Source organism: Triticum aestivum, chromosome 4A, assembly GCF_018294505.1.
Source record: "Triticum aestivum cultivar Chinese Spring chromosome 4A, IWGSC CS RefSeq v2.1, whole genome shotgun sequence".
NCBI classification, from domain to species: Eukaryota; Viridiplantae; Streptophyta; class Magnoliopsida; order Poales; family Poaceae; genus Triticum; species Triticum aestivum.
In genome coordinates this window covers 182,392,908-182,464,996 of record NC_057803.1, presented here as the reverse complement: position 1 = coordinate 182,464,996, position 72,089 = coordinate 182,392,908, and positions in this window count along the sequence as shown.

Sequence of the window (72,089 nt, the reverse complement as noted above, 5' to 3'; positions counted from 1 at the left end):
GAAGTGAACACGGTTCTTGTGTTATGCTTGAACGTAAGTAGTTTCAGGATCACTTCTTGGTCACTTCTAGTTCACGACCGCACTTTGCTTCTCTTCTCGCTCTCATTTGCGTAAGTTAGCCACCATATATGCTAGTGCTTGCTGCAGCTCCACCTCACTACCTTTTCCTACCCTTAAGCTTAAATAGTCTTGATCACGAGGGTTTGAGATTGTTGAGTCCTCGTGACTCATAGATACTTCCAAATAGTTTGTAGGTGATGATGATACCAGTGCAGGTGACACAACCGAGCTCAAGTGGGAGCTCGATGAAGATCTTGTTCATTGTGTTGTTTCGTTTCCTGTTAATCAGTAGTGGAGCCCAGTCGGGGCGATCAGGGATCTAGCATTTGGGGTGGTCTTTCTTTATTTTGGTTCCGTAGTCGGACCTTGATTGTATTCTGGATGATGTAATGCTATATTTATGTATTGTGTGAAGTGGCGATTGTAAGCCAACTCTTTATCCCTTTCTTATTCAGTACATCGTATGTGTAAAGATTACCCCTCTTGCGACATGCCTACTATGCGGTTATGCCTCTAAGTCGTGCTCCGACACCTGGGAGATATAGCTGCATTGTGGGTGTTACAGTGAAGTAACGAGGGGGCCCATGAGGGTGGAGGGCGCGCCCAGGGGGGTAGGCGTGCCCCCTGACTCGTGGCTTCCTCGGTTGTTTCTTGACGCACACTCCAAGTCTCCTGGATCACGTTTTTTGAGAAAATCACGTTTCTCGAAGGTTTCATTCCGTTTGGACTCCGTTTGATATTCCTTTTCGGCGAAACTCTAAAACAGGCAAAAAATAGCAATTTGGGCCGGGCCTCCGGTTAGTAGGTTAGTCCCAAAAATGATATAAAAGTGTAAAATAAAGCCCATTAACATCCAAAATAGATAATACAATAGCATGGAGCAATCAGAAATTATAGATATGTTGGAAACGTATCACCAAGCCCCCGGACACTATTAAACGAGTCTGTATTACTCTGTAGCATGACAGCCCGGCTCGTCAGGAGTTGGACTAGCAATTCAGCCTCCATCTCAATCCCGACCGAACTGCGGCATACGTACCACGCGTAAATAACTACGCACTAAAAATACCATGGGCAAATACGGAGGCATAACTCAATCATGGTCCACAATACGGCTCGACCTTATCCATGTACTCATACTTTCCGTTTTTTCTTCTATCCTTTTTCAGGTTTCTTTTCCATAGGCCCCTCATGATGGCCTCATCTTCGATCCTTTCGAAGGATAAACACACCAAGGAGGCAAGAAGCATAGACATGTGGCTGAAACATCTAGATGATCTTTTTGACGATCACTTTGCCTGTTTGAAGGACCCGCATGCAGCTTCCCCTTGTTCTCGGCATGTTAAATCGCCCTGTTGCTTATCACATTATTTGTACAAATACGCTTTGACGTACCAATCAGATTATAATGGAAACAGTTTGCGGCCCAACATATGTGGCACTGGCTTACTCCTTCATTATATTTAAACTTTTTAATTGCACCCGTACACTTCGGTACGACTTAACCCGCCAGGGGCTCCTTTGTGCTCCATATGTTGGCAACAAGTCCGAACACTTTTTACAGTACAATTCGGCGCCCTGAATATTTCATTATATGCATCGGCTCCGAATCATGTCTTTGGTCAATAGTTGGGTTGCCCGGCTCCTCTACTTGCTACCTTACGTTCCGTTTTATCGGCTAGGGTAGTAAAGGGAGAACTACTCTAATTGTGTTTCTGGTTCCCGGATAAACACCTCAGTAGAGAAAGCCGAAAACTAACTATCATGATGCGGCGAGAGCTGGTCAGCTATTCGGTGGCTAAACTCTCCTGCGATTTTTTTCCGCATTACATGACGGATCGGCTTCCACCCGGTCAGGTGTTTACATCCCCTAGTCCGGATAAACAAAGTAGGGGCTGCACCTGTACTCCTATTTGTCAAACTCCTATGGCTAAGTGAGGGTGATAAAGCCACATAGTCCGATTGCCTGGTTCGATGCACTAAACACCTCCTTCAAGGACCAAACTCTTGGGTCAAGTGTGTTTAGGTTCCAACCAGAACACCCCCGTACTATCTACGTGGGGGCTGAAGCCGATGACTGGAAGACTCTCAGATTTAAATAAACGGCCGCACAAGAGGAAATATTTTTGAAAAACAATAAGCGATATATTACATATAGACTTTGTTCCATAATATAGAATTGGATAAACACAAATACATTCATTCAAAGATAATGTCCTTCGCACACTGGCCCGCTACAATGCGGGATCCTTCTAGGACGTCATCAAAATAGAGCTCGGGCGTGCGGTGCTCTTTGCCCTCAGGTGGCCCCTCAGGCGCAAGCTTGACGGCGTTCATCTTCTCCCACTGCACCTTCACGCGGGTGAAGGCCATCCGCGCCCCTTCGATGCAGACCGATCGCTTTATAGAATCAAGCCAAGGGCTGGCATCGACCAGCCGCTTCATGAGCCTGTAGTGGCTACTGGGTACGGCTTCGGCAGGCCATAGATAGATTATTAAATCCTTCATGGCCAATCCGGCCACCCTATGAAGTTCGGACAGCTGTTTCAGCTGATCGCTGAGGGCCATCGAATGCTTTGGCGCAATGTATTGCGACCAGAGCAGCTTCTCTGATGAGCTCCCTCCTTGGCTCAGAAGAACTCTGCAGCATTAGCAACACTGCGAGGCAGATCCGCAAACGCTCCTGGAGAACTCCAAATCCGGGTCAGTAGGAGGTACCTTTTCTTCACAAATTTGCTCTGCATAATAAAGGTCTTACCCACCGCAATTTGCTTGGCCTCCTGGACTTCCTGGAAGGCGCCCTGGACTTTAACCCGGGCCTCTTGTGCGCTTTGGTGGGCCTTAGCAACTTCGGACTCTTGGTCCGCAATCTTGTGCTCCAAGGACTCGCACTTCTGTACGGCGTCCTCGAGCTCCTGCTGAACCTCCCCGACCCTTGACTCGTGTTTATTGTGGGCGGCTTCTTCCTGCTCCGCCCTCTTCTGGGCCTCGCTCAGAGCTTTCTGGAGGGACTCCACCTCGGTCGCAGCTCCTATGAAGCATCATATTAACGTGATCAACACAAAAAATTCTTATCATTTTTGAGATCTGAATAGGCCATTGCGTACCTTGTTTGTCATCAAGCTGTTTTTTCACATGGCCAAGCTCTTCATCGGCCTCCTCCAGCCTCTGCTTTAGTTTGGATACTTCGGCAGAATGGGAGGTCGCAGCCAGCATCGACGCCTGCTTATTCACATAGACATATATGATTAGTCTCATGTGAAAATTATTCGATCCTCTATCCGGCCTTTCTTTTCGAATACCGGACAGAGTCTCAAGGGCTACTGTCTGTACTGCGGCATTCTTTTTGCATAATTGTGTCACGTACCTCAAAGCCTGCTAGAAGGCTGGCACAGGCTTCGGTTAGTCCGCTCTTAGCGGACTGAACCCTCTCAACCACCGTACCCATAAGGATACGGTGTTCTTCTACAATGGAAGCACCTTGGAGCGCTTCCAGTAGAGTATCTGGTGCCTTCGGATGGACAGAGCTCGCCGACGGAGTGGGTGCACCTCCTTCGGAAGAAGGAGGTTGCTTGCCTGATTCCAGAGCCATACGGGCCTCCGGAATAGTATTCGGCTGCGGGCCAAATCGGATATGGCCCCCATCGCCAGTCTCCAGGGGGGTCTGTTCCCCATGTGTCCGGCGGCCGAGGTATCACCTTCTAGCGCCCCCTCGGAGGCCTCCTGTACCTCTCCCTGGCCCGGGAGGGTCCTTCGGGACAAGACTTCGGCATCGTCCGTAGTCTTGGGGGAGGAGGCCGGCGGAAGCGACCCGCTGTCCATCACCTTTGTATCCAGCGAATTCCCCGAAGATGAGGATCGCTGGGGTGGGCTAGAGTCGGACTGCAGCGCATGGTTCAACATATTAAATCCATGAAGTAAAGGAGCTGGATATATGTGTGTAAGTGCCTTTGAGTACTTATGATCCGGCCACGGGCTTCTTCCTGGGATGCCACCCAGGGCTTCTATCGGTGCCCGATTCGGAATCGTCAGCAAGGGAGACTCTCCCTTTCTTGGACGCCTCCGCCTCTGCCTCCAGATCCGTGGAGGCCGCCCTTTCCTTCCTTCCCCTCTCAGGGGGAGAATTGCTTTCTTCCTCCTCCTCGTTGTTTTTGGCGGGGGAGGAGTGGGTTTTGGAATCTTCGGATGTTGCGTCCGGAGTGCCTTTACGGAGGAAGCCGCTCCTTGTCTCCTGGCCCTTCTTCTTGGCCTTCTTCTCTGGCGCCTGGTAGGGTGCCGGAACCAGCATCTTTGTCAGAAGCAGGATAGCTGGGTTTTCGGGCAGCAAAGCCGGACACTGGATCTGCTCCGCCTTCTTTATCCAGCTCTGAAAAGACAAATGCAGAAACTTAGACATCTTCCTTGGATGCATAGGAAGAGATACAGCTTGAAGTATGAAGAACTTACCGGACTGGCTAGATGGGTCAGGTCATACCCGCGGTCCTCGGACGTCTGTGGCCACGTCTGATTGGCCTTGAAAAGCACCTTCCAGATATCTTCGTGCGTGGAGCCGAAGAACTGTCGCAAGGTCTGGTGCTTGGCCGGATCGAACTCCCACAGATGGCAAGTCCGGCTTTGGCAGGGAAGGATCCGGTGGAAAATCATCACCTGGATCACATTGACGAGCTCGATGTTCTTGTCCACCATGCTCTTGACGCGCGCCTACAGCGCCGATATCTCGTCTGACGATGACCAGTCCAGGCCCTTTTTTAGCCAGGAGGTAGGCCGCACTGGGGGCCCGGACTTGAATTTGGGAGCCGCAGCCCAGGTGGTGTCGCGGGGCTCAATGACATAGAACCACTGCTTCTGCCACTCCTTGATGGTTTCCACAAAGGTGCCAGTGGGCCATGTGACATTGGATAGTTTGCTCACCATGGCACCTCCGCACTCTGCATGTTGACCACCCACCACTTTCGGATTCACATTGAAGATCTTCAGCCATAATCCGAAGTGGGGTGGGATGCGGAGGAAGGCCTCGCACACGACAATGAATGCCGAGATGTTGAGGACAGAAGTCGGGGCTAGATCGTGGAAATCTAGCCCGTAGTAGAACATGAGTCCACGGACGAAGGGGTGGAGGGGAAATCCTAACCCAGGGATGAAGTGGGGGATGAATACCACCCTCTCGTTGGGCTCAGGTGTGGGGACGATCTGCCCCTTGGCTGGAAGCCGGTGGGTGATTCCTTGGGCCAAGTACCCCGCTTCCCGGAGCTCCGTGATGTTCCCCTCAGTGACGGAGGAGGCCATCCACTTGCCCTGCGTTCCAGATCCAGCCATGATTGGAGTGCTTTTTGGAGGCAGAAAGGATGGAAGCTTGGGCGCTGGAGGTCGAGAATGGATGGGCAGAGAGGAAGAAGGCGTGGGTGAAAGAATGGATCTTTATCCTCTTATAAAGGTAGCGAGTATCAAGCAGCTCCCCACTCGCCTTAAAACTCGCCTCTTCCCCAAGGGTCGTGCGGACAGTGCGGTTGGATTACCCACACCCGTATTGATGAGAATCCCGCGATAAGGTGACACGATCTCTGCTTCGATAAGACATGCCAATGAAAACCGCACCTCGAAATATGGAGCGGGAAGCTAAAAACGGTTCGAAATAATGACCGGGCAGGGACATAACGTCTCGCTATAAAAAGTTGTCAGTAGATGGGACTTGTGAAATATTATACTCTTTGCGGCTAGGTGTGGTGCCTGTCTTGCAGAGCTGGACATGTTTTCTGTGTTTGAGGACTACTTTGAAGTATTCGGAGGAGGAACCCGCCTTGCAATGTCGAAGACAATCTGCGCGTCGGACACATCGTCATTGAAGCCTGGTTCAGGGGCTACCGAGGGAGTCCTGGATTAAGGGGTCCTCGGGCGTTCGGGCTATGTGACGTGGGCCAGACTAATGGGCCATGGAGATACAAGACAGAAGACTTCCTCCCGTGTCCGGATGGGACTCTCCTTGGCGTGGAAGGCAAGCTTAGTGTGTGGATGTGAATATTCCTTTCTCTGTAAACAGACTCTGTACAACCCTAGCCCCCTCCGGTATCTATATAAACCGGAGGGTTTAGTCTGTAGAGGTAATCATAATCATCCATGCTAGACAGTTAGGGTTTAGCCATTACGATCTCGTGGTAGATCAACTCTTGTAACCCCTATACTCATCAAAGTCAATCAAGCAGGACGTAGGGTATTACCTCCATCAAGAGGGCCCGAACCTGGGCAAAACATCGTGTCCCTTGTCTCTTGTTACCATCAATCCTCAGACACACAGTTCGGGACCCCCTACCCGAGATCTCCGGTTTTGACATTGACACCTTCAATTTTTAGCGAGCTTCTACCCGATACACCTCCCTCCAAAGCGAAAGAAGTTAAGCCCAAGCCCATAACTCAAAAATGACTTCTTTAAATCTTTTATTGCTTATTTTGACAATAAGCTCTGAAAAGGCAGAATAGAACTGGCCCTTAACCTGCAATTCAATTGTGCATGCAATAATGAATCACTCCTGCCTGCTATAGTGTACATTTAGGCATCATCATACATGGGATAACCTAATACATGTGCATTCCATTATAGAATCTAGAATATGCAATGTTTATGTTGGTTCATACATTGCACATGATGTTTAAATGCCCCTTAAATCTGGTCAGTCAAGTGATGGTCTTTAAGCCTCCTTCTTTGCTTCTTTTCTTGATACATCTGCTCAATTGCTTGTTTGCATCAGCAAACCATACCATAACTGTTTGCTTTGATTACTTGCTATTCTTGACCTAACACTCTAACAGAGCTTGTCAATGATTTAAACACCAAGGGGTGCTGTAGTGGGGGCTTGTCTAACTCATAGGTGACATAAAGGTTTGGTTGTACACTAAAGTAGGCTCTCTAAGATTACCCGGAGATCCAGTTTGAAGGTATGCCTAGTTTTTACATAGTGCACACATAGTAAATGCTCATTTCATTGTGTGCAAGTGCAAGAGATGTGGCATGTTTCATTATGTGGTGTTGTTTTGTTATAATCTCGTCCTTTTGTGTTGTTCATAGACTAGAAAGTATGCATATTTATCTCCCAAGGAGATGAGTAACTGGTTTGTGTCACTGTGCAGAGGGGGTGCAATGAAGATAAGATTGAGGATTTCCAAGTACAATATGTTAGGAAGGAGCCTTGCAAGAGAAGTAGGAGCAGCGTTGAGCCTATTCAACCAGTTAAGGTAAGTCACTGTATCCAACTCAACAGTTCAATTCCTTGTTTGTTTCAGGCATAGTTAATTTGGTCTTTTCAATTGCTTTATTTGTCCTCAGTTAATGAGATGCCCAAACAATGATGCCTGATGTTGGGTACTTGTATAACTATTAGTTGACATAATTAAAGGCCTTACCATTTAATTACTCTGGCGAAGTGTGCCTGAAGCTTTGAAGTCTATTAACCAACTATTACTGCATGAGGCTCACAATCTAGTTTATACTAGGATAATGATTGCTTAGCTTTGCTTGCTGTAGTAGGTTTGTATGAATCCCTCTATTGTTCATTATGCTCCCAAGGACTTTAGTTGAGCTACAGAATGGCCAACTGCTTGCTTACTTATACGCAACGTGCTGTCTAAATTTGTAACATGTCTGTGTTTTGGATTTGGCCCCAACATCATGCTCCTCTGGTGAGCTAAGAGAGATTTCTATATGTAGGCTACACAGACTACCATTTTTATAATTTTTAAAATATCACCTGCTTACGCTTCATGACGTGTAACATTATTGTTAGTCCTGTTTTACCATGTACAAAATAGTCTGTCTTGCTCGCTTCACTATTGTAACTATATTTTTGCCCTAGTCATGTGTACTTACAGAAACATTTCAGGATGAAATGACATCAACACAAAGATCTGCGAGCAGTGCGGCATGGTCGTTACCGAATGATTATGGACTGGAATTGGAATGTGCTGATGTTCTCGAGCATCAACTAGAGGTGGCAAGACAACTTGTACATGATTCTCAATGTAAAATCAACAAGTTGAGACTGGACATGCAGGTATTAGATGCAGGAGTCAAAAAAATGAAACAAGACACTGAGGTAACCACGAAGGAATTGATGATTTTGTAGACTGAATTTTGTGCTATCTTAATACGACCAATCCTATTTTCTGAAGAGATTATAGTTCAAATGGTAAGTTCTGTTGATGCGTGTCCATGATGTATGAGCTTTTTTTATCCAGTGTATGTAATTTACTGTTTGTGTATGCTTTATTATCACTGGTGCCGAACTATAATGCCCAGTGGGTATATTCGGCTGTAATTTCTTTATTGTATAGTGTAGGATTATTGTACGTTTCTATGCCTTAGTCTTTTTATTGCATAGTGTATGTTTTTTAGAGGCGATAGTATAGAGTAGGATAATTCTTGAATTTGCTATATCGTTGAAACGGGGGCCCACATGCCCAAACATTTCCTGGACGCCATACAAACGAACAAATGTGCATAATCAAAGCAACCCTTAATTGGGCTGGTCAAAATAATATTAAGTAGATCCCAAATTATGTGGCCCACTGTAACGACGGCTCTTAGCAGGCCGTTAACAGGCCAAAAGCTCAATAGGGCCATATAAATGGAAATGGCCCGTGGGCCTCTAGCAGGCCGAAATAGATGTCAATTTTGTCTCGGCCCTTTTACTTTACGGGCTAGTAAGAGGCCGAAAGTGTTATGGGGCAGAGGAGGCCCAATTTGCAAACTAGGCTTTTAATAGGCCGAAAGTCGCGCTGGGCTGGAATGATGCCCTGCGGAACATGGGCCTCTAATGGACCTAGAGTCAAAGGCCCAATTGTTGTGCGGGCCATTAACAGGCCGAGAGACAAAATGGGCTAGGAGTTGGCCCATTTACCAAATGGGTCGGTTACAGGCCTAATGTCACGACGGGCTAGAATTGGCCCAACTGCAGAATGGGCCGAGAAAGGGCTGAAAGACGTTCCGGGACGTTAATGGGCTTGAACTGACGATAGGCCTCTAACAGGACGAAAGAAGCTCAGGCCGCAATTGGGCCAATGATGTAGCGGGCCTTTAAGGGGTTAAAGCTGACGATGGGCTGGAAATTGTCAAATGTAGAATGGGCCTTTGATTGGTCGATTCTGTGTAACTTGTATGGGTCGTGCTTGTAAATGGGCCTGACTCAAGTAGGCCGCTAATGGGCCAGCCCACTTATTTTGACAGGCCCGGCCTTTTCACCGGAATGGGCCTCTGTTGGGCCGTGCCACGTGTCAACGTATCATAGGTGTCTCCTGTCCAATGAATGGATGACATCTGTCCCAACGGTGAGCCAACACGTGTTTCCTCCGACCAATGAGAATTTTACACATGGGAAATCCTCATTGGTCTGGGCTGTTAGCGGGTTATCGGATCCAAAACCGGACCCGATAGCTTAACGGTGACCCATTACGGTGGATGCCACGTGTCGGTCACCCTTGATGAAAGCACTTCTGTGATGCGCAATTTATTGTCATGGAAGTGGACACTTCCATGATGATAATTTTCGTAATGTCATGGAAGACTTCTACGACAGCACAGGTATGACTATCTTGATTCTGTCATAAAATTGTCATGGATGTACATGCATGAAAGAAAACGTGACCTACTGTGACAAACACGTATCATCACAGAAGTATCTTTTTTTGTAGTTATAGTTTAGTGTGCCATGCTTTACGGCTTAGAATCGGGACTTCAAAGACGTTTTGAAAGTCATGGACCATATGAGGTGTTCCAGGAGTTGAAGTTAATATTTCAAGCAAATGCCCGAGTTGATATGAAGTCTCCAACAAGTTCTATAGCCGCAAGATGGAGGAGAACAGTTCTGTCAGTGAACACATACTCAGAATGTCTGTGTACCATAACCACTTGACTCATATGGGAGTTAATCTTCCAGATGATAGTGTTATTGATAGGGTTCTTCAATCATTGCCACCAAGCTGCGGGATGAACTATAATATGCAAGGGATGGATAAGACAATTCCCGAGCTCTGCGCTATGCTCAAAGCTGTGGAGGTAGAAATCAAGAAAGAGCATCAATTGTTGATGGTTAACAAGACCACTAGTTTCAAGAAAAAGGGCAAGGGAAAGAAGGGGAACTTCAAGAAGAATGGCAAGCAAGTTGTCACTCCCGGGAAGAAGCCCAAGTCTGGACCCAAGCCTGAAACTGAGTGCTTCTACTGCAAAGGGACTGGTCACTGGAAGTGGAACTACCCCAAGTATTTGGCGGATAAGAAGAATGGTAAAGTGAAAAAAGTATATTTGATATACATGTTATTGATGTGTACCTTACTAATGCTCATAGTAGTGAAGGAAATATGCCCTAGAGGAATAATGAAGTTGTTATTTCTATTTCCTTATATTATGATAAATGTTTATTATTCATGCTAGAATTGTATTAATCGAAAACTTGATACATGTGTGAATACATAGACAAAACAAAGTGTCCCTAGTATGCTTCTACTTGACTAGCTCGTTAATTAAACATGGTTAAGTTTCCTGACCATAGACATGTCTTGTCATTTGATGAATGGGATCACATCATTAGGAGAATGATGTGATGGACAAGACCCATCCGTTAGCTTAGCATAATGATCGTTAAGTTTTATTGCTATTGCTTTCTTCATGTCTTATACATATTCCTTTGACTCTGAGATTATGCAACTCCCGAATACCGGAGGAACACCTTGTGTGCTATCAAATTTCCCAAGTAACTTGGTGATTATAAAGATGCTCTACAGGTATCTCCGAAGGTGTTTTTTGGGTTGGCATAGATCGAGATTAGGATTTGTCACTTCGAGTATAAGAGAGGTATCTCTGGGCCCTCTCAGTAATGCACATCATAAGAAGCCTTGCAAGCAATGTGACTAATGAGTTAGTTGCGAGATGATGTATTATGGAACGAGTAAAGAGACTTGCCAGTAACGAGATTGAACTAGGTATGAAGATACCGAAGGTCGAATCTCGGGCAAGTAACATACCGATAGACAAAGGGAATTACGTATGTTGTCATAATGTTCAACCGATAAAGATCTTCATAGAATATATAGGAACCAATATGGGCATCTAGGTTCCGCTATTGGTTATTGACCAAAGAGGTGTTTCGGTCATGTATACATACTTATCGAACCCGTAGGGTCCGCACGCTTAACGTTTGTTCAAGATATAGTACTATATGAGTTATGTATGTTGGTGACTGAATGCTGTTCGGAGTCCCGGATGAGGTCACGGACATGACGAGGAGCTCCGGAATGGTCCGGAGGTAAATATTGATATATAGGATGATATGGTTCGGACAAGGGGTGGAGCCCACGGGGCTTTAGGTCGGTGCAAAAGGAGTTTTGCGGAGGCCAGGGGGCCAAACGCCGGAGAACCTGGCGTCTGGCCTTGGGCCAGACGCCGAGGCCCATGGCGTCTAGGCCAGATGCCAAGCACCATGGCGTCTGGTCCTGGAAGTCCGAGAAGGACTCTTCCTTGCAGGAAAAACCGACTTTGATGAGGCTTTTACCTCAAGTTTCGAACCCAGGGGTCAACATATAAATAGCCTAAAATCTAAAAATTGCATACGCACTATTTGGGCGAACCGAGCGGCCGGCTCCTAGCCACTTGTTTCCGTGCGTGCGTAGTCCAGGCCACCTGGTCTGAATTATATGGACTGGTTTTGGACTGTTATGGGCCAAGGAATATAATTAGAAGGAAAAGTAGCCCATGATGTCCATTCTCTCTCTCGCATGTGACTAATTTAACTACCTTTCACAAAAATTAAAAAAGGCATACCTTTCAAACCGCGCAGCGGAATTCAAATCTGTTTTCACCGTTGGAATCCTCATGTCGAGATCTTTGAAACTAGATCCCGCATGGATATATGTTTTGATGAAATTTTTTTGATGCCAACTTTTATGCTATATGGTGCAACTTTAGTACTGCGTTGTGCAACTTTAGTACTACATGGTGCAACTTTTTTCAAAACAAATTTTTGGAGCTGCATAATCCAACTTCCTATGTGACTGTTCATTAGGGATAGTACCTGATTTGCGTACGTATTGGCTTTGCCCGCTCCTGCACTTTTGGCCTTGGTTGTGAGGTTCCGATCCCGCCGCTGAGACACCATTGTAGGAAGTAGTCTAGTTGCACACACACTGATGTTTAGTTGGCTTGTAATGTAGTCTAGTTACACACACATTGATGTTTAGTTGGTAGGAATACTAGTTGTACACACATATGCTTAGTTGGCTTGTAATGTAGTCTAGTTGCAAACACATTGATGTTTAGTTGGCTTGTAATGTAGTCTAGTTGCACACACATTGATGTTTAGTTGGCAGGAAGACTATTGCACACACATATGCACAGTTGGCTTGTAATGTAGTCTAGTTGCACACACATTGATGTTTAGTTGGCAGGACACTAGTTGCACACACATATGCGCAATTGACGCGGCAATGTAGTCTAGTTGCACATACATTGATATTTAGTTGGCAGGACTAGTTACACACATATATGCTCAGTTGGCGTGACAATGTAGTCTAGTTGCACACACATTGGTGTTTAGTTGGCAGGACTATTGGCGCACACATATGCTCAGTTGGCGCGGCAATGTAGTCTAGTTGCACACACATTGATGTTTAGTTGGCAGGACTATTGGCACACGTATGCTTAATTGGTGTGGGAATGTAATCTAGTTGCACACACATTGATGTTTAGTTGGCAGGAAGATTAGTTCGTCGAAACATGCCCATGCGAGATCTAGTTTTGGAGAGCATGTCGCGATGGTTTCAACGGTGAAAACGGATCTTAATTTTGACACGCGGTTTAGAAGATATGGTCTTTTATAATTTTAAAAATCAAAAATTAAAGGGACGAACATAAGGAACATTAATGTAGCGGCATGCATACATTCATCACGTGAGAAGAGACCATATAAGGAATGATTAATTAATAGTATCCTTTTTAACCACAGGAATGATTAAATAACAACACCCACACTATTTGACAAAAAGGTAGGCCGCCCAGGAGCTCTAGCGGGCACCCAGCCGCCCACTAGACGCGTCCTATACATAGAGGGGCAGGGATAGCACCTGGAACACATCAAGAAACACCAATCCGTGTGCCGGCAACCTCGTCCCTCTAGTTTATCCTCCGTCATAGTTTCTCATGACTAAGGCTTTTCGTCATGGGTTCTATTGGCTGATGGCTCATGCTGATGTAGAGGATTTGGTTAGCAAGTGTGATGGTTGTCAGCAATTTTCAAGACGAGCTCATGTGTCGGCTAAAGAATTGAGGATGATTCCAATTACTTGGCCATTTGCAGTTTAGGGGCTGGATATGGTTGGGCCTTTTAAGTGGCCCAAGGACAAAAAGACTCATCTCTTGGTGGCAGTTGACAAGTTTAGAAAGTGGGTTGAGGCAGAGCCGGTCAATAAGTGTGACGCGGCAATGACAGTTCAATTCATCAAGAAGGTGATTTTTCATTTTGGTTACCCCACGGCATCATCACTAATAATGGGACTAATCTGTCTAAAGGTGCTATGAAAGAATTTTGTCAATGTGAAAATATTCGTCTTGTTATTTCATCTATGGCCCACCCCCAGTCCAATGGTCAACCAGAAAGTGCCAATCAGGAAATCTTGAGAGGCATAAAACCCATGCTTATGGTCCCTTTGTAGAGGACGCCGGGTTGTTGGGTTGTAGAGTTACCTTCAGTACTTTGGAGTATCAATACCACCCCCAACAGATCTACGGGTTACACACCTTTCTTCATGGTTTACGAAGTAGAGGCGGTTCTCCCTAGTGACATCCATCACGACTCGCCCCGTGTGGCGGCTTATGTTGAAGCTGATAATGAAAAATCACGTCAGGATGCTCTTGACCTGTTGGATGAGGAGCGTGACCTTGAGGCGGCTCGTTCGGTGATTTACCAGCAAGATATGTGTCGTTATCATAGACGCCGGGTTAAAACCAGGACCTTTCAAGAAGGAGATTTGGTGCTCCGGCTCATCCAGGATCAAACTGACATGTACACGCTATCCCCACCTTGGGAAGGGCCCTTTGTGGTCAGCAAAAATCTGAACAACGGGTCATACTACCTTATCAATGTTCGAGACCACAAGGACTCACGCACGTCGGAGGAGGAGACCCGCCGGCCGTGAAATATTGCTCATCTTTGGCCTTATTACATCCAAGCCACCGACTCTTGTGATGTACATATTTCTACCAATGTAAATATTTATGACTAGTGTAATACAGCCGGTCATGTCTACTACACAACCTTCTTCTTGTAGACGTTGTTGGGCCTCCAAGTGCAGAGGTTTGTAGGACAGTAGCAAATTTACATCACGTGGATGACCTAAGGTTTATCAATCCGTAGGAGGCGTAGGATGAAGATGGTCTCTCTCAAACAACCCTGCAACCAAATAACAAAGAGTCTCTTGTGTCCCCAACACATCCAATACAATGGTAAATTGTATAGGTGCACTAGTTCGGCGAAGAGATGGTGATACAAGTGCAATATGGATGGTAGATATAGGTTTTTGCAATCTGAAAAATATAAAACAGCAAGGTAACTAATGATAAAAGTGAGCACAAACGGTATTGCAATGCATTGAAACAAGGCCTAGGGTTCATACTTTCACTAGTGCAAGTTCTCTCAACAATAATAACATAATTGGATCACATAACTATCCCTCAACATGCAACAAAGAGTCACTCCAAAGTCACTAATAGCGGAGAACAAACCAAGAGATTATGGTAGGGTACGAAACCACCTCAAAGTTATACTTTCTGATCTATCTATTCAAGAGTTCGTAGTAAAATAAGATGAAGCTATTCTTTCTGTTCAATCTATCATAGAGTTCGTACTAGAATAACACCTTAAGACACAAAACAACCAAAACCCTAATGTCACCTAGATACTCCAATGTCACCTCAAGTATCCGTGGGTATGATTATACGATATGCATCACACAATCTCAGATTCATCTATTCAAACCAACACAAAGTACTTCAAAGAGTGCCCCAAAGTTTCTACTGGAGAGTCAAGATGAAAACGTGTGCCAACCCCTATGCATAGGTTCATGGGCGGAACCCGCAAATTGATCACCAAAACATACATCAAGTGGATCAATAGAATACCCCACTGTCACCACGGGTATCCCACGCAAGACATACATTAAGTGTTCTCAAATCCTTAAAGACTCAATCCGATAAGATAACTTCAAAGGGAAAACTCAATCCATTAAAAGAGAGTAGAGGGGGAGAAGCATCATAAGATCCAACCTCAGCCCCGAGGGAGAACTACTCCCTCCTCGTCATGGAGAGCACTGGGATGATGAAGATGGCCACCGGAGAGGGATTGCCCCCTCCGTCAGAGTGCCAGAACGGGTCTAGATTGGTTTTCGGTGGCTACGGAGGCTTCTGGCGGCGGAACTCCCGATCTATTCTGCTCTTCGATGGTTTTAGGGTATATGGGTATATATGGGAGGAAGAAGTACGTCGGTGGACCTCTAGGCTGTCCACGAGGCAGGGGGCGCCCAGGGGGGTGGGCGCGCCCCCACCCTCGTGGGCAGCCTGGGACTCTCCTGGTCCAACTCCGATACTCCGTGGGCTTCTTCTGGTCCAAAAGTAAGTTCCGTGAAGTTTCAGGTCAATTGGACTCCGTTTGATTTTCCTTTTCTGTGATACTCTAAAACAAGGAAAAAATAGAAACTTACACTGGGCTCTAGGTTAGTCCCAAAAATCATATAAAATAGCATATAAATGCACATAAAACATCCAGGGTTGATAATATAATAGCATGGAACAATCAAAAATTATAGATACGTTGGAGATCTATCAACATCCCCAAGCTTAATTCCTGCTCGTCCTCGAGTAGGTAAATGATAAAAACAGAATTTTTGATGTGGAATGCTACCTAACATATTTATCCATGTAGTTCTCTTTATTGCGACAAGAATATTTAGATCCATAAGATTCAAGACAAAAGTTTAATATTGACATAAAAATAATAATACTTCAAGCATGCTAACCAAGTAATCATGTCTTCTCAAAATAACATGGCCAAAGAAAGTTATCCCTACAAAATCATATAGTATGGCTATGCTCCATCTTCACCACACAAAATATTTAAATCATGCATAACCCCGATGACAAGCCAAGCAATTGTTTCATACTTTTATGTTCTCAAACTTTTTCAATCTTCACACAATACATGAGTGTGAGCCATGGACATAGCACTATAGATGGAATAGAATGGTGGTTGTGAAGAAGACAAAAAGGAGAAGATAGTCTCACATCAACTAGGCATATCAACGGGCTATGGAGATGCCCATCAATAGATATCAATGTGAGTGAGTAGGGATTGCCATGCAACGGATGCACTAGAGCTATAAATGTATGAAATCTCAACAAAAGAAACTAAGTGGGTGTGCATCCAACTTGCTTGCTCATGAAGACCTAGGGCACTTGAGGAGGCCCATTATTGGAATATACAAGCCAAGTTCTATAATGAAAATTTCCCACTAGTATATGAAAGTGGCAAAACAAGAGACTCTCTATCATGAAGATCATGGTGCTACTTTGAAGCACAAGTGTGGTAAAAGGATAGTAGCATTGCCCCTTCTCTGTTTTTCTCTCATTTTTTATTTTACTTGTTAATTTGGGCCTTCTCTTTTTTATGGCCTTTTTTCTCTTCTTATTTTTTATTTGGGCTTCTTGGCCTCTTTTATTTATTTATTGTCGTCCGGAGTCTCATCCCGACTTGTGGGGAATCATAGTCTCCATCATCCTTTCCTTACTGGGATAATGCTCTAATAATGATGATCATCACACTTTTATTTACTTACAACTCGATTCTTAGAACAAAATATGACTCTATATGAATGCCTCCGGCGGTGTACCGAGATGTGCAATGATGTGACGCACGGGTAATTAAACTACAGTTATCTCATGCAAATGATGCAAGGTCATCACTCTTACTGTTGCTAATCCTCATCTGATCCAAGGCATAAGTCGAATTCAAATTCAAACTGAAGTCCAAATTCAAATTGTCAAACATGCAGACAAAAATGTTCGTTGGGTTACAAATATTCACTTACTAATTATCATGTAGAAACCAACATCATTTGACTCACCACTTAATTCCTAGGAAAATATAAAGTGGTCCAACAACATATTAATTGACCTATTCAATTTCTAAAAATGTTTGAACAATTCCACTGGCTCTAAAACTTTTTATGCAACACCACGATGTTGTCCTTGAATTATGTGCCAGATTTCAAGATTACCTAAGTTCATTAACTGTAGCATTTAAATAGAAAACAGTGGTGAAATAAGTATAAAAATTTAGAAAAGAAAAAAAATGCCACTGTACACTTGGGCCACTAGTGCACACCGCCTGAGGCCCAACTTCCCCTCCCTCCTCATCCTTCTGTTCACAGAAGGCGAGCTGGCCGCCTGAGCATCGTCCATGGCGGGGATTGGCCACGCGCCGACCATCGCACGGTCCTCCCTGATGGTTAAGAGCTCACCCCTCGACCCCGGAACCCTAGCACCCCCACTTCCTTTCCCTCGCGCCGCTATCGCCCTCTCCTCCTCTGTTTCGTTCACCCGAGCGCGGTCACGGATGCGTCGCCATCGATCCCGCGGCCGTCGACGTCTCTGGTGCACGGGAGCACGTCCAGGAGGTCCGACGTGGTTGTCTTCGTCCGTTCTGGGTACCAGATCGAGCCGGAGACCGCCACAACACAGGGATCGACATCATCTACAACCTCCAGGCACCGCGACGCCATCGACGGATTCGTCACCGTCACTGCACCCCAGGCCTCCTCGAGCTCGTCCCTAGAACCGCTGTGAGCTCCTCTCCTAAAAACCCCCTTCTCCCTATTGCTTATTCGCTGCCCTAGCGTCGCCCTGTGAGCTCCGTCCGCCATGGCCGTTAGCTTGCTTCCCTGCCGAGCTCCGTGTACTCACCGTGCCCCCGCGCGCCCCCTGCCCCTGCGTGTGCGGCGCTCCGGCCGCGCCCAGCGCACGCGCACACCCAGCCGTGTCACCTTCGTTTGCTGTCGGGCACCTGCCTGCTGCTACCGCTGCTGACTGTTGCCACTGCTGCCGCTATTGCTTCTGTTGCTTGCTACTGGCCCGCTGCTGCTGCCAGTGATGTGTGCATGGCCGTTGCTCGCGCTGCAGCCGCCCAACCCACGCGCATATCCAGTTGCTCCCTTGCCATGGCCATGGCTGGCCTGTGCTGTTTGCACGTCCGTGTGACGCCGGCCGGCTCTCTGTACATCCGGCCAAACCATTTAACTAGGGCCTAATTAGATGTTAGTTAGGGTAATTTGTGTTAGGTTAGTTTGTAGTCTATGGCAAGTGGGCCCCTCCCCCATTAAATTAGTTAGATCTTTTTTTGACACATGTGGCAGTGACATGTGGGACACTACCTCCCCTTTTGACTAGTCAATTTGACTTGGTCAATTCGGATTTAAAATTTAATACAAAATTTAAAACATTGTTTAAAACTTTAGAAAATCATAGAAAATTATCCGTAACTCGGATGAAAAATTTTTATACATGAAAGTTGTTCAGAAAAACGAGACGAATCCGAATACGCCCTCCGTTCGTCTATCACACGTCTCTAGCATAGCAAACGTTGAAATTTTCCCCTCCGGTTCATCTGTCTGACAGACGTCCGGAACCGGAAAAACTTTCCCGGATGTTATCCTCCTTCGCCAGTATCGCCTAGCGCTGCATTAGAGCACCTCTACCGCTTATTGTCTTGTCATGATTATGCTTACGTGTATTTATTGTTTCTTCCCCCTCTTCTTCTCCGGTAGACCTCGAGACCGTTGCTGATGCCCCTGTGATCGACTACGTCGACGACACTTCTTCCTTTTTCAGCAGAGCTTCCAGGCAAGCAAACCCTCCTTGAGCATTCCGATACCGCCCATTTCCTCTCCTCTCATGCTTGCATTAGAACTGCAACTGCTTTCTGTATGACCCTACTCTGATGCATAGCCTGTTGTTGTTACCTGCTTTCATACCTTACCTGCTTATCCTAAACTGCTTAGTATAGGTTGGTTAGAGATCCATCAGTGACCCCACCTTGTCCCAGTTGCCTCGCTTTATGTTCGATGGCTCGATCAACGTGATCAAAGACCAGGCCTCGACACCGCACATCACTTTTCCCCTTAGTTGCTCGACACTACCCGGTTGTTATCGAGTGCCGAGGGTGAGACCTCTTCAGCACTTCTGATGTTAACTCTGTAGTGTAGCTATTCGGTCGTGGTCATCGAGGGTGATTTCCTCCTTAACCACTTCCGATACGACTCTGTCGTGCAACCTCTCAAGTGTGAACCTCGAGGGTGGTCCCTCTTACATTCACCTTGATGATTACATCAAGTGGAATTCGCCGGGGGTGATTCCTCGGGGTTTCCCCTTGATGTTTGGACACACAGTTACTATGATTACTATGACTTTACACTGAACCATGTTACTAAAGACGGGTCGGCCCTGGGGGGTACCCGCGCGAGCTTAACTGCGAGTGATGTGGAGTCGGGTTGACCTGGAGGGTGCCCGCGAGACAATTACGAGGCGTGGCCGGGCATTCTTAGCCCTTGCCCCAAGTACTCGAGACGGGGCAACGGGGTCACATCTTTCGTGAGTCTCTGCTTGTTACCGCATGCTCCTAATCCACTATGATTTGGATATTTGATCTGAGAGGCCTTTGGCCTGATAGCACTAACCATCACGTGGGCATAGTATGGGCGTTCTGCGTCGTATACATCAGCTGAAGCTTAATAGACGTCAGCGACTGAGCGGCGCGCGTTGGGTTGGACTGCGTAAGCTCCTGCCTTGTTGAAGAAGGTAGCTAGGTCTGCTCACCGGCCGCGTAAGCAATGTGCAGGTGTTCCCGGGGAGATGGCCCATGACCCCTGGGGGCATAGGTTTAGTCCGGCGTGCTGGCCTCTCTATTAAGCCTAGGTCGGATTGCGGTGTATTGTTTGGCCGAGGCCGGGCATGACCCAGGAAAGTGTGTCCGGAGTTAATCGAGCGTGGTGGGTAAGTTGGTGCACCCCTGCAGGGAAGAAAACATCTATCGATAGCCTGTCCTACGGTAACGGACACTTGGAGTTGTATCCCGATCGATAGAACTAGAATTGGATATTTGTGATGAGAACTGGATGGTGATGAGTTTTGGAATGCGTTGACGCTTGGATAGTATGGCTCTGGGATTGTTTTCTCGCAGGGAGTCGAGAAAGGATCTCTGGCCAAGGTTGATAACATTACCGCTACTTTACTTTATGCTACTCTACTCCCTCCTGTTGGTACAAGATGGTGGTTTCTAGAAGATGCTAGTCTTCTGCGAGAGTCAAGAAAGGATCTCTGGCCAAGGTTGATAACATTACCGCTACTTTACTTTATGCTACTCTACTCCCTCCTGTTGCTGCAAGATAGTGGTTTCTAGAAGATGCTAGTCTTTGATAGGCTAGGCTTTCCCCTTCCCTTCTGGCTTTCTGCAGTTTAGTCCATAGATACAACCCATTCCTTTGATACAGATGCATACTTAGTTTAGATCTGATGTAAGTCTTGCGAGTACTTTGGATGAGTACTCACGGTTGCTTTGCTACTTCTTTTCCCCCATACCCGATTGTTGCGACCAGATGACGGAGCCCAGGAGCCAGTCGACCCCACTGATGACTACTACTACCCGGAGGATGCCTACTACTACGTGAAGACCGCCGACGACTAGGAGTAGTTAGGAGGCTCCCAGGCAGGAGGCCTTGCCTTTTCGATCGATGTTGCTTTTGTGCTAGCCTTCTTAAGGCAAACTTGTTTAACTCATGTCTCTACTCAGATATTGTTGCTTTCACTGACTCTTGTGTTTTCGAGCTTATGTATTCGAGCCCTCGAGGCCCCTGGCTTGTAATATAAAGCTTGTATTTTTTTTATTTGTGTCTAGAGTTGTGTTGTGATATCTTCTCGTGAGTCCTTAATCTTGATCGTACATATTTGCGTGTATGATTAGTGTACGATTAAATCGAGGGCGTCACAAGTTGGTATCAGAGCCGACTGCCTGTAGGACCCCCCTTTTCCAACTCCTTTGCCGAAGTTGAGTCTAGAAACCGAAAACTGTTTTACTAACTTGGCAGTGTGGCTTACGGGCCCACGTCGTCATTGGGTGGTATTAGGATCTTTTATTCCTTGTCTATACTCTGGGACTCTGATCTCTCGTCTATTCGGGTTAAACTTTTTACTAACTCTGACTCTGGGATCTCGTAACCACTTCCTCCCGGGGAGCCCCGACATTACCGATGATCGCTTGCTTCGCGAGAAGATTCTGCAGATACTCCTCGATGTTTGTCGAGACCCTGTGCCCACTGCCTTGCAGTTCCTGACCATAGTTAATCCCCATGAATAATATCCTTGCCGCTTGTACCTTAATATCCAGTTGCTCCTATTATTACAAGATGTATTCTCCGTTGTTTCGAGAATCCCTTGTGCCTTCTGCTTTGCGGCTTATTTTTTTCGCACTACGGATAATTCACTGAACCCGTTCATCCCAAGTTGTTCATATGCTTTCCAAAATACTTGGAAATACTATGTGATCTTCCAAAAATCCTTTGTAGCCTATTGCTCTTGATTCTCCTTGTCTGCTTGCATTAGGATTAATTCCATATGTTTAGCAATATTCTTTAAAAATTCTTTGTGGTTGTCATTTTGTTCCTATGGATTCAACGTGTGAGTGAATACTCACAATCATCAATTAATCCTTGGAAACTTTCTTTCTGGCTCCGACATCGCTCCGGTTATGAGCTGGTTCTTGCCCAATCAAGATTTGATCGGGTGCACCTCTAAGTCTATTCAACTTACTCATCTTTTGATCAGAGCCTCTGCTTCTGATCCTTCGACTTGAAATCATAACTCCTTTGTACTCAAGCATCGAATTATTTAGATGTTTCTATAATCCAATGCCTTTGCACTCTTTCCTTCTTCTGATTGGATACTGATACTCACATCAGATCCATTAAGGACCGCTAAATCCTTTGTTGGATTATTATACGGCAATGTCCTTCATATTCAAAATCTCGTGCGCTCTTCCCCTGATACATTTTGCCTTTGTTAAATTGTATCCTCTGCTTATTGTCAACCATGCTCTGCTATTGGGCTAATGTTATATGCTCTGGAAGTTAGTGGTAGGTGTTCCTAAGATACCCCTACGGGTTGAACATATGCCTTCCCTAATCCGTGTGAACTCAAAAGAGATGTGAGTCTTACTCTTCTAGTACTTCGCCAGATAAATCTTCTGCACTACAATTTCTTCCAAAACGAGGAGTGGATGAAAGGTTATGCATTGAAGAAGTGGGAGTCGACCTTGAACTTTGTGTTCATGCCCATGGACACGATGTAGATCCTATCATGGAAGCTTCTTGTAATAATAACTATTTCCTTGATAACTATCATCTGGTATCTGTGAATTGATCCTTTACAACCGTTGATCCGACCATGATTGTTCTCCTTTGATCCCATTTCTCGGACAAGTTAAAACATCTGACTTCTATAGATCAATGCGTCTGCCCGACCTCTGTTATGATCTACCTTCGAGTATTACCCATGGTATCTCGAGGATATCATGCCATTGCTCTACATCTTATAAATTTTTGATGAAGTACTACCTTACCCTGTCTTTGTCACTTCATGGGTTCTGGGTTGTTTGTCAACCGGGAACACCGATAAGTGAATCAATTCCGCACTCTGATTCAATAACTCTAAGTAAATTTTCATTTCTTATGAGTTTAATAATCCTTCAAGTCATTCCAAGCCTGACTGGCTATATCATTATCGTGCTAAATTTTAACTGTGCTACCTGGTCCTTTTTCCCGGAGCACAATTTTTGACAGTGAGCTAAGCCTACGTTGATCTTCCTCGTCATATCATTTTGCCTTGAAAAGCAAGCTTGATTTCGAGTTTGTGTCATACCCGTGGTTCCAATAACCTTTGCTTCATCATTCCTTTGACTTGATGTCATCGCCGATCGATTACATCTTCATGAAATATCTCGACAAGTGTGTCGTGATCATCATCGACATTTGGAGCTCTTCCAGGATATCAATCAAATTCATGATGAGAAATACAATCCTTGCCCCTCAATGATTTGTGTTATCATTGACAACATTCTTGTCTTTTCCCCAACACAAACTTGTCCATATAATTTTGGAATTACATCCTTTTTGACATGTCGATGGATTGCCGCTGAACCCATCGGCCACATCCCCATCTATTTCCTGATAAAAATTTCATGAGATGTTCTAGAAATTCCCGATGGATCCATTGTGAATCCAAGGTCCGACCTTTACCCGATGACCATGTCAATGCTATCCCGAAGCATGATTATGGTACTCAAACATCAACAAGAACATTGGAAGCATAATGCTAAATGTTTCTTGATCATTTATCCAAACACCGTTGTACGGGTAACATCATGAATTCCCTCGCCCCTTTACCTAATTGGTTATCTACTTACTATCCTATCATGGATATCATCCTCTGCTTGTCCTTGGGAAGGATATACTCTTGATAATTGTGTTTAACCACATTTTCCTTTCCATTATTCTGATTAATATACTAATCATATTTTCCTTTCCATTCTTTTGTTTAACCTTTCCGGTAAACTAACTTATCTTAGTAGAGATAATTTCCTACTTAATGTAAACACCTCGGTGTACAATTTGTCAGTAAGACTTTGTTACTATTGTGGGTGATATTCCGGTAACCACCGAAGGACGAGAACTTTGCCTATTGGTCCGCCTCGTTTAACGAGAAGGAAAATGGTTCTCTTCGTCCCTCGCCCTTGGTACCAACGTTGTTGCCAACATAACTGGCAGTCTATGCTCTGACATGCCTTGCTATCAGCGCCCTTCTTACTTTTAACCCACATGGTGGGCCCATAACCCACAGTTCCACAGGATCGAAACTTGACTCTCCTATACATCCCTGTTTTCTAAGTTGTCCCTCGTGCTTGGCTTCATATGTAATTTGCGAGCCATCTTCCTTGTGATCTGTTCTGGTATCAGACACAATATTTATTCTCGATGCTCTAAGCCCCTTTCACACTTTGTTTCAGACATCGAACGATTTCCCACCCGGTTGAAGCTGTTATTGCATGCTCTCGGTGACTTTCTCGAATTTCATCTCGAGAGATGCCTCTACGCCACGTTCACTGAGATAGCTCCCAGGTACCTATCTTGTGTTGAGCTCCGTCCTTCCCGAGTCTTTCCTCCTTACTCCACCCCTTAAATCTCGGGACGAGATTTCTTGTGGTGGAGGAGAATTGTGACACCCGGGTAATTAAACTACAGTTATCTCATGCAAATGATGCCAGGTCATCACTCTACTGTTGCTAATCCTCATCTGATCCAAGGCATAAGTCGAATTCAAATTCAAATTGAAGTCCAAATTCAAATTGTCAAACATGCAGACAAAAATGTTCGTTGGGTTAAAAATATTCACTTACTAATTATCATGTAGAAACCAACATCATTTGACTCACCACTTAATTCCTAGGAAAATATAAAGTGGTCCAACAACATATTAATTGACCTATTCAATTTCTAAAAATGTTTGAACAATTCCACTGGCTCTAAAACTTTTTATGCAACACCACGACGTTGTCCTTGAATTATGTGCCAGATTTCAAGATTACCTAAGTTCATTAACTGTAGCATTTAAATAGAAAACAATGGTGAAGTAAATACAAAAATTTAGAAAAGAAAACAAAAAGGCCACTGTACACTTGGGCCACAAGTGCACACCGCCTGAGGCCCAACTTCCCCTCCCTCCTCATCCTTCTGTTCACAGAAGGCGAGCTGGCCGCCTGAGCATCGTCCGTGGCGGGGATTGGCCACGCGCCGACCATCGCACGGTCCTCCCTGATGGTTAAGAGCTCACCCCTCGACCCCGGAACCCTAGCACCCCCACTTCCTGTCCCTCGCGCCGCTATCGCCCTCTCCTCCTCTGTTTCATTCACCCGAGCGCGGTCGCCGATGCGTCGCCATCGATCCCGCGGTCGTCGACGTCTCTCGTGCACGGGAGCACGTCCAGGAGGTCCGACGTGGTTTTCTTCGTCCGTTTTGGGTACCAGATCGAGCCGGAGACCGCCACAACACAGGGATCGACATCATCTACAACCTCCAGGCACCGCGACGCCATCGACGGATTCGTCACCGTCACTGCACCCCAGGCCTCCTCGAGATTGTCCCTAGAACCGTTGTGAGCTCCTCTCCTAAAAACCCCCTTCTCCCTGTTGCTTATTCGCCGCCCCTAGCGCCGCCCCATGAGCTCCGTCTGCCATGGCCGCTAGCTTGCTTCCCTGCCGAGCTTCGTGTACTCACCGTGCCCCCGCGCGCCCCTTGCCCTTGCGTGTGCGGCGCTCCGGCCGCGCCCAGTGCACGCGTACACCCAGCCGTGTCACCTTCGTTTGCTGTCGGGCGCCTGACTGTTGCTGCCGCTGCTGACTATAGCCGCTGTTGCCGCTATTGCTTCTGCTGCCAGTGATGTGTGCATGGCCGTTGCTCGCGCTGCAGCCGCCCAACCCACGCGCATATCCAGTTGCTCCCTTGCCATGGCCATGGCTGGCCTGTGCTGTTTGCACGTCTGTGTGAGGCCGGCCGGCTCTCTGTACATCCGGCCAAACCATTTAACTAGGGCCTAATTAGATGTTAGTTAGGGTAATTTGTGTTAGGTTAGTTTGTAGTCTATGGCAAATGGGCCCCTCCCCCATTAAATTAGTTAGATGTTTTTTGACACATGTGGCAGTGACATGTGGGACACTACCTCCCCTTTTGACTAGTCAATTTGACTTGGTCAATTCGGATTTAAATTTAATACAAAATTTAAAACATTGTTTAAAACTTTAGAAAATCATAGAAAATTATCCGTAACTCGGATGAAAAAGTTTTATACATGAAAGTTGTTCAGAAAAACGAGACGAATCCGAATACGCCCTCCGTTCGTCTATCACACGTCTCTAGCATAGAAAATGTTGAACTTTTCCCCTCCGGTTCATCTTTCTGACAGACGTCCGGAACCGGGAAAACTTTCCCGGATGTTATCCTCCTTCGCCAGTATCGCCCAGCGCTGCGTTAGAACACCTCTAGCACCGCTTATTGTATTGTTATGATGATGCTTGCGTGTATTTATTGTTTCTTCCCCCTCTTCTTCTCCGGTAGACCTCGAGACCGCTACTGATGCCCCTGTGATCGACTACGTCGACGACACTTCTTCCTTTTTCAGCAGAGCTTCCAGGCAAGCAAACCCTCCTTGAGCATTCCGATATCGCCCATTTCTTACCCTCTCATGCTTGCATTAGAACTGCAACTGCTTTATGTATGACCCTACTCTGATGCATAGCCTGTTGTTGTTACCTGCTTTCATACCTTACCTGCTTATCCTAAACTGATTAGTATAGGTTGGTTAGAGATCCATCAATGACCCCACCTTGTCCCAGTTCCCTCGCTTTATGTTCGATGACTCGATCAACGTGATCGAAGACCAGGCCCCGACACCGCACATCACTTTCCCCCTTAGTTGCTCGACACTACCCGGTTGTTATCGAGTGCCGAGGGTGAGACCTCTTCAGCACTTCTGATGTTAACCCTGTAGTGTAGCTATTCGGTCGTGGTCATCGAGGGTGATCTACTCCGTAACCACTTCCGATACGACTCTGTCGTGCAACCCCTCAAGTGTGATCCTCGAGGGTGGTCCCTCTTACGTTCACCTTGATGATTACATGAAGTGGAATTCACCGGGGGTGATTCCTCGGGGTTTCCCCTTGATGTTTGGACACACAGTTACTATGGTTACTATGACTTTACACTGAACCATGTTACTAAAGATGGGTCAGCCCTGAGGGGTACCCGCGCGAGCTTAATTGCGAGTGATGTGGAGTCGGGTTGACCTAGAGGGTCCCCGCGAGACAATTACGAGGCGTGGCCGGGCATTCTTAGTCCTTGCCGCAAGTACTCGAGACGGGGCAACGGGGTCACATCTTTCGTGAGTCTCTGCTTGTTACCGCGTGCTCCTAATCCACTATGATTTGGATATTTGATCCGAGGGGCCTTTGGCCTGATAGCACTAACCATCACGTGGGCATAGTATGGGCGTTCTGCGTCGTATACATCAGCTGAAGCTTAATAGACGTCAGCGACTGAGCGGCGCGCCCCGGGTTGGACTGTGTAAGCTCCTGCCTTGTTGAAGGAGGTAGCTAGGTCTGCTCACCGGCCGCGTACGCAATGTGCAGGAGTTCCCGGGGAGATGGCCCATGACCCCTGGGGGCATAGGTTTAGTCCGGCGTGCTAGCCTCTCTATTAAGCCTAGGTCGGGTTGCGGCGTATTGTTTGGCCGAGGCCGGGCATGACCCAGGAAAGTGTGTCCGGAGTTAATCGAGCGTGGTGGGTAAGTTGGTGCACCCCTGCAGGGAAGAAAACATCTATCGATAGCCTGTCCTACGGTAACGGACACTTGGAGTTGTATCCCGATCGATAGAACTAGAATTGGATACTTGTGATGAGAACTGGATGGTGATGAGTTTTGGAATGCGTTGACACTTGGATAGTATGGCTCTGGGATTGTTTTCTCGCAGCGAGTCGAGAAAGGATCTCTGGCCGAGGTTGATAATATTACCGCTACTTTACTTTATGCTACTCTACTTCCTCCTGTTGCTGCAAGATGGTGGTTTCTAGAAGATGCTAGTCTTTGATAGGCTAGGCTTTCCCCTTCCCTTCTGGCTTTCTGCAGTTTAGTCCATAGATACAACCCATTCCTTTGATACAGATGCATACTTAGTTTAGATCTGATGTAAGTCTTGTGAGTACTTTGGATGAGTACTCACGGTTGCTTTGCTACTTCTTGTCCCCCATACCCGATTGTTGCGACCAGATGACGGAGCCCAGGAGCCAGTCGACCCCACTGATGACTACTACTACCCGAAGGATGCCTACTACTACGTGAAGACCGCCGACGACTAGGAGTAGTTAGGAGGCTTCCAGGCAGGAGGCCTTGCCTTTTCGATCGATGTTGCTTTTGTGCTAGCCTTCTTAAGGCAAACTTGTTTAACTCATGTCTCTACTCAGATATTGTTGCTTCCGCTGACTCTTGTGTTTTCGAGCTTATGTATTCGAGCCCTTGAGGCCCCTGGCTTGTAATATAAAGCTTGTATTTTTTAATTTGTGTCTAGAGTTGTGTTGTGATATCTTCCCGTGAGTCCTTGATCTTGATCGTACATATTTGCGTGTATGATTAGTGTATGATTGAATCGAGGGCGTCACAAATGACTCATGAGTGACATGTATGAAACAATTATGAACGGTGGCTTTGCCACAAATACAATGTCAACTACATGATCATGCATAGCAATATGACAGTGATGGAGCAGGTCATAATAAACAGAACGGTGGAAAGTTGCATGGCAATATATCTCGGAATGACTATGGAAATGCCATGATAGGTAGGTATGATGGCTGTTTTGTGGAAGGTATATGGTGGGTGTATGATACCGGCGAAAAGTGCGCGGTATTAGAGAGGCTAGCAATGGTGGAAGGGTGAGAGCGCGTATAATCCATGGACTCAATATTAGTCATAAAGAACTCACATACTTATTGCAAAAATCTATTAGTTATCGAAACAAAGTACTACGCACATGCTCCTAGGGGGATAGATTGGTAGGAAAAGACCATCGCTCGTCCCTGACTGCCACTCATAAGGAAGACAATCAATAAATAAATCAGGCTCCGACTTCATCACATAACGGTTCACCATACGTGCATGCTACGGGAATCACAAACTTCAACACAATTTTTTCTCAAATTCATAACTACTCAACTAGCATGACTCTAATATCACCATCTTCATATCTCAAAACAATTATCAAGTATCAAATTTCTCATAGTATTCAATGCACTCTATATGAAAGTTTTTATTATATCGCTCTTGGATGCCCACCATATTAGGACTAAATTGATAACCAAAGCAAATTACCATGCTGTTTAGGACTCTCAAAATAATATAAGTGACGCATGAGAGTTCATCTATTTCTATAAAATAAAACCACAAACGTGCTCTAAAAAGATATAAGTGAAGCACTAGAGCAACAACAAACTACTCCGAAAGATATAAGTGAAGATCAATGAGTAGTCGAATAATTATGCAACTATATGAAGACTCTCTAACATTTAATAATTTAAGATCTTGGTATTTTATTCAAACAGCAAGCAAAACTAAATAAAATAAAATGACACTCCAAGCAAAACACATATCATGTGGCGAATAAAAATATAGCTCCAAAACTTCTGGAACCCCAAAGAACAGTCTGTAGTAATCTGTAACTAACACAAACTTCTAGAACCCCAAAAATTCTAAAAAAATTGCTGGACATGAGGAATTTATCTATTAATCATATTCAAAAATAATTAACTAAGTAGCACTCTCCAATAAAAAAAGCAGCAAATCTCGTGAGCGCTAAAGTTTCGGTTTTTCACAGCATGATAGCAAAGACTTTCCCCAAGTCTTCCCAAAGGTTCTACTTAGCACAAACAATAATTAAAACATAAAACTACATATAAACAGAGGCTAGATGAATTATTTATTACTAAACAGTAACAAAAATCAAGGAACAAAAATAAAATTGGGTTATCTCCCAACAAGCGCTATCATTTAACGCCCCTAGCTAGGCATGATGATTTCAACAATGCTCACATAAAGGATAAGAATTGAAACATAAAGAGAGCATCACGAAGAATATGACTAGCACATTTAAGTCTAACACACTTCCTATGCATAGGGATTTTGTGAGCAAATAACTTGTGGGAACAATAATCAACTAGCATAGGAAGGCAAAACAAGCATAACTTCAAGATTTTCAACATAGAGAGAGGAAACTTGATATTATTGCAATTCCTACAAGCATATATTCCTCCCTCATAATAATTTTCAGTAGCATCATGAATGAATTCAATAATATAACCATCACAGAAAGCATTCTTTTCATGATCTACAAGCATAGAAATTTTATTACTCTCCACATAAGCAAAATTCTTCTCATGAATAATAGTGGGAGCAAACTCAACAAAATAACTATCATGTGAGGCATAATCCTACTGAAAGTTAAAATCGTGATGAAAAGTTTCATGAATATCATTAATCTTTATAGCATACAAGTCATCACAATAATCATCATAAATAGGGGGCATGCTCTCATCATAATAAATTTGCTCATCAAAACTTGGGGGACAAAAAATATCATCTTCATCAAACATAGCTTCCCCAAGCTTGTGGCTTTGCATATCATTAGCATCATGGATATTCAAGGAATTCATACTAAAAACATTGCAATCATGCTCATCATTCACATATTTCGTGCCAAACATTCTAATGCATTCTTCTTCTAACACTTTGGCACAATTTTCCTTTCCATCATACCCACGAAAGATATTAAAAAGATGAAGCGTATGAGGCAAACTCAATTCCATTTTTTTGTAGTTTTCTTTTATAAACTAAACTAGTGATAAAACAAGAAACTAAAAGATTCGATTGGAAGATCTAAAGATATACCTTCAAGCGCTAACCTCCCCGGCAACAGCGCCAGAAAAGAGCTTGATGTCTACTACACAACCTTCTTCTTGTAGACGTTGTTGGGCCTCCAAGTGCAGAGGTTTGTAGGACAGTAGCAAATTTCCCTCAAGTGGATGACCTAAGGTTTATCAATCCGTAGGAGGCGTAGGATGAAGATGGTCTCTCTCAAACAACCCTGCAACCAAATAACAAAGAGTCTCTTGTGTCCCCAACACACCCAATACAATGGTAAATTGTATAGGTGCACTAGTTTGGCGAAGAGATGGTGATACAAGTGCAATATGGATGGTAGATATAGGTTTTGTAATCTGAAAAATATAAAAACAGCAAGGTAACTAATTATAAAAGTGAGCACAAACGGTATTGAAATGCGTTGAAACAAGGCCTAGGGTTCATACTATCACTAGTGCAAGTTCTCTCAACAATAATAACATAATTGGATCACATAACTATCCCTCAACATGCAACAAAGAGTCATTCCAAAGTCACTAATAGCGGAGAACAAACGAAGAGATTATGGTAGGGTAGGAAACCACCTCAAAGTTATCCTTTCTGATCTATCTATTCAAGAGTTCGTAGTAAAATAACATGAAGCTATTCTTTCTGCTCAATCTATCATAGAGTTCATACTAGAATAACACCTTAAGACACAAGTCAACCAAAACCCTAATGTCACCTTGATACTCCAATGTCACCTCAAGTATCCGTGGGTATGATTATATGATATGCATCACACAATCTCAGATTCATCTATTCAAACCAACACAAAGTACTTCAAAGAGTGCCCCAAAGTTTCTACCGGAGAGTCAAGACGAAAACGTGTGCCAACCCCTATGCATAGGTTCATGGGAGGAACCCGCAAGTTGATCACCAAAACATACATCAAGTGGGTCAATAGAATACCCCACTGTCACCACGGGTATCCCACGCAAGACATACATCAAGTGTTCTCAAATCCTTAAAGACTCAATCCGATAAGATAACTTCAAAGGGAAAACTCAATCCATTACAAGAGAGTAGAGGGGGAGAAACATCATAAGATCCAACCTCAGCCCCGAGGGAGAACTACTCCCTCCTCATCATGGAGAGCGCCGTGATGATGAAGATGGCCACCGGAGAGGGATTGCCCCCTCCGACAGAGTGCCAAAACGGGTCTAGATTGGTTTTCGGTGGCTATGGAGGCTTCTGGCGGCGGAACTCCCGATCTATTCTGCTCTTCGATGGTTTTAGGGTATATGGGTATATATGGGAGGAAGAAGTACGTCGGTGGACCTCCGGGCTGTCCACGAGGCAGGGGGCACGCCAAGGGGGGTGGGCGCGCCCCCCACCCTCGTGGGCAGCCCGGGACTCTCCCGATCCAACTCCGAGACTCCATGGGCTTCTTTTGGTCCAAAAATAAGTTCCATGAAGTTTCAGGTCAATTGGACTCTGTTTGATTTTCCTTTTGTGTGATACTCTAAAACAAGGAAAAACAGAAACTGGCACTGGGCTCTTGGTTAATAGGTTAGTCCCAAAAATCATATAAAATAGCATATAAATGCATATAAAACATCCAAGGTTGATAATATAATAGCATGGAACAATAAAAAATTATAGATACATTGGAGACGTATCAGCCGGCATCCCTGAGATTTTAGGGCCTCTGTCGTTTCATTTTTGAGAATCTGAGTCTTTATTGTCTCTTCATAAGATCGCTTGGGGGCTTCCTGCTCATTGAGCATAGCTATGACAACCCTCTTGATCTGGCTTGTATGCCTTGATTGCACATTGCTTGGGCGCTTCCTTCTCATTGAGCATAGCCACGATTACCCTACTGATCCGGCTTATACGCCTGGATGAAATATTACTTGGGGGCTCCTTGTTAATGAATAGAGCTTTGTTGTCCCTTGTAATAGGCTTGGACGCCAGGTGTATTCACCAAAAATCCGGGTTATCCTGCCTTTGTTTGCCTGCCACTCCGACCAGGTAATCCTGAAATGACTCGCCGTACTCTTGACAATCAATATTATGAAGACCCTGAATTTGTCAAAGTTAGAACGGCGATTGGTCATGTGAGGTCCAGCTTACAGGTTTGAATTAAGGTTTAACTCAGCGGATGTGCGGCCCTTGAATAGCACTTGACATTGAGGCTTGGCAGCCTATGAATGCCTTGTTTCTTCTGATTTATGTTTGCTTGGAATGTTTTTTGAGGCTCATCTTTGGTGCCATGTTGATATATGGTTGAAAATTGATTAGGGGCATGTTGCCTTATGATTCATATATGAATCTATCCGGAGTTTTGTTAACCTAGCCTGGCTTGGACTTTAAGTCGCCAGTGTGTGATGATTATGTGCTTGGAGTTTTGTGCTCTAAGCTTTGGGATGTTACCCTTGCTGTATATGGCGTTGTAAGCCAGTGGTATGAATAAATTGAACAGGGCATTGTGCTCTAAGACTTTGGGCTGTTACCCTTACTACACATCGCATGGTAAGTCGGCAGTGTGAACAAATATCATAGGTATGGTATTTATCATGTTGTAATTATATGAGGTTTTTGATAAACCCGCCTTGGTTATGGACTATTCAGTCACCAGTGGTTTTTTCTATGGGGTATTGTGACCCGCCCTCGGGTAAACCGCCAGGGCACCTGTTATCTGCTTATGTGCACGAAAAAATGATAAGCATTTCATACTTGATGATATTATAAGCATAAGTGGCAGATCTTCGAATGACAGATCGACAGTGTTATGCAAATAAACACGCACGATGGCGTGACAGATCATGGTTTTTCAACTAGCCTATTACAGGGCATCATATGGCCACAAAACAGTAAGTATTTTTGATATACACAACATCCAAATGCTGTGGTTGGTAAACCGACTCATGAATTAAGACTTCTAGTCTTGGCGGGTCGAAGCTTCCGTGTCATCCTGCGCTGCTTCTTCTTCTCCTTGGTTACCCATTGGCTGGAAGTCAGGCATAGCACAGTTGATACTGGTCAAAGCTCTAAACACAGCTTCGTCATCTATAAAACTTGATGGATCAATGTCAGGAGCGAAGGTGTGCTTACGAGTCGGCGGGATGAGATCCACCTCTTGATGAACTGGCGCTTTCACCTTCTTGTTCTCAGTGTCATAAGCCGCCTAATATTGGGATAGATCTGTGTCTTTGGCCAGCTTGCTTGCTAATGGATGCATTTCCCTTGCTATCTTTGCAAAATCACCAGCACTGAAGGGAGACCCGTCTTCTTTTACACTAGGGCAGCCATTGGCCAAATCTTCTGGATCAAGATTTGCTTGCCATGCCTTGGCTCGGCTTAGGGCAGTCATGGCGCCGGCTCTGGCGGCTGATCGCTTTAAATCTTCAATTCTTTGGGGCAACACCGATAGCTTCTCCAGTGTTTCCTTGATGAGGGAGGGCGACTGTTTCTTATGAGTAGCAGCGGAGATTGTCCATTGAGCACCAATGTATAGCAGCTCTACTAGAGTATAGACAGTTTTAAGATTGATGCGCATGTCTGAACCCAGCTTGGCGCTTCGAGAGCCTACATTAGTAAAACTATTGGTAAACCAAAAGATGATTATGATATACAGTTGGTGCAAAGGAGAGTATTTTTTGCTACTTACCGAAGATGGCCGACGTCATGCTGTTTATTTGATGCCTTAAACTGGACAATTCACTAGTTACTGATTTCAGGGCTGCTTCGGCATCCTCTGCTCTTTTTAATAGAGCCGCCTTCTCGGTCTCCCAGTCGATGTTTCAGTACTGAAGTTTTGTTTCCACTGCTCAATGTTTTCCAATGCAGTCTTTAGCTCTGATTTGGCTTTTGAAGTCTCAGATTGTTGGGTTTCAATGTTGGGCCTTAGATCATTGACTTGGGATTCCTTTATGCTTAATTCAGCCTGCAGCATGAATAAGATAGGAAGCATTATGATCATATTATTTGAAGTCCCAAGCATAATACATGTATTTTACTTGGCTTGGGGGCTAATGAATATTTCTTTTTTTCAAAACAATTCTATGATGACCCGGTTACACTGCTATGACTATAGGCGACTCATGGGGGCTACCAGCTGGATTTTATTGATAGTAATGGTGATAAGTCCCGGCTTATTCATGATGATTAAACCTGCCCTTGGGGGCTACAGGTGCAAATTTGTTCGTTGTTACTTGAAGATCCGGCTTAACTTGTCAGTATAAGCCGGTCCTGGCGAGCAACGTATGTGAAATTACAAGCCATATTTTGAAGACTCGGCTTTAGGTATACAGCTTAAGCCGGCCCTTGGGAGCTACTTGTTGATTCTACAGTTCTAAACAGGCTATGACATGGATATCAAGTTCAACAAGAATGTTTGAAGTCCACAGCTTATTCAAGTTTATCATATCTAGTAGACTTGGTGGCTCACATATATATATACATATATATATATATATATATATATATATATATATATATGGAAAAGATGATAATGTTTACCTCAAAGCGCTCCCTCATCAGGTTGACCAAGCTGGCTTAGAAGTCACGGCTTGTGTGAAGGCGGTTCAAATAACCAGAGTGGATCTCTTGAGCACTAAATTGAGCATAGCCTTCTAAATCCACTTTCCATTTGCCTTTATCAGCATCAGAGAACTCCTCTTTGGCATTGTGTTTGGATAGGGCAATGGGGTTGTTTGGGGCTGTATAGTCTGTGCCAGTAATCATTATATCTTCAGTCTCTTGAGCCGGTTCTACAGGACTGGGTGGCTTAGCTGTCTTCGGATCAACATTTATGTGATCCGCAGTGATTGGGCGTTCTGGTGGCAAGTCGTCCATAGCAGTTTCTGAAACTTCATGCAAAGTCTTGGATGTGGCATGTTTCGCCGGATCAATGATTTTGGGCTCTTCAGCCGGTTTATCAATTTTCCGCTTCTTGCTGGGCTTTGCCATAACACTGAAAAGGAAGTACAAGATAGCATTAATATGACAATTAAATGCATGATTCAAAGTGGATAGTCTTAACATTCTTACTCGGGCATGATCTTGAAGAATGGGATTTGAGTTCCTGTTGAGTCGCCGGAGGATGAGTGAGATGTTCCCTGATAATTTGAGTCGGAAGATTTAAGAGGTTGACGAAAAAGACCCGTCGTGGGATAAGCTAAGTTAGAAATGTGAGCAACCTCGGCGTGGCGCTTGTGAGGAGCCGGTGTGTTGGGTAAGTCGGAGGATAAAACCCCACCACCGCTATTCCGGGTTGTGAGGCGAGCTTCATGCTGCTGTTTCTTCAAAATCAAGTTAGGATCCAAGTAAGCTAAAGGGTGAGAAAATCTTACTTTCCGGCTTGCCTGTCGAGTTTTCTGCGTTGGCATAGGTTCTGAGCCGGAGGAAAGAGTAATTACCTCTTCATCATCTGCACGGCTGGCCTCCGCATCATCCTGATAATGGTCATTGTCAATAAGATGTACAAAAAATGAGCCAAGGGAATCAAGTTCTACCTCCGACTCATCATCATCATTATCATCCAAGTTGAATAACTCGGCAGGATTGGTCTTCTTCTTGGCAGGCTTTTTGGTAGCTTTGCTCTTTGTTTCGGGTCTTCTTGACCGGCTTATCTAGTTTCTTCTTACAGAAAGGAGAATCGGCCTGTGCAAAGAAAGTGGGTTATGAGAAGATAATTTAAATGAAAGACAATTCTTAAACCATAAATAGCTTAAAAGCTTATAGCTGGCGGTTGGTTGAGAACGCAGAAAGGATTCAGTCCAACTTTGCTGTAGACTTCTAGACTCTCGTTTTGTAGAGATTTGGTCATATTATTGATATAATTGTCAGTCATTTCTATCTAGCAGTGGCGAAGCGGATCTTTCAAATCACACATTAAGCCAGGTCAATGACTTAGGGGCAATATCCTCCATGAAACCCAGCACCGGACGAGGTCAATGCCGGTTAAACAGTTAGCCATGAAGGCTCTAATTTTGAAAAAATGGGTGGCCCGTTCCTTTGTGCTGATGCGGTTCGCAAGGGGATGCCTGTTGCTAAGTCGGCTAGCGTGATAACCCGGCAGAGGATTTTCCCCTTCCGGAGAAGTGTCTTTGCAATAAAACCAGGTTTGGTTCCAGTCTTTGGGATGACTGCGCAGAGTGGCAGCTGGGAAAGTGGCTTCATTCCGTCGCTGTATAGAAATGCCGCCTAATTCTAGGCCGGGCCCTGATACGTCTCCAACATATCTATAATTTATGAAGTATTCATGCTGTTATATTATCATTCTTGGATGTTTTACAATCACTTTATAGCAACTTTATATCATTTTTTGGGACTAACCAATTGACCCAGTGCCTAGTGCCAGTTGCTGTTTTTTGCTTGCTTTTTTTACATCGTGGAAAATCAATATCAAACGGAGTCCAAACACCATGAAACTTTTTGAGGATTTCCTATGGACCAGAACACTTCCAAGGGGCCAGAGCTGCACCTGGGGGGTGCCCCCAGGCACGCCCTGGTGCATTGTGCTCACCTCGGTGGCCTCCCATACCCCTTCTTTGCACTATAAATTCCCAAATATTCCGAAACCCCTCGGGATTAACCTAGATCAGAAGTTCCATCGCTGCAAGGCTCTATAGCCACCGAAAACCAATCTAGACCCATTCTGGCACCCTGCCGAAGGGGGGAATCATCTCCGGTGGCCATCTTCATCATCCCGGCGGCCACCATGATGAGGAGGGAGTAGTCCACCCTCGGGGCTGAGGGTGTATACCAGTAGCTATGTGTTTAATCTCTCTTTCTCTCTCTCATGATCTATATCATGGGCTTTGTTAATATAGTCAGATCATATGATGTTTCTCCCCTCTATACTCCTGTTGTGATGAATTGAGTCTTTACCCTTCGAAGTTTTGTCTTGTCAGATTGAATGTTTAGATATGAGAACACATGATGTACGTCTTGTGGTATGAGTACTTGAGGTGACATTGGGATATCATATTGATTCACTTGATGTATGTTATGGCACTCAACTCGCGGATTCCCGAGGAGACATTGGGGTAATTTATGCATAGGGGTTGATGCACGTTTTTATTATCTTTTCTTCGATAGAAACTTTGGGGTCCCCTTGTAGTTCTTTGTGTGGATTGAGTATTATGAATATGAATTTGCTTTGTTGTTACTTTAGTACGAACTCTAGGATAGATCGAAGGGAAAGAATAGCTTTGTGTTATTTTAGTACGAACTCTTGAATAAATCGAACGAAAAGAATAGCTTTGAGGTGGTTTCATACCCTACAAACAATTTCTATCTTTTGTTCTTCGCTAATAGGAACTCGGGAGTTATTCTTTATTGCACTTTGAGGGATTATCATATGATCCAACTATGTTAGCATTGTTGAGAGGTTGCACTAGCGAAAGTACGGACCCTAGGCCTCATTTTCAAGCATTGCAATACCGTTTTTGTGCCCGTTTACTATTTGCTACCCTGTTGTTTTTATTTATTCAGATTATAAAAATATATTTCTACCATCTATATTACACTTTTATCACCATCTCTTCGCCGAACTAGTGCACCTATACAATTTCCATTGTATTGGGTGTGTTGGGGACACAAGAGATTTCTTGTATTTGATTGCAGGGTTGTTTGAGAGAGACCATCTTCATCCTACGCCTCCCATGGATTGATAAACCTTAGGTCATCCACTTGAGGGAAAATTGCCACTGTCCTACAAAACTCTGCGCTTGGAGGCCCAACACGTGTCTACAAAATAAGATCTGATAAATTTTCTACAGTGTGGTAAATTTTCATAATTTTTGGAGTTAGGGAAGTATTAATACTCTTGCATTCTTTATAGACTGTACTATTTTGACAGATTGCTGTTATGTTTGTTTGTTTAATGATTCTATTTGAGGATAGGAGTATTAAATATGCAGATGCATTTAGCGTGCAATGTTGAATAATAATTTTAGTGATTTGCTACAATAGAGAATGATAAGGTTGTTGCATTGATTTATACTAACTTATCTCACGAGTTCTTGTTGAGTTTTGTGTGGATGAAGTTTTGGAGATTTAGGAAAACTGTGATTTGAGAAGAATTAAGGAGACACAAAAGCTCAAGCTTGGGGATGCCCAAGGCACCCCAAGATAATATTTCAAGAAGTCTCAAGCATCTAAGCTTGGGGATGCCCCAGTAGGCATCCACCTTTCTTCTTCAACAATTATCGGTTAGTATCGGTTGAGCCTAAGTTTTTGCTTCTTCACATGATGGATGCTATCCTTGGATTGTCATTTTATTTTTTTGCTTGCTGTTTTAATAAAGTACTTAGATCTGAAATTTTTAAATAGAATAGAGTCCTCAAATAGTTTCCAGGGAGGCTAAGTAAGCGGCATTCACATCCCGTCAACGAAGCTCTTTTCTATGTCATTTACTCTTGTGCTTCACTTATATCCTATGAGTAAATTGTTGAATAAATTGAATGTCATGAAGTTGAAATCATATCATGCCTAGTGGTAGCTTCACATTGGGTTTAGAAAGTGAAATATTTTGAGACTTGACAATCAAAATATTGGTCATACAGGCAATTCACGAATAATTAGTATAAGGAAGAGAACTTTCACATATAAATACACTATCATGGAAATCTTTTGTGATTGTGAGCCCGCATCAAAATAGTATATGCCAAAATTGTTGGCGTTGGACAAGGAAGACAGTGTAATGGTTTATGTATGTTCATATTCACATTCAAGTTATATTGTCATAGATCCTTCAACATGTGGTGCTTGCCCCCCATCCTTGCTAGCCAAAAATTCCGCACCAAGTAGAGATACTACTTGTGCATCCAAAAACCCTTAAAGCCAAATCTTATTTTCAAGAGTCCACCATACCTACCTAAGGATTGAGCAATATCCTCCAAGTAAGTTGTCATCGGTGCAATAAGGCAATAAAAATTGCTTCTAAAAGTGTTAGATCATTTAGTGTAAGAGCAAATTGAGCGTTGTACGAACTTGTGATGGCAAAGGTAATAAAAGCGACGGACTGCATAATAAAGGTTGCTATCATAAGGGGTAATATAACGTGACGTTCTTTTGCACTAAGGGGTTGAGCATACAAACAAATAAGCGCATGGCCACCTCTGCTTCCCTCTGCGAAGGGCCTATATTTTACTTTTATGTATTTATTTTCATGTAAAGATTCAAAGTTTTTCTCTCTATTCCTTTTTATATTTCTCTTTTGGCAAGCATCATGTGGTGAGGAAAGATCTAGGCACATATGTCCAGTCGAACATGGGTAGCATGAGTTATTATTGTTGACATGACCCTTGAGGTGAATACGTTGGGAGGCAAAACAATAAGCCCCTATCTTTCTATGTGTCTGGTTGAAACGTTTTGCTCATGTGTATGCGGTAGTGTTACCAATCATACAAGACTATATGATGGTTGAGTATGTGGAGCTCTTACTTAAACTCTGTTGAATAAGTTGAATTACAATTCCTTGGTGAGTGAGAACATAGGTTGTTGAGCTTCAAAAGAGTTCATTGTTTGAACCTTAACATGTGAATTGGTTGCTACTGTAATATGAGAAGTTTTATAAGAAGGGATTGCTATTATGATGCTAGGAAAAGTGATTGAAATTATCATTGATCAAACATATGCACTTTGTTAGCTTTCACACTTCATAAATTATTTCTTTTATCATTTACCTACTCGAGGACGAGTAGGAATTAAGCTTGAGGATGCTGATACGTCTCCAACGGATCTATAATTTATGAAGTATTCATGCTGTTATATTATCATTCTTGGATGTTTTACAATCATTTTATAGCAACTTTATATCATTTTTTGGGACTAACCTATTGACCCAGTGCCTAGTGCCAGTTGCTGTTTTTTGCTTAGATCGCAGAGAATCAATATCAAACGGAGTCCAAACACCACGAACCTTTTTGAGGATATTTTATGGACCAGAACACTTCCAATGGACCAGAGCTGCACCTGGGGGGTTCCCGAGGGGGGCACAACCCACCAAGGTGTGCCTGGGCCCCTAGGTGCGCCCTAGTGGGTTGTGCTCACCTCGAAGGCCTCCCGTACCCCTTCTTTTCACTATAAATTCCCAAATATTTCGAAACCCCTTGGGGTTAATCCTAGATCAGAAGTTCCACCGCCGTAAGGCTCCGTGGCCACCGAAAACCAATCTAGACCCGTTCCGGCACCATGCCGGAGGGAGAATCATCTTCGGTGGCCATCTTCATCATTCCGACGGCCACCACGATGATGATGGAGTAGTCCACCCTCGGGGTTGAGGGTTTGTACCAGTAGCTATGTGTTTAATCTCTCTCTCTCTCTCGTGATCTATATCATGGGCTTTGTTAATATAGTTGGATCATATGATGTTTCTCCCCTATATACTCTTGTTGTGATGAATTGAGTCTTTACCCTCTGAAGTTTTGTCTTGTCGGATTGAATGTTCAGATATGAGAACACATGATGTATGTCTTGCGGTATGAATACTTGTGGTGACAATGGGATATCCTATTGATTCACTTGATGTATGTTATGGCACTCAACTTGCGGATTCCCGAGGTGACATTGGGGTAATTTATGCATAGGGGTTGATGCACATTTTTATTATGTTTTCTCCTATAGAAACTTTGGGGTCTCCTTGTAGTTCTTTGTGTGGATTGAGTATTATGAATATGAATTTGCTTTGGTGTTATTTTAGTACGAACTCTAGGATAGATCGAACGGAAATAATAGCTTTGTGTTATTTTAGTACGCACTCTTGAATAGATTGAACGGAAAGAATAGCTTTGAGGTGGTTTCGTACCCTACAAACAATTTCTATCTTTTGTTCTCCGCTAATAGGAACTCGGGAGTGATTATTTATTGCACTTTGAGGGGTAATCATATGATCCAACTATGTTAGCATTGTTGAGAGGTTGCACTAGCGAAAGTATAGACCCTAGGCCTCATTTTCAAGCATTGCAATATCGTTTTGTGCCCATTTACTATTTGCTACCTTGTTGTTTTTTATTCATTTAGATTATAAAAATAATTTCTACCATCAATATTGCACTTTTATCACCATCTCTTTGCCGAACTAGTGCACCTATAAAATTTTCCATTGTATTGGGTGTGTTGGGGACACAAGAGATTTCTTGTATTTGATTGCAGGGTTGTTTGAGAGAGTCCATCTTCATCCTACAGCTCCCACAGATTGATAAACCTTAGGTCATCCACTTGAGGGAAAATTGCTACTGTCCTACAAAACTCTGTGCTTGGAGGCCAACCACGTGTCTACAAGAATAAAGTTGTGTAGTAGACATCATGCCCGTCTGTGAACTCGTTCTGCCGATTTAAATAATAAAATTCCCTAAATAGTTCTACGGTGGGCTATTGTTGAAGGTACACCTCACAGAATTCTTGAAAGTTGCAGATGTTTGAAATGGAGTTTGGTCCGATAACTTGCTGATGGAGCTTGACAAAATGCAGCACATCGCGGAAGAATTTTGAGCCGGGAGGGCTGAAGCCTCGGAGCATGTGATCAGTGAAGACAATCAATTCACCATCCTTGGGTTTAGGAGGGGTTTCAGTGCGTGGGACCCTCCAATGGATGACATCTTTTTCGGCCAAGATGCCTGTCTGAACATTTTCGTTCAAGTCTTCCTCGATGACCCAAGAAACGTCCCAGTTACAGGCAGTGACAGTCTTGCCCATTTTGAGGATAAATGCCTAAAAGAAAGAAATATTGCGGGTTTGAGATTAAACTGCTAAGCTGGACCAATGAGTCAAAGTTAAAAGCGCTACAAACGGCTAATACGTTAAAATCGGAAGATGGACATTGAAATACGAGGGTATTCATATTGGCGGCTTAAAAGGGGACTAATGGTACCTGCCGGGTTAAGGATTATGCTGTTAAGCCGGCCAGAGTTTAGAAGTCAAATACATTATGCATAACCAAATTATGAGGATGAATAAGCAAGCATGATTAAACCAAAGAATATTGCTGGGTTATGCAGGTTATGAAGTGTATGATGGTGGCTTAAATGGGGCCTAATGTTATATGGTGGATCACGGTTTATGGTATAAGACGCCATAGTAATTGTGATACTTCAAATCTATAAGTGAAAATTTTGCTAAGTGATGGACAAACAGATTTTACAAACTGGAGCTGTAATTTTGGATCTGCAGCAGTTCAGAAAAGGTAGTAAATTCTAACCTAAGGTGGCGGCAGCAGAAAAGTTTGTGTGCTCCGATGAGATCTTCTATGGAGAGAAGGTATTCTGATATTAAAAATGAATGCTAAATTGCTACCGCACAAGTTTCATGCCATGTTCAGATCAAAAAGCTACTCGAGCTAAAGGAGAAAACAAAGAATGGCGAAGAACACCAATGAATAAAGTAAACCATAATGCAGATCTGAGGTATAATGAGATGAGTACTTACAGACGTTAATGGACAGCGGTGGTGCACCGACGTTCTCTGGTCTAATCAGGTTGATGCAGCGGCCTGAGTTGGTGCAGCGGACGGAGTTCGACGGCGGCGGAGCTTGGTCTGCAGAGGAGTCGGGAGAGGAAGACGAACACGAGGGGGTGAGGGGAAAAAAGTGAAGACAAGGAACCCCCTCCCTATTTATAAGGCAATGACCAGATGGCATGTGCGGGAATCGAGGAGGCCAAAAATGGTTATGAGGCTATACGAATGCCTCGATTTTCGGGATATTCATTGAATGAAAAGATCCATTGAGATATACTAAGCTCTAGGTGAAGTTAATGTAAGATGAGATCATGGCGGATTAACATGGTTCTGTGAGCTGACGTCACGGTGGGTTACAGCAAAGTTCAAAAAATGGATGATGCAAGATTTTGACAAGTCAAGCATTAAATATTGATGTGAACAAGTTCAAATCAACCCGGGGACTAGTGTTGGGGATATAACTGTTGGGTATGAACCACCCAGGAGGGGCCGGGTCATACCATTGACGACTTATAAATGAAGATGGCAGGTCATGGCAAGCCTATTGACAACTCAAGACCCAGAGGCGACTTGAGGCCCAGGAGGATGAACCGCCATATGTATAACTTGGATTGTAAAGCAAGCTTAGTTATTCACCGAGCCGGACACGTTGTGTATGAGCCGGTCGGGACTCTGTAAGCCGCCGGGCATCAACCTGTGTATATAAAGGGGTGACCCGGCGGCAGGTTGAGGACAAGAAACAACAAGTCGAGAACTAGGTCAAGCGTATTCGCTCCCTAGTTCGAAACCCAAGCAATGCAACCTAAAGCAGGAGTAGGCTTTTACCTCATTGAGAGGGGCCGAACATGGGTAAACCCTCTGTTTCCTTTGTCCCATTTAACCCCTTCAAGCTAACTACGTCACGATGGCTCCACAGATAAGTCTTGTCGCTAGGGCATCTACCGTGTTAAGTCCATGATAGTTTCCATTGTGCTTGGTGATACGTCTCCAACGTATCTACTTTTCCAAACACATTTGCCCTTGTTTTGGACTCTAACAAGCATGATTTGAATGGAACTAACCCGGACTGACACTGTTTTCAGCAGAACTGCCATGGTGTTATTTTTGTGCAGAAATAAAAGTTCTCGGAATGACTTGAAAATCCACGGAGACACATTTTGGAATTAATGAAAAATACTAGTGAAAGAATCAGCATCAGGGGCCCCACACCCAGTCCACGAGGGTGCAGGGCACGCCCCCTGCCTCGTGGCCCCCCTGGGACTCCACCGACCTCAACCCCAACTCCATATATTCACTTTCGGGGAGAAAAAAACAGAGAGAAGGAATCATCGCGTTTTACGATACAGAGCCGCCGCCAAGCCCTAATCTTCCTCGGGAGGGCTGATCCGGAGTTCGTTCAGGGCTTCGGAGAGGGGAATCTGTCGCCATCGTCACCATCAACCATCCTCAATCACCAGTTTCATGATGCTCACCGCCGTGCGTGAGTAATCTCATCATAGGCTTGCTGGACGGTGATGGGTTGGATGCGATTTACCATGTAATCAACTTAGTTTTGTTAGGGTTTGATCCCTAGTATCCATTATGTTCTAAGATTGATGTTGCTATGACTTTTCTATGCTAAATGCTTGTCACTAGGGCCCGAGTGCCATGATTTCAGATCTGAACCTACTATGTTTTCATCAATATATGTGAGTTCTTGATCCTATCTTGCAAGTCAATAGTCACCTACTATGTGTTATGATCCGGCAACCCCGAAGTGACAAATCAGGACCACTCCCGGTGATCACCGTAGTTTGAGGAGTTCATGTATTCACTAAGTGTTAATGCTTTGGTCCGGTACTCTATTAAAAGGAGGCCTTAATATCCCTTAGTTTCCAATCGGACCCCGCTGCTACGGGTGGGTAGGACAAAAGATGTCATGCAAGTTCTTTTCCATAAGCACGTATGACTATATTCGGAATACATGCCTACATTACATTGATGAACTGGAGCTAGTTCTGTGTCACGCTATGTTATAACTGTTGCATGAAGAATCGCATCCGACATAATTATCCATCATTGATCCTTTACCTACGAGCTTTTCACATATTGATCTTTGCTTAGTTACTTTTCCGTTGCCACTGTTACGATTGCTACAAAAACTACTAATGTTACTTTTGCCACCGTTACCATTACTTCCATACTACTTTGCTACTACATACTTTGCTGCAGATATTAAGTCTTTCAGGTGTGGTTGAATTGACAACTCAACTGCTAATACTTGAGAATATTCTTTGGCTCCCCTTGTGTCGAATCAATAAATTTGGGTTGAATACTCTACCCTCGAAAACTGTTGCGATCCCCTATACTTGTGGGTTATCAAGACTATTTTCTAGCACCGTTGCCGGGGAGCATTGCTCTATTCTTTGAGTCACTTGGGATTTATATCTGTTGATCACTATGAGGAACTTGAAAGATGAAAGAACCAAGATTTTTCCCTCAACTATGAGGGGAGGTAAGGAACTGCCATCTAGCTTTGCACTTGATTCACCTTCTGTTATGAGTAAATTTGCCACACCTACACCTGTTATTGATTCTGATATGTCGCATGTTATTGATGATGCCACTTCTGCTATGCATGATGCTTATGATGAAACTACTTCTATGCTTGATAATACCATGGCATTAGGTGAATTTCTTGATGAACAACTTGCTAGGGTTAGAGAAAATGAAATTATTTAAATAGATAATATTGATGGAAGTGATGATGAAGATTCTCCCCCTAGATATGAATTGCCTGATGTGCCTGAGGGTTATGTTATGGATGAAGAAACTGCTAGAGACCTTCTTGCTTGCAAAGATAGATATGATCTTAAGAAACTGTTAGCTAAGCTGAAATAAAAGTCTTCAAATGCTAGAATGAAATATGACCCTGCTTTTGCTATTTCACCTATCTGTATTTGTGATAAGAATTATGATTTCTCTGTCGATCCTGAGTTAATTATTTGGCTGAATCTGATCCTTTTTATGGCTATGAATCTGAAATTGTTGTGCCACATCTTACTAAAATGAATGATATAGCCACCCTATTCACCCATGAGGAAAAAATTCGTTACTACTATATCCTTAAGTTATTTCCGTTCTCATTAAAGGGTGATGCTAAACATGGTTTAATTCTCTTGCTCCTGGTTGTGTGCGTAATCCCCAGGATATGATTTATTACTTCTCTGCTAAATATTTCCCCGCTCATAAGAAACAAGCCACCTTAAGGGAAACATATAATTTTGTGCAAATTGAAGAAGAGAGTCTCCCACAAGCTTGGGGGAGGCTTCTCCGATTACTTAATGCTTTGCCTGATCATCCTCTCAAGAAAAATGAAATACTTGATATATTTTATAATGGACTAACCGATGCTTCCAGAGACCAGCTGGATAGTTGTGCTGGTTGTGTTTTCAGGGAAAGAACTATTGAGCAAGCTGAATTGCTATTGAATAATATATTGAGTAATGATAATGATTGGACACTTCCTGAACCAACTCCTAAGCCAACTCCGAAGAAAAGGGGTATTCTATTTCTCAGTCCTGAAGATAAGCAAGAGGCAAAGAAATCTATGAAAGAAAAGGGTATTAAAGCTGAAGATGTTAAGAATTTACCACCTATTGAATAAATACATGGTCTTAATAACCCGACATAGGTAGTAAAGGTAAATTCTCTCTATAGATTTGATGAAGGTGATATTCCTTGTAATAAGTCTGCTAGCCAATTCTTGTATGAGTTTGATAATTTTATTGTTAAACAAGAAAACTTCAATGCTTATGTTGGTAGACAATTGAAACATAATTCTTATATGGTTGAACACTTGAGTGATTATATGTCTAGAGTTAAAGGTGACCTTAAACTTATTAGTAAACATGTTTTTATGGTTACCACTTAGGTAGAACAAGTGCTTAAAACACAAGATGATTTGCGTAATGAATTAAATAATAAGAAAAATGATAATGCTATTAGAGTTATGACTAGAGGGGGTAGAATGACTTAGGAACCTTTTTATCCTGAGGGCCACCCTAAGAGAGTTGAGCAAGATTCTCAAAGAACTAATGTTGATGCACCTAGTCCTTCTAAGAAGAAGAAAAAAGAAAAAATGATAGGACTTTGCATGCTTCTAGTGAACCTGTTGTTGACACACCTGAGAATCCCAATGATATTTCTATTTCTGATGCTGAAACACAATCTGGTAATGAACATGAACCTAGTGATCATGATGATGTTCATGTTGATGCTCAACCTAGCAATAACAATGATGTAGAGATTGAACCTGCTCTTGATCTTGATAACCCACAATCAAAGAACCAACGTTATGATAAGAGAGACTTCATTGCTAGGAAGCACAGTAAAGAAAGAGAACCATGGGTTCAAAAACCCATGACTTTTCCTCCTAAACCATCCAAAAAAGGATGATGAGGATTTTGAGTGCTTTGCTGAAATGATTAGACCTATCTTTTTGCGTATGCGTTTGACTGATATGCTTAAAATGAATCCTTATGCTAAGTATATGAAAGATATTTTTACAAATAAAAGAAAGATATCGGAAGCTAAAATTTCCACCATGCTTGCCAATTATACCTTTAAAGGTGGAATACCAAAGAAACTAGGAGATCCCGGAGTACCAACTATACCATGCCCCATTAAAAGAAACTATGTTAAAACTGCTTTATGTGATTTTGGAGCCGGTGTTAGTGTTATGCCTCTCTCTTTATATCGTATACTTGATTTGAATAAGTTGACACCTACTGAAATATCTTTGCAAATGGCCAATAAATCAACTACTATACCTGTCGATATCTGTGAGGATGTGTCTGTTGTGGTTGAAAACGTTACTATTTTAACGGACTTTGTTATTCTTGATATTCCTGATGACGATAGTATGTCGATTATCCTTGGTAGACCCTTTTTGAATACTGCAAGGGCTTTTATTGATTGCAACAAAGGCAATGTCACTTTTCATGTTAATGGTAATGAGCATACGACACACTTTCCGAGGAAACAACCTCAAGTCCACAGTATCAATTCTATTGGAAAAATTTCAATGATTACTATTGGAGGTTTTGAATTCCCTCTTCGTACTGTGAAGAATAAATATGATATTATTATTGTTGGGACATGCATATCCCCGTTGAGGTAACCTATTGTTATTCGAAAGTTCTCCGGTTTCATGTTATTCAGAAAGAGTTTGTTAACAAGACTTGATCAACCTTGTTAGCGGACTCCTTTTGATGAGCACGAGATGGATGAAGTTAGAAAGCACAAATCTTTTTACCCTCCTTTTATTTTCTTTTATTTAGATTAAATAAAGAAAAAATAGTATTTTCTGTCTGTTTTCGGAATTATCCTTGTAATAAAAATACCCCGAAAATAAAAGTTCTCCAAATGTCCCGAAAATGAAATATGATTTTTTGTAGAATATATAAGAATTTTTGGCACTAAGAACGCACCAGGGGGCCCACCATTTGGCCACGAGGGCACAAGGCGTGCCCCCTGCCTCGTAGGACCCACGTGGACCCCCTCCACTTACTCCAGCACCCACTCACTTCATCTTCCTCCAGAAAAAATCCTCCCGTAGCTCAAATCCGTGTGTCTAGCTCTTCTTGCTGCCATTTTCGATCTCTTTGCTCAAAGCTCCATTCACAAAAGCCTAAGCTTGGGGGAGTACGTATTCCTCACGGACATTACATTCATGTTCACACACTCATTCTAGTTGTTAGTGCTCATACTTTTTCATTGTACTATCCATGCTAGTTTATTTTCTTTTCTAAGCCTTCTTCTTGTGTGTTTGAAAAACCTTTAGAAAAACCAAAAAAATTAGTTGTAGCTTTTAGCTAGTTTACTTTCCATGCCTGTAATAGTAGTAATTAAAAGAAAACCCAAAAAGATTTCTTGTTCTTCTTTTGCTTGTTGGGAGCTTTCCCGTGTAAATAGTTTTATTTCTTTTCTTATTCTTTGGGGGTCGAGAGGAGAAGACCATGATGAAAATGTTGAGTGGCTCTCATATGCATTATTGTTGATTTAACCAAGAACCCATATTACCTTGTCTTCTCCCTTGTATAAAATGCTTGCAGATTCTAGCTTAGTCCAATGCACATGCACTATTATTATTATTATCCACACCATTCGGTCGTGCGAGTGAAAGGCAATAATGACGATATATGATGGACCGAATGAGATGAGAGAAGCTGGTATGAACTCGACCTATCTTGTTTTTGTAAATATGATTAGTTCATCATTCCTAATTCATCCTATTATGAATGAAACATGTCTGCAATGACAATTAGAGATTATAGTTGCCCATGCCATGCTTAATTAGCTAGGAATTAATAATGGTTTACCTTGTGTGCCAACATGCTATTAAAATGGTTGTGATGTGATATGATAGGGTGGTATCCTCCTTTGAACGATTCGAGTGGCTTGACTTGGCACATGTTCATGCATGTAGTTGAAACAAAATCAACATAGCCTCCATGATATTTATGTTCACGGTGATTTATATCCTACTCATGGTTGCACTCATTGTTGATTAATCTTAATGCATGTTCATGACTGTTGTCGCTCTCTAGTTGGTCACTTTCCAGTCTCTTTCTAGCCTTCACTTGTACTAAGCGGGAATACTGCTTGTGCATCCACTCCCATAAACCCCAAAGTTATTCCATATGAGTCCACCATACCTTCCTATATGCGGCATTTACCTGTCGTTCCAAGTAAATTTGTATGTGCCAAACTCTAATCCTTCAATTGAAGTTCCGCTTTGTATGCTCGAATAGCTCATGTATCAACTAGGGTTGTCTATATCTTCCATCGCTACTGCAGGATGCTGCTAACGCGGCACTACGATCAGAGACCCTTCGAGAAACTATGTGTGATGCAATAATCGCAAATGGTGTTGTATGAAAACTGTCAGAAATGTATAAAACGTTTGCGATGACGGATGCATCAAACACGGTTCCTGTTTTAGTTTCATGTGCGATGAAGGGCATACGGTTCAGTTCAATTAACTATTTGAGATGAGGAGGAACAAAAGAAACGGGCAGCCAGGTGAAGGTGTGTGCGATACACAACATACGGTTCACTTGGATGAACTATTTGTGATAAGGCAACACAAAAGAAACGACCCACCAGATCAAGGTGTGTGTGATTGAGGGCATACGCTTCAGAAGGATTAACTGTTTGCGATTAGGTAACAGAACAGAAACGGGTCAGCCAGATCAATGTGTCTACGATTGATGGCATACACTTCACATGGATGAACTGTTTGCGATTAGTCACAACAAACTGAAACAGTTAGATAGATCAACGTGTGTGAGCTAGACGGGCACACACATTCTAATTAAAAGAACCATGCGCGATGGTGCAGACATTGCCTATTGCGGTGCACCCTATGGTGCAAACACCATGTACGGGGCCGAGAAGGCATATGTGCCCACGTTACGCCTTCCGGGAATAATGTCGCACTTATAACCGTCAGTAAATTTTGAGCATGTGTCCCATCACATTCCAAATTGCAAACCTGTTCACATCGATCAAAACCTTAACGGTTTCCCACTTAGGAGTGTATTACTACATGGTTATAAATACTACTACTCCAAGATGACTGCACATTCCTCCTGAACTCCTCATCCACAAAAAGTCAAAACAAACAAGTCATTCATCATCATTCCCTTGCGTTCGCCATGGCCAGCGTGACTTCTGGGTCGGGAGATTGCCACCAGGGAGAGGCGAGCCTGGAAGCGGGAACAGGAGAGATGTCCCACCTTGCCGTGAAAGCAGCCAACATGTCCCGCCGCATGGCCATAGCAGCAGAGAGGTCCCGCCGCGCCGTCGATGTAGCAGACTGGTCTGGCCGCGCCGCGGAAGCAGAAGAGATGTCCTGCCGCGCCGCGAATGCAGCAAAGATGTCCTCCCACACCGTGGAGGTCTGGGAAATTGCCTCGCGGGTAGGCAAGGACTCTTACAGGCGCATGCGTGCCCTCGTCCTTAGGCAGATGTATCAGATCTCCAGGTGGGCGAGGTTGCAGGATGACTTGCAAGCCTCGTTTGAACAGTCTATCGATGTCATCCGGCAACTAAATGAGAGCAATGCGAAGCTCCGGGCCGAGCGCGACCTGCTGAGGGCGAAGATCGTCGGAAGTGCGGAGCAGCAGGAGCAGACCACTGTGTTGTTGAAGAGGACCGGCCTCATTGTCGAGAAACTTATGGACGAGAATGCCATGCTGCGGATCGAGCATAGAAGGCTGGTGGAGGAATCCATGGATGCTCTCAACTAGCATCTTGAGGACAAGAAAGAGCTCGTCGCCACCCGCCGCGGAGACTAGTTCCTGTTGTGGCTTCCTTCTTCTTTTCCCCTTGTGTATATCGGGCGTTGCCACATGTGGCTTTTTTAGTTAAGTTTATAAATATGTAAGACAATTATTATCCAATGTCATCATCCTTATATTCATCATCCTTGCTATAAGTTGTAGTCGATGCTATATAGGTCCGTCGGATCTTACATCAAGATCCATGCAAAACTTTCTTTTCAGATTTTCATTTTTCCCTCTTAAATCTCAGTCCAGTGAGACATATAGCCACGCCGTAGAACAGGTGCTCAGGCACCATTAATGGAGACATTGGGAGGGAGGTGCGCGGTGGGTAGTGGTCAAAAGGGCTCTCCTCCCAATGAGCACGCGCAGGGGTCTGATCGCACGCCCCCCCCCCCCCCCGTACTCAAATAGCTACCCCGCACAACACCTCCTAGCCAATAAAAAAGGGGACGCGTGGCCGCACGTAATTGGTAAGTCGAACGCCCATGGTTTCAATAATACTTGTGTTTCTGAGGGAGTCCTGGATTAGGGGGTGTCTGGAAGCCGGACTATACCTTCGGTCGGACTCCTGGACTATGAAGATACAAGATTGAAGACTTCGTCCCGTGTCCGGAAGGGACTTTCCTTGGCGTGGAAGGCAAGCTTGGCGATACGGATATGTAGATCTCCTACCATTGTAACCGACTCTGTGTAACCCTAGCCCTCTCCGGTGTCTATATAAACCGGAGGGTTTTAGTCAGTAGGGACAACAATCATACCATAGGCTAGCTTCTAGGGTTTAGCCTCTCTGATCTCGTAGTAGATATACTCTTGTACTACCGATATCATCAACATCAATCAAGCAGGACGTAGGGTTTTACCTCCATCAAGAGGGCCCGTACCTGGGTAAAACATTGTGTCCCCTGCCTCCTGTTACCATCCGCCTAGACGCACAGTTCGGGACCCCCTACCTGAGATCCGCCGGTTTTGACACCGACATTGGTGCTTTCATTGAGAGTTCTTATGTGTGGTCGCCATCAGGAAGGATGCCTCATCCCGTCTTTAAAGACGGCACCGTTACTAAGGGAGCTTGGGCTGTCAGCCAAACTCTCCGGCTAGGTGGTTTCCTTATGACCGCCTGTTCGGCTGCTGCGCCGACGATGACCTCTCGGGTCATCGAAAGCAATCTTCACGTCAGCTCGGAATTCGCCGAGCAGCTAGATCCAATGGAGCTCTCTTCCCTAAATGAGCTCTTGGGTCGCATCGCCGCCCCGGGAGTCGCAACGGATTACGACCGGATTGGGTCTAAACCCGATCTGAGAGAGATTAACTCTCCCCAGGTCACCCATCACATTGTCGTGGTAGAGGGACAATGCGGCGACCCTTCATCTATCTTAAGGACTAGCTATGTCCGGATTCCCGATCCCTCCAAGCTGGATACCCGCGGAGGTGAGGACATCATTCAAGACCTGAACTTAAAGTCAGGCGACGGGCTAGATTCATTGGACAACATCCAAGAATCCAAACTTCCGAGTTCGGAAACTCCTTGGCCCCTGGGTCTCAGATTGGGTGAGGTTTCGGATTTGATTCCACCCACCCACCCGTACATAAGTGATCTATCACAAATTAGGCAAGAGCCCGAAGAAACAGTACATCACTACTGGGCCAGATTCCTCCTGGCTATGAACAGGATAAAGGACTGCCGCGAGGAAGACGCAATTTCATTCTTCTGCAATAATTGCACGGACAAGGGAATCCTCAACGCCATAAGTCGCCGTGATATTACACGCTTTGCTGACTTGGCGTCCATAGTACGAAAGTACTGTGCGATGGAAAGCGCCTGGAAAACCGAAATAAAATTTTGGGACAATCCGGCCCTGAATACAAACCCAGTCCGAAATAAAAGGGTGCATCATCGCCAGACACCCGGGTTCAATACCAAAAAGCAAAAGCCCTCTACAGGGCACGGAAACCGTACTGGAAGGATGGCTTAATGGACCCTGTAAAATTCACAGTGCAGAGGGCGCCACACCAACTCACAGCCTTAGAGCATGTTGGATACTCCGGCAGGTGGCAAAAATTGGCGAAGATCTTCTAATTCCAGAAGCCACAGAAAGCCACCCCAGAGACACCAGTACGGTATTAACAGTCTTCGAGACTTTCGCATCAAATAATATGCGAAAAAGAACACTCCGCAGCCTTGCCGAAGTCTACCAAGTAGCAACAATAAACCCATGGAGTGACACGGCTATTACTTTTAACGCCAGTGATGAACCTAAATTCCGAACAGCCCGAGCACCAGCCGCATTGGTCCTCAGTCCAATAGTGGACGGCTTTCGTCTTACCAAGGTACTCATGGATGGCGGCAGCGGATTGAACCTCATTTATGAGGAAACCCTTCAAAAAATGGAAATAGACTGGAACCGCATTGAGCGAAGCAGCACAACCTTTAGAGGAATAATCCCCAGTCGGGAAGCGCGCTGTACAGGAAAAATCACACTAGATGTGGTGTTCGGCACGCCGGATAATTACAGGTCCGAAGAGGTCACGTTCCAAGTGGCCCCGTTCAGTAGCGGATATCACGCTCTGCTAGGGCGGGAAGCGTTTACAATCTTCCAAGCAATACCCCATTACGGGTACATGAAGCTCAAGATGCCCGGGCCTAACGGAATCATCACTCTCGCTAGTGATCCGGACATAGCACTCCGCGCCGAAAACAAGACAGCCGCACTGGCCCTCGAGGCGCTATCCGAAGCCCTAGCGGCTGAGGAACTGACTGCGCTGCGCTCCATGGTGAATAGGGACGATGTGATACTCGACAAAAGATCCAAGTCCACCTCCTTTAAACCGGCGGACGAAATAGTCAAATTCCAGGTCCATCCAACGGACCCCAATAAAACAGCTTCCATCGGGGCACAGTTAAACCCTGATGTAGACGCCGCACTGCGAGAGTTCCTACGAGAGAACTGGGACATTTTCGCCTGGCACCCTTCAGACATGCCAGGAATCCCACGCAGGCTGGCCGAACACAGCTTAAATATCCTAAAAGGATTCAAGCCAGTCAAACAGGCTCTTCGGCGTTTTTCCGAACCTAAGAGACAGGCCATGGGAGAGGAACTAGCCAAGCTATTGGAGGCCGGATTCATCAAAGATATAAAACACCCGGACTGGCTAGCAAACCTGGTGATGGTACCAAAGAAGGACAAATCCTGGCGCCTGTGCGTTGATTTTAAAGACCTTAACAAGGCTTGCCCAAAGGATCCCTTCCCTCTCCCCCGCATCGATCAAATTATCGACGCTACCGCAGGACACGATTCGTTGTGTTTCCTCGACGCATACTCCGGCTACCATCAAATAAAGATGGCAGAGTCAGACCAAGCCGCAACGGCATTCATCACACCATACGGCCCATTCTGCTTCAACACAATGCCCTTCGGGCTCAAAAACGCCGGCGCAACATATCAGCGCATGATTCAGACATGTCTGGCAAACCAGATCGGCAAAACAGTGGAGGCATACGTAGATGATGTGGTCGTTAAAACAAGACATGTCGAATCTCTAGTAGACGACTTGAGGCTAACATTCGATAACCTCCGAACATACGACATCAAGCTCAACCCGGAAAAATGCGTTTTCGGCGTTCCAGCCGGAAAGCTCTTGGGCTTCATTGTATCCGGTAGAGGAATTGAAGCAAATCCAGCCAAGATCCGAGCTCTGTCACAATTGGATATCCCGAAGGACCTCAAACAAATACAAAAATTAACCGGATGCGTGGCGGCTCTAAGCCGCTTTATCTCCCGCTTGGGAGAAAAGGCCCTACCCCTTTACCGCCTCCTTCGGCGCACCGAACACTTCGAGTGGACGGATGCAGCCACGGCCGGACTCGACGAAATAAAAGCCATCTTGGCAACAAACCCAGTCCTGGCCGCGCCAAACATTGGCGAACCAATGCTATTATACATTGCAGCAACCCATCAGGTCGTAAGCGCAGTGCTCGTCGTCGAACGAGAAACGGACGGACACAAATTCCCCCTTCAAAAGCCGGTCTACTATGTGTCCACTGTCCTTACTCCGTGCAAGTCACGGTACCCGCATTATCAAAAGATTGCGTACGCGGTATTTATGGCATCCCGGAAGCTGCGACACTACTTTCAAGAGTGTTCAATAACAGTAGCCTCGGAAGTGCCACTTAACGATATTATAAACAACCGCGACGCGACGGGCCGGATTGCAAAATGGGCCATTGAGCTCCTCCCGTTCGACATAACTTACAAGCCACGGCGAGCTATCAAGTCGCAAGTTTTGGCCGACTTCGTCGCAGAATGGACGGAGGCCGAACTCCCTAAAGAGTACGGCACATATTCAAACTGGGTCATGCACTTCGACGGCTCCAAAATGTTGGCCGGTCTAGGGGCTGGCGTCGTTTTGACGTCCCCCACAGGAGACACAGTTCAATACGTACTCCAGATAATGTACACAGACTCCAACAACGCAGCCGAATATGAGGCCCTTTTACATGGTCTCCGGATGGCAGTATCCATGGGCATTCAACGCCTAGAGGTGCGCGGGGACTCGAACCTCGCAATATCCCAAATAAATGGAGACTTTGATGCCAAGGATCCAAAAATGGCAGCTTATCGCAACGCCGTCCTAAAAATGTCAGCTCGGTTCGAAGGGCTCGAATTTCACCATATAGCCCGGGAAAATAATCAGGCGGCAGATGTCCTGGCACGCATCGGCGCAAAACGCGATGTAGTCCCCCCCAACATCTTCTTGGAAAGGCTGTTCAAGCCATCCGTAGTATGGGAAGGGGAACCTGGCAATAACAGCCCGGACCCAACCGCACTGCCCGACACCGAACACTCTGACATAATTGGAGGCTCTGCCAATGAAATAACACCTTCAGCCCACGTAATAATGGCCGTCATCGCCCCGTGGACAGAACCATTCCTCGCCTACCTTACTAGGCAGGAACTCCCCGAGGACCAAAATGAGGCACGCTGCATAGTGCGGCGATCTAAAGCCTATAAAGTCCATGAGGGAGAGCTTTATAAGAAAAGCACTACCGGAGTCCTTCAAAGGTGCATCTCCGAAGAGGAAGGGCGGAACCTCCTGGCTGAAATTCATGCCGGACTCGGCGGTCATCACGCTGCAGCTCGGTCCCTTGTAAGCAAGGCCTTCCGTACAGGCTTTTATTGGCCGACGGCCCGGGCAGACGCCCAGGACTTAGTCCAACGATGCGTCGGTTGCCAGCTTTTTGCAAACCAAAGCCATATGCCACCCACCGCCCTCCAAACTATCCCCATCACTTGGCCCTTCGCGGTCTGGGGCTTGACATGGTTGGACCCCTTAAAGGCGGAACCCACAAGAAAAAATACTTACTGGTCATGGTGGATAAGTTCACCAAATGGATAGAAGCCAAGCCTGTTAAGACGGCCGAATCCGGACCGGTGATAGACTTTATATCCGGGGTTGTACACCGTTACGGCGTCCCCCACAGCATCATCACTGATAACGGCACGAACTTTACGGCCGACGAGGTAAAACTCTGGTGCAAAAACATGGGCATCAAGCTCGATTATGCTTCCGTCTATCACCCACAAACTAACGGCCAGGTCGAACGTGCAAATGGTCTTATCATGAGCGGCATCAAACCCAGATTAGTGCGGTCCCTTAAGGAATCTAATACGCACTGGGTAGAGGAGCTCGACTCCGTACTCTGGGGGCTGCGGACCACGCCGAATCGCACCACCGGATACACACCATTCTTCATGGTGTACGGCGCAGAGGCAGTTTTGCCCTGCGACATAATTCATGACTCACCTCGAGTGCACATGTACGAAGAAAGAGAAGCCGAGCTCGATCGGCAGGACAGTTTGGACGCCTTGGAGGAAGAGCGTGACGTGGCAAAAGCCCGTTCCGCATTCTATCAACAGCAGGCTCGAAGATACCAAAGCAGAGAAGTACGGGCCAAAAATTACAATGTTGGCGAATTAGTTCTACGCCTGCCGGACAAGAAAAAGGACAAACTCAAGCCCAAATGGGAAGGTCCCTTCATAATTGACCAAGTCCTGACTGGTGGAGCGTACCGCCTGCGAGATGCATCGGATAACCGACTCGAGCCGAACCCATGGAACGCAGCCCGTCTCCGAAGATTCTATGCCTAGCGCCGGACTCTGTGTTCGTCTCCTTCCTCTGTCCATTTTTATATACTTTCTGTCTTACATTTCTCTCCTTCTCCCTCTCTCTCTCTTATAGCCTTTAAAGGCTCATAAAGTGATGCGCTATCCGCGCTCATTAAACCTGGGGGCTTCTTTAAACAGAAGCTTATTTATACGGGCTTCATGCCCAACACATGTGTCACACTTCCGCATGTACCTTTTATTCACCATTATATGCATCGATATGACTTAAGTTTTGGCCAAGCTGGGTTGCCTGGCTCCTGTGCTTACCCCTACGTTCCCGATTGTTCGGCTAGGTGGTAAAGGGAGCACCTCTGCGATTGTTACTGCCGGGTCAGCCGGATGTGTACCTCAGACTGGGTGAAGCCGAAAGCTAGCGTTCTTAAGGGAATATTCGGTCGGTGAACTAAAGATGATCTTTTTTCACTTATTTATCTATACGCCCCCAGATGTATTTCCTGCGTCTCTTTTCGCAGAATGGACATGCACTTTAGGGCATGCCTCCCAGGGAAAGGAACCCCTAACGGAACTATTCTCCCTGGAAGATGTTTCTTACTAACCATGTAATATAACATAACTAGTTGGGCACATGTGTGTTCAAGCACTAATGACCCGTACGCCTGGTCTCCATGCATACCCCGGTTCTTATATAACCGCGAGGGTATTCGGACACACTCCGGACCGTCAGGTCCCGAGGTTGAAGCGAAAAGGTCGGCCATGACAAACGATCTACAATCCGGCTAGAAGGCATTACACATGTCAATTAAAATTACATAGTCAATCTGACTGATTGTATTCCTCTTCAATACCATCTAACAGGCTGTCTAGTTTACAGTCCTATTGGGAATACTTTGCGGCCAATTCTACTTGGCCGTATACTAAGCTCACAGGGATCTCCTTCCCATCGGGCCCCATGGGTCCGACCTCGGCCATGTGGTTTGGGTCAGCCTTCGTGTACTGCGTCTTCACCATGGCCTAGGCCTCCCTGGCGCCTTGACAGCAGGCCGACGTCTTCCACAATCGGAAGCGCCGCCGCGCTCCCTTCAGCTTCTCTACAAGCTCTCCAAGGCTTTCGGGCATGGAGACGGATGGTCACAAGGCCTGGGCGACGCTTTGCATCACCTACCGAACTCGCTCGTGCAGTTGTGAGAGCTCGGGAAGAAGGTCACCCGTAGAACTGGGCATTTCCTCTGCAGGACGACCCGTTAGCATACCTACAGACATTACTCTGTTAGTCGACTTCCTCGCTGAACTCTTTTTTCAAAGTTCGTTTAAGCACTTACTATATATGCCGCGTCGAAGCCGCTGATTCTCCTTCACGGAGTCCAACAGCTGGGCACGAACATCCTTCAATTCAACGCCCAGCTTGGTGTTGGCATCTTGGAGATCGTTCTTCTCCCGCCTCACCTTTGTCAGCACGCTCCCACCAGCCTTCAGCTGGCGTCGGAGTTGTTGCTCTTCTGGATTTAATCCGGCGCCATCTGCAATTTCATTTGTCAGATTTGCACCCACGCCGCACTTCGCAAAATACTTATCTTTCGAAGCGTATATTACCAGAGGGGGTCTCCTTGGGCTCCCCTGCCGCGGCTAGTGCGGCCTCAAGTTGGGACTTGCACTCTTCCAACTCCTGGGACAGTAGGGTATTCTTTTCTGTAAGAACCTGCATAACAAATGATCCTTAAATCAGTTATTCTAACTATTTCAAGTCTCGGGGGATACTGGTATATATATAATTACCAAAATTTTCTTACCCGTATGTCTTTTACATATTGCTCTGTGGCTCTGGCTAGACCATTTTGAGTGGCACGGAGGTACGCATCTCTCGAATTGAAGGCATCCAATGCCTCTTGGGAGAAAAAAGCATCACGAAGAACTGCCCGGCGATGCCTGTGGTTCATGGCACTCTCCACCTCGGAATTGGTGGCAGACAGCCTGTCCGCATCCTCTGTCGGAGGAGCGTCCGGTGCGCGCCTCGTGTTCGCCTCCGCTTCCGGACCAGGCTTTGGAGCCTGGCTGGTGGAGGCGCGATTGGCAACCTCTCCGGATATAGTCCGGCGAGGTCTCTTCGTCCTGAAGAGAGCACGAGCGTTAGTATGCCTTGAAGGAATAACACCTGGGAATAAGGTGGCGCGCTATACCTTTACGTCGGCGTCTCAGTCCAAACCGCACTTCTTTTCAGCCCGCAGGGCCTTGCCGCCCCTCGTTGGCTAGTCGCCGCAGGCTCGGCCTCCCGTCTCAAGGGCCTCCCCTGCAAAACACGGTTGTCATACGGCAATCAAAAACACGCGAGGATAGATCCCTTTTCAAAGTGCTGGGACTTCGGTCTCAGTTACCTGTGAGGCTGGGAGTAGCCCTAGGTAATCGGCCGTAATGGCCACCAAGGCGTTGTCCGTGCTCAATTGATGAAACACCCCATCAATCAGCTCCACAGATAAGTCCGGATCCTCTTGAGAGGCCGGGTCGAGGAACCGTCCCGGATCCTCGGGTTGTGGAGGAGGGCTGTTTATTTCTTTAACAGCCTGGCGCAGTTCCTGCGTTGAAGTCGTTAGACTAAATATCTAACGATGGGAATATAAAATGGATGGGCAAGTAAAAGTGTCCACTTACCCAACTTGGGGGATTGTGCATAGAAAATCCACCCTGTGGGTTGACGTGGAGAAATTCCTCCTCTTCTCCCTTGTACAAAGTGGACAAGATCTTTATTAGAGTGGCAGCCGAATTCGGCCCCTTACGGCCGTGGCGGGTGGCGTCGTCCTCCCTATTGAAGTCCCACATGGGGCAGCCTCTATACTGAAGTGGCTACACCCCTTGCATGATGCATGCGGCCATGACCCCGATCATGGTCAGTCCGGAATGAGCTAACAATCTTATTCGGCCCATTAGGTAAAGAACGTCCTTGTCGCTTTCCCTCTGAAGGTTCCGTGGACGCCAACTTAGGCGTTTCTTTAGGGGAGCACTGTCGAACTCAGGGAGGTCGATCTGGACAGGATCCGGCAGCGGGACGTCCTCTATATAAAACCATTCCGAAGGCCAGTCTTCGGACGCCTTCTTTGGGGTTCCGGATAGATAGCCGGTCCCGGCGATGCGCCACACTTCGGCTCCACCCACTTGATATATTGACCCCTTCTTAGAACGGGGCACAAGGCAGAATAGCCTTTTCCACAGCGCGAAATGAGCCTCGCAGCCCAAAAACAGCTCGCAAAGGGCGACGAAGCCCGCGATATGCAATATGGAGGCAGGCGTGAGGTTGTGCAGCTGGAGGCCATAGAACTCCAGGAGGCCCCGGAGAAACGGATGAATTGGAATTCCGAGCCCTCTTATTAAGTAAAGGACAAGGCATACCCGCTCTCCTTTGGAGGGATTGGGGGCGCTCTCCGCTTGCTCTCCGCCATTATAGGTGGCGAGTCCGGCTCGAACCGGGACCATATAGGCCGGGGGGAGAAATCCTTTGGTCTGGAGCGTCGCTAGCTCGCTATGCGGGATGGAGCACCTCTTCCAATCTCCAGGCTGAGGGCTAGAAGGGCGAGAGGAGGAGCTGTGGCGGCCGACCATGATAGAATGGACCTCTGTCGGATACGCTCTGATGAATACATGCGGAGGGGAGAAGGTGTGGTTTGGATCTAAATCCTCGTCCCCTTAAATAGGCGGCTCATTCACGCAACTAGGGGTGTAAATATAAAAAAACACCCTAACTTTTCGTATTCGTTTGACATGTGGAAGACGACCATTATTGGGCGTAGGAGCCAAGGAGCGCTACAAGAAACCGGACATTATTGAACAGGTACATGGAATTTGGAGAACCCACCTTGCAATCCCGAAGACAATCTGCGCGCCGGACTCGTCGTCATTGAAGCCTGGTTTGGGGGCTACTAAGGGAGTGCTAGAATAGGGGGTGTCCGGATAGCCGGACTATACCTTCGGCCGGACTCCTAGACTATGAAGATACATGATTGAAGACTTCGTCCCGTGTCCGAAAGGGACTTTCCTTGGCGTGGAAGGCAAGCTTGGTGATACGGATATGTAGATCTCCTACCATTGTAACCGACTCTGTGTAACCCTAGCCCTCTCCGGTGTCTATATAAACTGGAGGGTTTTAGTCTGTAGGGACAACAATCATACCATAGGCTAGCTTCTAGGGTTTAGCCTCTCTGATCTCGTGGTAGATCTACTCTTGTACTACCCATATCATCAATATCAATCGAGCAGGACGTAGGGTTTTACCTCCATCAAGAGGGCCCGAACCTGGGTAAAACATTGTGCCCCCTGCCTCCTGTTACCATCCTCCTAGACGCACAGTTCGGGACCCCCTACCCGAGATCCGCCGGTTTTGACACCGACAGTTTCCGATTTGTAATGTGACAACACTTGTTCCAAAATGACTTTGTTGATTGTTAATGTGTGCGCCTTCGCAAACCAGACAGAAAAATTACCACAGCATGTTGGTGCCATGTCATGGGACCATGCCAAGTTTCATGATTTTCAGGCATGTTTTGGAATTACAGGAATTAAAAAACCAGTTCTCAATCTTTCCGGCCGAGCCAAGACACCCAGATGTTTGAATTTCACTCCCATCTCTTGCATGGGACCTAGAAATTCACCCAAGGACACACATGTGATTTTTCTAACAACTTTGGTGCACTAGAGCATGTGCTTGTAGTTCAAATTTGAATTATGCACATTAAATGCCCAGAAACTCAATTAATGTATAAAAAAGGCCAAACGAACCGGGAATAATTCCAAAATTTTGCACGGTACTTCTATTTGGTCTAATCTAGCTGTGTAAAATATTAAGGCGGGAGAAGGCAGTGTACGTATGTCGTTTCACACACGAAGGTGACACGTTCCCTCTCGGAACCATGAGACTTCTTGAGGGAAGCTCCGGTTTGCAAGAAGCTTACACCAAAGCTTGTCCCAATTCGGCCAAAAAAATTACCACACCATGTTGGTGCCATGTCATGACATCATGCCAAGTTTCATGATTTTCATGCATGTTTTGGAATTACAGGAATTAAAAAACCAAGTTTCTCAATCTTTCCGGCCGAGCCGCGACGCCCGAATGTTTGAATTTCACTCCCATCTCTTGCATGGGACCTAGAAATCCACCCAAGGACACACATGTGATTTTTCAAACAACTTTGGTGCACTGGAGCATGTGCTTGTAGTTCAAATTTGAATTATGCACATTAAATGCCCAGAAACTCAATTAATGTATAAAAAAGGCGAAATGAGCCCGTAATAATTCCAAAATTTAGCATGGTACTTCTATTTGGTCTATTCTGGTTTTGTACAAAAATGAAGGCGGGAGAAGGCATTGTACGTATGTCGTTTCGCACACGGAGGTGAAACGTTCCTTCTTGGAACCATGAGCCTTCTTGAGGGAAGCTCCGGTTTGCAAGAAGCTTACACCAAAGCTTGTCCCAATTCGGCCAAAAAAATTACCGCAGCATGTTGGTGCCATGTCATGACACCATGCCAAGTTTCATGATTTTCAGGCGTGTTTTGGAATTACAGGAATTAAAAAACCAAGTTTCTCAATCTTTCCGGCCGAACCACGACGCCCAGATGTTTGAATTTCATTCCCATCTCTTGCATGGCACCTAGAAATTCACCCAAGGACACACATGTGATTTTTCAAACAACTATGGTGCACTTAAGCATGTGCTTGTAGTTCAAATTTGAATTATGCACATTAAATGCCCAGAAACTCAATTAATGTATAAAAAAGGCGAAACGAGCCTAGAATAATTCCAAAATTTAGCATGGTACTTCTATTTGGTCTAATCTTGTTGTGTAAAAAAATGAAGGCGGGAGAAGGCAGTGTACGTATGTCATTTTGGACACGGAGGTGACACGTTCCCTCTTGGAACCACGAGCCTTCTTGAGGGAAGCTCCAGTTTGCAAGAAGCGTACACCAAAGCTTCTCCCAATTCGGCCCAAAAAATTACCGCAGCATGTTGGTGCCATGTCATGACACCATGCCAAGTTTCATGATTTTTAGGCGTGTTTTGGAATTACAGGAATTAAAAATCCAAGTTTCTCAATCTTTTCGGCCGAGCCACGACACCCAGATGTTTGAATTTCACTCCAATCTCTTGCATGGGACCTAGAAATTCACCCAAGGACACACATGTGATTTTTCAAACAACTTTGGTGCGCAGGAGCATGTGCTTGTAGTTCAAATTTGAATTATGCACATTAAATGCCCAGAAACTCAATTAATGTATAAAAAGGCGAAACGAGCCCATAATAATTCCAAAATTTAGCACGGTACTTCTAGTTGGTCTAATCTGGCTATGTAAAAAATTAAGGCGGGAGAAGGCAGTGTACGTATGTCATTTCACACACGGAGGTGAAACGTTCCCTCTCGGAAGCACGAGCCTTCTTGAGGGAAGCTCCGGTTTGCAAGAACCTTACACCAAAGCTTGTCCCAATTCGGCCAAAAAAATTACTGCAGCATGTTCGTGCCATGTCATGATACCATGCCAAGTTTCATGATTTTTCATGTGTGTTTTGGAATTACAGGAATTAAAAAACCAAGTTTCTCAATCTTTCCGGTCGAGCCACGACGCCCAGATGTTTGAATTTCACTCCCATCCCTTGCATGGGACCTAGAAATTCACCCAAGGACACACATGTGATTTTTCAAACAACTTTGGTGCACTAGAGCACGTGCTTGTAGTTCAAATTTGAATTATACACATTAAATGCACAGAAACTCAATTTTAATGTATAAAAAAGGCGAAATGAACACGGAATAATTCCAAAATTTAACATGATACTTGTATTTGGTCTAATCTACCTGTGTAAAAAATTAAGGCGGGAGAAGGCAGTGTACGTATGTCATTTCGCACACGGAGGTGACACGTTCCCTCTCGGAACCAGGAGTCTTCTTGAGGGAAGTTCGGTTTGCAAGAAGCTTACACCAAAGCTTGTCCCAATTTGGCTAAAAAATTTACTGCAGCATGTTGGTGCCATGTCATGACACCATGCCAAGTTTCATGATTTTCAGCCGTGTTTTGTATTTACAAGAATTAAAAAACCAAGTTTCTCAATCATTCCGACCAAGCCACAACACCCAGATGTTTGAATTTCATTCCCATTTCTTGCATGGGACCTATAAATTCACTCAAAGACACACATGTGATTTTTCAGCAAACTTTGGTGCATTGGAGCATGTGCTTGTAGTTCAAATTTGAATTATGCACATTAAATGCCCAGAAACTCAATTAATGCTTAAAAATGCCAAACGAACCCAGAATAATTCCAAATTTAAAAACGACACTCATGTAATAGTTCCATGTTAAATGTACATAAATGTTCTAGCAATTCAAACACCATCCTTTCCCTACATAACACCATTTTGTCTTTCAAAATATAATAAAAAAATCACGTATACCACAAATAGTTTACTATAAAGAATCGTGTGGGATGCGATATAAAATATCTTGGCGCACCGTCTTGTTGGCTTACGCAGGAAGCTTCGTTGTCTACAGTCCACCGCCCCCGCTTGAACCACACTTGCGCGCCAGTTTCTCATGGCACCGAGCGAATTTTTTTGCCACCGCGGAAATATCTATCTCCCCGCACCCTCCCTCCTACCAAAAGCCACATTTCCACTATTTCTCCTTGCTTTCCAAGTTCAAACCTTCACTGCTGCTTACTGGCAGCTCAGCCTCCTCGCCGGCGACCCTCCTTCTTGCAGTGCCGCCTCCTCGCCCGCTACCCTTCTTCTTGCAGCGCCGCCTCCTCGCCGGTGACCCTTCTTCTCTTGAGCGCCGCCTCCTAGCCGGCGACCCTTCTTCTTGCTGCGCGGCCTCCGCGCCGCCGACCCTTCTTCTTGTTGTGCGGCCTCGTCGATATGGTTAGGTAATCCACACCCCACCCACACCATCCTCCTCCTTTCCCGTCCCACATGCCCCGACTGACGGAGCAACACCTTCCACCGAAATCACTGCCCCCTCCTCCAATTAAGCGCCGCCATAGACATTTTACAAGAAGTATAATGTGGATCTGAGTAGCATGCATCCGCATGCGCGAACGAGGTCGCTATGGCTGACATGCTGTCGACCGTCAGATCTTGGAGGAGCACCTCGTCTTTGAGGCCACCGTCGACACCGCAACGTGGTTGTCTACTTTAAAATATAGTTCGTGATGTTTTCTTCAGGCAACCGCCAGTGCCTTCTAGTGATTTGTCCTCTGTAATGTTAATATGCAATCTGTTGTTCAGTTAACAGTTTGGTCCTCTGAAATGTAATGCTCAGTTAACACTTTGGTCCAACAATTGCTACATTTTGTAGTACTGTTCTCAAGAATTCTTTGTTTTTTTAAATGTCTTATCTTCTAGTACATGTTTCTATTCTGCAATGTCGTGCTCAGTTAACTATTTTGGTTCAGTTGGTCTGCTGTTCATTTAACTGTTTAGTTCAGTTCTGCAATTTGATTTTCATTTGCTGTGGGTACAATTTTGAATTGTTATGCATGTGACACCAATCGAATTTGACTGTACTCAATACACATTCTACTGATAGTATGGTGACTGTGAGTTAACCTGATCAAGATCTTCCTTATGTGTGTTGCAGGGAAAGAATGGGAGACAGTGCGGTTTACCATCGAGGTTTGTTCAAGCAGGGTCCTTTGGCTAATAACACATTATTGTGCAGTTGCATGAATCATTCTAATATTTAGGTTTCTTACAATTTGGTCTTGCACATGTAAGTCCTGCTGTCAATGGCTTAGACCCACTGTTCGACCCATTTTGCATATGGGGAAATGAGATGTCCATTAATATAAGTCAAGTCAAGAAACTTAGAAAGATTGTTAGGATGAAGAAACTTGCGACGAATAACAGCAAGATATTTGTTTGTGAAATGAAGAAGACATCAGTCAACTATAGGATGGTACCAACTCTTTTATCTTGTTTTTACCCCTTGCACCATTTCAAAGTTTACAACAGCAATTTATGCATAGCTTTGTTTTCAGTACTTTTCAAAGTAGTTCACCGATGATTACCTCTCAAACCACCTGCATGGTCAAGAGGCGAGGATGGTATTCATTCAACACCCACGGTACAATATTGAATTCTTGCTGAAGAGGATGAAGGTTCGGCAGACAATTATCCATAGCCACTGGCCTAAAGTTGCAAGGACATTCAACATCACTTAAGGCTCAATATTTGCCTTCCGCTTCTGTAGTTTCCCAGATGAGATTCATCTGTATATTTACCATGTATGATGCTACTTCCCAAAGGTTTTTGATGCTGCATGTGAAACTTGGTGTTGTTGTGTAATGGCGTAACTGAGTGCTGAAGCTATCTGATGTAATTCGATTATGAAATCCTGGTTGCTTTTATATGGATATGAAATATCTGGCGTGTTTTATAAGAAATATCAGTTTGATTAGTACATGGATTATCAATAATAGGCTAATTACCCTGCTTATTGGGGTTTTCTATTGCAAACGGTTACTCAGACAACACCGTGGGCAATGAACTCAAACAACCCACACGGTTTCTAGAAAGTAGGCGTGTTCGATCAACTAACAATCACACACGACTTCCGGCAGCGAACTGTTTGCGTTAGGCAACCTTGCACAAATGTTTCCACACAAAGAACTGTGTGGGATGTACATACCTACGGAAATGAAATTCTGGGATTCATCGTGTGGGACGTACATACCTACAGAAATGATTTCTGGGATTCACCGTGTGGGATGTACATACCTTGGAAAATGATTTCTGGGATTCACCGTGTGGGATGTACATACCTACGGAAATGATTGGGTTTTGATGCCTCGCCCGATCGCACACGACCCCAGCCTGGGTCCCAGGAGGGCCTATCCCCGACGATTTCTGGGTCGTGTGGGAAGGACACCCTATCGCACACACTCACTTGGCGACGGTTCCAAATGCCGTCGCGGAAAGGGGTTTTAAACCATTTGTTTAGGACGTCGCTGTACCAGTGCATGCTAGGTGGGTTATTCTCACGATGAGTGGACTCCACTCATCATGTCGGTAACTGGGATGCCCAGTCCCATGCTCAAATCAAATCAAAATAATTGCAAACAAAACTCCCCCAGGATTGTTGTTAGTTGGACGGCACCCGTTGTTTCGGACAAGCCATGGATTGATGTTTGTTGGTGGTGGGGGAGTATAAACTTTACCATTCTGTTTGGGAACTGCCTATAATGTGTGTAGCATGGAAGATATCAAGATCTGTTGGTTGTTATGTTGATAATGAAAGTATGCCACTCAAAATATTATTTATCTTTGCTTTAAAACTCGAGCTCTGGCACCTCTGCAAATCCCTGCTTCCCTCTACAAAGGGCCTATCTATTTACTTTTATGTTGAGTCATCATCCTCTTATTAAAAAGCACCAGTTGGAGAGCACCGCTATCATTCGCATGCATTACTATTAATTTACATTGAGTATGACTGTGACTGGATCTCTTTTACCATGAATTACAATGTCTAGTCAGTCCTTGATCTTCAGGGGTGCTCTGCATTTATGTTTTGCGGTCTCAGAAAGGGCTAGCCAGATACCATCTTGTTATATCATGTTGTGATTGTTTTGAGAAAGTGTTGTCATCCGAGATATATTATTATTGCTTGCTAGTTGATTATGCCATTGATATGAGTAAACAAGAGACCTAAATGTTATTGTGAATATGGTTATCTCTTAATCTTTGCTGAAAACTTGAATGCCGACTTTACATATTTGCAACAACAAGATCAAACAGAATTTGTAAAAGTTTTTCTTTATCACTTTCAGTTTGTCAACTGAATTGCCTGAGGACAAGCAAAGGTTTAAGCTTGGGGGAGTTGATACGTCTCCAACATATCTACTTTTCCAAACACTTTTGCCCTTGTTTTGGACTCTAACTTGCATGATTTGAATAGAACTAACCCGGACTGACGCTATTTTCATCAGAACTGCCATGGTGTTATTTTTGTGCAGAAATAAAAGATCTCAGAATGACCTGAAAATCCACGGAGACACGTTTAGGCATTAATGAAAAATATTGGTGAAAGAATCAGCATCAGGGGGCCCATACCCTATCCACGAGGGTGCAGGGTTTGATCCCTGGTATCCATTATGTTCTAAGATTGATGCTGCTATGACTTTGCTATGCTTAATGCTTGTCACTAGGGCCCGAGTACCATGATTTCAGATCTCAACCTATTATGTTTTCATGAATATATGTGAGTTCTTGATCCTATCTTGCAAGTCAATAGTCACCTACTATGTGTTATAATCCGGCAACCCCAAAGTGGCAATAATCGGGACCACTCCTCGTGATGACCGTAGTTTGAGGAGTTCATGTATTCACTAAGTGTTAATGCTTTAGTCCGGTACTCTATTAAAAGTAGGCCTTAATATCCCTTAGTTTCCAATAGGACCCCGCTGCCACAGGAGTGTAGGACAAAAAATGTGATGCAAGTTCTTTTCCATAAGCACGTATGACTATATTCGGAATACATGCCTATAGTACATTGATGAACTGGAGCTAGTTCTGTATCACCCTACGATATAACTGTTGCATGAGGAATCGCATCCGACATAATTATCCATCATTGATCCATTGCCTACGAGCTTTTCACATATTGATCTTTGCTTAGTTACTTTTCCGTTGCCACTGTTACGATTGCTACAAAAACTACTACTGTTACATTTGCCACCGTGACCATTACTTCCATACTACTTTGCTACTAAATACTTTGCTGCAGATATTAAGTCTTTCAGGTGTGGTTGAATTGACAACTCAACTGCTAATACTTGGGAATATTCTTTGTCTCCCTTGTGTCGAATCAATAAAATTGGGTTGAATGCTCTACCCTCGAAAACTGTTGCGATCCCCTATACTTGTGGGTTATCACTTGGCGAAGCCCTGCAGAGACTGTTCTTCACCAACACCGTCACCACGCCGTCGTGCTGCCGGAACTCATCTACTACTTCGCCCCTCTTGCTGGATCAAGAAGGCGAGGACGTCATAGAGCTGATCGTGTGCTGAACTCGGTGGTGCCGTACTTTCGGTACTTGATCGGGACGGATCGTGAAGGTGTACGACTACATCAACCACATTGATAAACGCTTCTGCTTTGCGATCTTCAAGGGTATGAATATGCTCTCCCCCTCTCGTTGCTATGCATCTCCTAGATAGATCTTGCGTGATCGTAGGATTTTTTTTGAAATTGCATGCTACATTCCCCAATAGTGTCATCTGAGCTAGGTCTATGCGTAGATAATATGCACGAGTAGAACACAAATAGTTGTGGGTGATCATAGTCATACTGCTTACCACCAATTTCTTGCTTTGATTCGGTGGCATTGTTGGATGAAGCGGCCTGGACCAACCTTACATGACCATGTTCATGAGACTGGTTCCACCGTCAGACATGCAACTTGTTTTGCATAAAGGTGGCTGACAGGTGTCTGTTTCTCCAACTTTAGTTGAATCAAGTTTGACTACGGGCGGTCTTTGGTGAAGGTTAAAACAACACACTTGATGAAAAATCGTTGTGGTTTTGATGCGTAGGTAAGAACGGTTCTTGCTAGAAGCCCGTAGCAGCCAGGTAAAACTTGCGACAACAAAGTAGAGGATGTCTAACTTGTTTTTGCAGGGCTTGTTGTGATGTGATATGGTCAAGACATGATGCGATATAAGTTATTGTATGAGATGATCATGTTTTGTAAAAGTTATGGGCAACTCCACCAAGATATACGTGACATGGAAGAGTAACCCATGATCCTAATTGATTATGCAATTGCATTCAAAAGCAAATTTTCAATAATGCAGAAATTTAGGGGGAGCTCTTGCTTATCACATACTTCTCAAAGCGACGATGTTTTTCAATCTCTTAATGATTTCTCGAAGCTTTGATCTATATGTTGTCATCAATTACCAAAAAGGGGGAGATTGAAAGTGCAACTATCCCTGGGTGGTTTTGCTAATTCCTAACAACATATAGCTCATTGAGCTAATGCTACTTGAAGATAAATATTTCAGGAAAAGCTCAATGATTGGCGTGGCATGGATTAGAAAGTGGACCCCTCAAAATGCTAAGGACAAAAGGATTGGCTCAAGCTCAAAGCAAAAGACTCTACATTTCATTTTTAGTGATCCAAGATCACATTGAGTCCATAGGAAAAGCCAATACTATTAAGAGGGGGTGAGGTGTTGCTTAATGAGGTTCTTGCTCAAAGTGCTTAGTGATATGCTCCACAACCCTCAACCACTTTCTCATATCCAAATATATCTCAAACCAAAAGTCAAACTCGGCCCCACCGAAACTTTCTATCCGGCGCCACCGAGTTCACTTGACATAGCCACTGCCACAAACCCTAGTCTTTTCGGTTCCACTGATAGGGATCTCGGTCTCACCGAGATGGGATTGTAATATCTCTATTTCCCTTCATAACGCTTCAGTCCAACCGAGATGAGCGATCGGTCCCACCGAGATTGCAATGCAAACTCTCTGCTTCCCTTCCGTAATGTTTCGGTCCTATTGAGAGAGCAAATCGGTCCCACCAAGATTGCCTGAGCAACTCTCTGGTTAGTCCATTACCAAAATCGGTCTCACCAGTTTGTGTAATCGGTCTCACCGAGATTACGTTATGCCCTAAACCTAATGATATCGGTCCCACCGAGTTGACATGTAGGTCCCACCGAAAGCCCTAACGGTCACATTATCAACTAAATCGGTCTGACCGAGTTGTATGATTCGGTCCCACCGAGTTTGGTGATTTGTGTGTAACGGTTAGATTTTGTGTGGAGGCTATATATACCCCTCCAACCACTCTTCATTCGTGGAGAGAGCCATTAGAACATGCCTACACTTCCAACATACATTTTCTGAGAGAGAACCACCTACACTTGTGTTGGGGTCAAGATACTTCATTCCAACCACATAAATCTTGATCTCTAGCCTTCCCCGAGATGCTTTCCACTCAAATCATCTATCCACCAAATCCTGTCCTATGAGAGAGAGTTGAGTGTTGGGAAGACTATCATTTGAAGCACAAGAGCAAGGAGTTCATCATCAATACACCATTTGTTACCTCTTGGAGAGTGGTGTTTCCTAGATTGGTTAGGTGTCACTTGGGAGCCTCCGTGAAGATTGTGGAGTTGAACTAAGGAGTTTGTACAGGCAAGGAGATCACCTACTTCGTGAAGATCTACCCTAGTGAGGAAAGTCCTTCGTGGGCGATGGCCATGGTGGGATAGACAAGGTTGATTCTTCGTGGACCCTTCGTGGGTGGAGCCCTCCGTGGACTCGTGCAACCGTTACCCTTCGTGGATTGAAGTCTCCATCAACGTGGATGTATGATAGCACCACCTATCGGAACCACGCCAAAAATTTCCGTGTCTACATTGCGTTTCCTCCCTCCAAAACTCCTCCCTTTACCTTCATATGCAATTGTTTTACATTCCACTGCTATACTCTTAGAATTGTATGTGTAGGTTCTTTGCTTGACTTGTGGTAAGTTGCTAAAATCTGCCAA